At 32.4% G+C, this 54,007-nt stretch overlaps 1 protein-coding gene across 2 annotated transcripts; it reads left to right on the top strand.

Annotated features, from left to right (window-relative positions):
* The first annotated feature begins 26,926 nt into the window (after positions 1-26,926).
* On the top strand, positions 26,927-30,620 carry LOC11436426 (ACT domain-containing protein ACR4). 2 transcript variants are annotated; one of them, XM_024784670.2, is made up of 8 exons: positions 26,927-27,081; positions 27,896-27,986; positions 28,085-28,130; positions 28,254-28,368; positions 28,459-28,526; positions 28,627-29,217; positions 29,362-29,466; positions 30,023-30,620. In XM_024784670.2, exons 1-8 carry the CDS (start codon positions 27,078-27,080, stop codon positions 30,356-30,358), a joined length of 1,356 nt encoding a protein of 451 aa, XP_024640438.1. In that variant the 5' UTR covers positions 26,927-27,077; the 3' UTR covers positions 30,359-30,620. The 2 variants fall into 2 exon arrangements, with proteins under 2 accessions (XP_024640438.1, XP_024640437.1); XM_024784669.2 differs by lacking the exon at positions 26,927-27,081 and adding an exon at positions 27,698-27,740.
* The last annotated feature ends 23,387 nt before the right edge of the window (positions 30,621-54,007 follow it).

The following is a 54,007-nucleotide window of genomic DNA, read 5'->3' as shown; positions in this document are numbered from 1 at the left end:
AACCTTTAATGTATGAGGAAGAATCCTTGTAATAAGGAGCTTATAAGCCCTTCAAAGAAAAGAAAATTTGATGAAAAAACCAAGGGAATTAGAAACATGCATTAAGATAGAAGTTTCTGAGTGACTTAATTCTTCTTAATTAATTTGAAAAGCTATATATGAGTGACTTTCTGAGTGATTGTTTTCTGTTAATTAGATAGTTGAATATGGTTATCAATGGATAAAATATCATAGCAAAGTACAACCACACTCTCGGATGGAAAAATAATACATGACATGCATAATGAAGCACATAAATGATATATGGTTACCCAGAAAAAAATATATAAATTTTCAAGTGCAAGGGGCATTTTGCACATAAGTGCAAAACTTCGGGGGGTATTTGCAAAACGTCATTGAAGTTTTGTTAATTTCAGGAGGATAATTGACGAAACTTACAATTTCGGAGGAGTAATTGCCTATTTACTCATTTATTTTCAATAGTAGCCCAACTTTTTAATCTACTACTATAATAAGAATGTTGATTTTGTAAAAAAAAAAAAATATATATGTTGATTACAATCATAATTCCACAATTAACCTTCTTGAACCAATTATATTTGATCAATGAAAATGTTAAATAGTGTCCGAGGGATATTGGTTAAACAAGAAAGCAAATAAGTTTTTATTAAAATAAATATTAATAGATTTTTTAACGAGGAAATCATCAATTTGGTCCCTGTCTTTATACCAAATACTTAAATTGGTCCATGACTCTATTAATAACTTAAAATGGTCTTTGTCAAACGTTTTTTAGATTGGTCTCATACTCTATTAGTTGTTTTGTATTTTAAGCCATTAACGTATTAAATAAGATCCATAATGCATTATGTCATTAACCACTAAATAATATCCAAAAGAAGACATTGAACCATTGACACTCAAAATACAAAACAATTAATAGTCAGAAACCAATATAAGAAACGTTTAATAAAAACATAAATAATTTTGAGTTATTAATAAAGTTGTAGATCAATTTAAGAATTTAGTACAAAGACGGTAATTAATTCAGTGATTTACTAAAATAATTTAACCGATGCATGCCATGCCTTGTTTACCTCGCCAGAGTTTTACACTGCGCTTCCATGTGTTTCTCACATGTCTGGTTTCAGAGAAAAGTACGTAGCTCAGTAAATTGTCTACTCTATATATCCTAGTCAATTGTCAAATGTCATGTCTAGTAGTAAATTTTATTTCCTGTCAATACCGAACAATATCCCAAGTTATTTAACCATCATTGTTCTGTACTTTATATATATATTATTATAAATACATTCACATAATCGATGTGTACAAAAAATTCAACCAAAGAATGATATTGAATTCTCTAAAAAATTGAAAAGACATTGAACATGTGAAAAAGAAAACAAAAAGATTCTACCCATAAATTATGGCGATTGACCAACCAAATTGTCTAAACAGTTATCTGCCACGAATCCATAAGCAAAGTGGAACACATGCTCTTATCAAATCAGAGAAATTCATGAGGAATCGTGATATCAAGTGGGAAAACGGATTCCATTGTCAAAAAAAAAAAAACAAATTCATGTGCAAATTCGATATCTCTGATGTATTTATTAAACATTTTATATTAAAAAAATTAAAAATTTAAATATTATTTTATAATACATTAAATATACAAATTTTAAAAAAGCTTATCTTTTAAGATTCTTAAAATATATTTAAAGACATTTGTTAACATTTCTCTTTTATTATTATAATATAATATAAGTTATGCTAACTAATACCCTGGAACACTTTAAAAAAAAAAAAAAAACAGATACCCTGGAACATTAATTAATGAAATAAAAAAAGTAAAACTTTTCGACAAAAAATAATAAAATTTGCATCGAAAGTAATATTTTCTACATTTTTAATAGTTTAACTACATAAGTCCTAAAATATTTTTATCATATTTGTTTTTTAATTAATGCTTCATGAGAATTTGTTAACGTTTTTCTTATTGTATAAAAGTGGATTTATATAAGGTCAAAATAAGGTTTTTTTATAGTATCTAATATTGCTTATATTGTTGTGAATTGTCTCTAATTTAATTGGAATTAACTCGATTTTTAATATAAAATTTTAACGTACAATCTCAACGACAAACATATGCATGGTTTAAATTAGACTGATGGTGTAACAATCCATTTTTTGTTAGAATTGTTTTTATAATTTAGGTTAAATATCACGTTTGGTCCTTTTAGTTTGATAAAATTATCAAGTTAGTCCTTTAAATTTTAAATAGATCCTTTTAGTTTGACAGAATTTTCAAGTTAGTCCTTTAAATTTTAAAAGTTTCAAATAGGTCCTTTTAGTTGATAAACTATTTCACCATTACCCATTTTGTCAGATAATAATTAACTATGCTGATGTAGCTGTTAAGTTGTTGACTTTGATCAAAACGCTGCATTTTAAAAGCTCCAGGGTGTCAAAACGTTAAGTTTAATTGTCACAAATGATCATTCTAGCACTATAAATGTTGTTTAATATTGCTAGAAAGACATTTGTTGTTGTAAATAGTTGTCTTTCTAGCACTATAAATGATCATTTGTGACCATTAAACATAGTGTTTTGACACTCTGGAGCTTTTAAAAGACAGCGTTTTGATCCAAGTCAACAACTTAATGACTACATCAGCATCAGTTAAACGGAGACTGACAATAAGGGTAACGGTGAAATAGTTTTTCAACTAAAAAGACATATTTGAAACTTTTAAAACTTAAAGGACTAACTTGAGAATTCTGTTAAACTAAAAGGACCTAATTGAATCTTTCGAAACTTAAAGGACTAACTTGGAAATTCTGTCAAACTAAAAAGACCAAAAGTGGTATTTGACCTATTATGTGTTTATGTGTGATTATTTGTCTTTGTGTGTATTTTATTTGGGATTAGTGAATTTTTGGTCTAGAAAGGTATTTTAGTCATTTTAAGAGTAAGGAGTATTTTGGTCATTTGGTAAGTAAGGGTAAATTAACCATTTTGTTAAGAAGGTTGTCTTTGGTATTTTAATAAGAATAGTTATTTTACTAAGTTACTAGTTGGTTGGGGTAATTATTTCGAGATGGAAATTATTCGCTATTTCAGTGGTTTAAGTGAGTAGTAACTTTTGAGAATTAGTTAGTAAGAATGTTGAGTTCATTATGACAATTAGAAACCTAGCCCAATTAGAAGGTGGTATATATACATAACTCTTATGAGAAAAATTAGGTTAAGCCATTCGTTATTTCATTTCACAAACTTGTAGAAGAGGAAAGAGCTTGAAGGGGAGGGGGATTGAAGCCTAAGCTAAAATAATTGAAGCTAGAGGTAAGGGGGATAGATCATTTTTCCATTAAATAAGCTAGAATTCTTATTTTTCACGTTTGGGTCATAATCACTTTTGTTGAATTATGATTTTGATGATTTTTAATGTCAATTTTTGTGCTCATATTTATGTGGTAAACTTGGGTATGTGAAATTTGTCCTAAACTTGTTGTTTGTGCTTAAACTTCATGTTTAATGTGTGTTAAAGTGATTGTGTTGGAGTTTTAGCTTAATTTGATGAAAATGATTATGTTGTGGTTGATTATTGATGAATCCATGAATTATATGTTCTAAAAGTAATTGGGTATGTTTGGTTCTGTTTATATATATACTTTAAGTGATAAGTTTCATGATTTGGAAGTGATTATGTGTGTTGTTGGGTTTTTGGAAAAATGATTATGGAATTATGAATTTTTAAAGTGGAAGTGATGTTTTGAAGTTTTTTAAGTGTTTATTATAGGCGGTTTAATCATGGGTTAAGTTTGAGAATGGTTTGGAAGCATTGGGGTTGGATTAATTGGCTTAAAAGTGATTAATTGTGAAAATTCGTGTTTTGAAAAGCTGAAAAATATGTTTTTGTATAGTATAACCGATTACACTATAGGTGTAACCGATTACACCATTGACAGAATGTCCATAAACTGTTCTTTTAATAGTGTAACCGGTTACAGCTTTGTGGTAACCGATTACATTGAGTGTAGAACCTAAAAAATGTACTTTTCCTCGATCTAAATGATTTCAAACTTATTCTTAAGTGTAGGGACTTTTTGCTAACCATCAAGGGGTGTTTTTATGAAATAATTAACGTTGTATAATGGGTCTAATGTAGCCTTGTGTTGGTTAAGTATTTAGTGGAAAGAAATGAGACGAACTTTGGTGAAGTGATAGGATAAGTTGTGATAGCTTGCAAATGATGTTGTAAATATAATAACATGATTAAATGAAGATGAATCAGTGATGAATAAGTGTTTAATGTGATGAATGTCATGATGTTGTTGTTTGTCCATCTTTTGTGTAAAATGTGAATTTGGAACGGTGTTGCTTCCTTAAAATTTCACAAAAATAATCACTACTCATAAATTAGCACTTATTCAATTAAGTAGAAAAATATATTATAGCTTATTCACGAAAGAGCACTATCCCCCTTACCTTAAACCTTCAAGAATTATAATTCTAGCCTCAATTTTGCTCCAAAGCTCCAATCTAAGCTTTCCCTGTCTAGATCTTCTTCTAACCCTTATTGCCTCACTTTTTCTTTCTACCTCTTCCTCCAAAATGTTTTGCAATGTGTGAATGAGTGTAAAAATGACCTAGTTTATCTTAAGACTAGAGTTTTTATAGGCTTCTCATAAATGAGCTCAACCCTCAATTGTCTTAATGGGCTCAAAGTTTACACTAACTAATTCACCAAGTTTCTACTCACTTAATAGATAAAAATAACGAATAGTTACCGTCTGTTATTTAATTATCCCAACTCCCTAGTAACTTAGTAAAAATAATTATTGCCACCAAAACACTAAAAATAATCCTCACAATCAAAAGACTAATTTACCCTTGCTGACAAAATGACCAAAATACCCCTGAGACTAAAATGACTAAAATACCCTTCTTAAACCAAAATCCTCTAACTCAACCAAAATAAACACAAAGAGAAATAATCACATACAAGCACATAAACATACATAAAATATAATTAAAATAATTCTATTGAAAAACGGGTTGTTACATTCACAGACATCACCAACGAAATTATGGCCTCAAACCACCCCCAAAAAGAATCCACTGATCATTCCCCACCTGAGCAAGGCAAGATCAACCCTGATCTCCTTGACTACTGTCTAGTGGGGAGATGGCTCAGTAACAAACCCATTCGTTTTCATGCTACCTGTAACAGACTTGGACACCTCTGGAAGCCTGACCATCATATGGATGCCTTCTTAACGGAGAACAACCGTTTTCTTCTTCAGTTCTATGATCAGTGTGAAATGGAACGGTTTTTACACACATGATCTTGTCATTTTGATAATTACCCTATGTTGCTAAAAAAGCCTCAGTTTGGTGAAAACCTGATCAACATGCCTATTGACACGATGGATCTCTGGATTCAAGGTCTTCACCTTCCTTTTGGATTTATGACAGAATCAATGGGGAGCCTTCTTGGAAACCATGTTGGAAAACTGTTAAAATACGATTTTAACAACAATTATGGAACTTTGTGTAAATACATGCGTCTGAAAGTTTCCATGAATGCTACAGAACCTTTAAAACAATGTTGGGAATTTGAAAGGGATTGTGTTGATCTAGTCAATGTGGTTTTCTAGTATGAAAACCTCAGAAACTATTGTTACATATGTGGTCTCTTAGGCCATACAGATGGATTTTGTCCCAAAAGGTTCGAAAAGGGCTTTGTAGAAGGACTTAAGCAGCGGGGCTCTAAAGGCGGAGTTTCAAGGGCCTTAAGAAGGTGGTGCGTTTGCAAAACCTTGGTTGCGCATACGAGAAACAGAGAAACAGGGAGCTGGACAAAGGGAAGTTTGTAGAAGTCATAGTCGCGCTGGAAGAGTAAAAATTAGCAGGAACCCGGTTACAAAGGAGCTAGTTTTTGCTCAACATATTGGTGCACACAACAGTAATAATGAATGGATAGTTTTTGACCCTTTCAGCGTGGCTTTCAATGATGAACTGATGAGTCAATAATTAGTAGTTTTAATATAATATTTGATTTCGTTTTATTTAGATTTAAGTTTATTTTATTTAAATATTATTTCCTATTAGAACTATTTTACTTCAATTGCATATTATTATATTTCAGGAACGAGTGTTTGATAGATTGAGTCTTGGAGCAAAAGAAAGAGGATTTGGAGCTGATTCGGGTTGAAAATACGAAGATTGAAGACAAAAATATAATTTCCCCAAGTCAGAAGCTTGGCACGGCCTGTGCCACCAGCCACACGGCTGTGCCACCTCCCAGACCCACTTTTGCTGCTTTTGCTTCATGGACAAGCTGCCTATTTTGACCTAAAAGCTTGTGGTTTCTTGTGGAACATTCTAGTGAATAGTTGCTTAGGTTTTAAGTCGACATAAGACTATAAATAGAGTAGCTAGCTATCATAACAATTAATCTTTTGTTCTTGGAATTCAATAGTGACAATTGTCTTTCTTAATAAAAGTTCTTTCTTTATTTCTTTGTTATTTACTTTACGTTCTTCTTCTTCTTCACTTCTATGTCTACGATGAACATGAGTGAGTAGACTCTTCTTATCTTGTGATTGTTGGATAAGTCTAATGACATTATCCTAATCAAACCAAGTTTTAAACCCTAATTTTATGTAACCCTACTTTCTAATCTATTTCACCATTCTTATAATCAATAACAAGTATTAATCGAATGATCGAAAGATGAAGTTTAATAGTTGTTATTGATTCATCACAAATATTAAGCGAAGGATCGAAAGATGAAGTTTTAATATTGGAACAAGTTAATATAGACAATGATTGCGAAACATGAAAATAGTCTAGCAAACCTTGAGACAATAAAGTTTCGAACTTCAAGGATTTCAATAGCAATCAACCATGAAAATAGACGTGGTTGCTAAAGAAACACACTCACTGAGAACGAAAGGAGATGTGATAGGCTAAAGAGAAACTTGTCTTTAGAAAGTAGGTCTAACATAAATTTCTAGGTTTAAGGTTTTGGTTTGTGAAGGATTTGTCATTATGATGAACCAATAATCCCAAGGCTCTTTTTATTATTATATTTTCTTTCAGCCGTTTTAAAACCCCAACTTTGCAACTTAACCTCTTCTAATCATCAACTAAAGTTAATTAAATTGAACAACTCCATGTCGGAACGATACTCTATTTTTACTACTTCGGTAGAACCGTGCACTTGCGGTTTTATCTCATCATGACCCAGTCATGAGGCCTACGCCCCCCACACCTGTACTAACCTCATTGCAATTGACTGAGACAGGTGAACCTTCTGCTATTCGTGTCGAGGAGGAAGAAGATGAGGCTAGGATTGCTCGATTGGTGATGGAAGCTAGACAAAAAAATCCAATTCAGGTTATGGTAACATCCAGCCCTGAATTGAGTGCTGCTGTACATGTGCTTATGTAGCATCCCATTACAAATTCTACTGCAACTCAAGCCAATCCTAAGTTTCAGGGGATGCCAAGCTTGAATATGTCAATGCCTATAAAAATAAGCACAAAAGAGGATGGCTTGAAGCAACTGAAGCGCAGTCGGGTAGATGATGGTGAAGCTGGTAGTGGAATGGAAGAAGTTGAAGTTGTTCAAGTTTATAAAGGATCGTATTTGGAACAAAATCAAGTTTATAAAGGATCATATTTGGAATAAAATCAATTCATGGAGTAGTCGGTGTCTATCGCAAGCAAGCAGAGAAGTTTTGATAAAATCGGTTCTGCAATCCATCCCATCTTATTTAATGAGCACATTTTTGTTACCAAATTCTCTGATTAAGGAAATTGAAAAAATGTTCAACGCTTTTTGGTGGGGACATGGTAATGACAATAGGAGAGGCATGCATTGGATGGCTTACGGTCCCAAAAAGCTATGGAGGAATGGGATTTAAAGGGCTGAAAGCTTTTAACATGGCAATGTTAGGGAAGCAGGCGTGGAAACTTCTCACTCACCCTGACTCTCTAATCACTAGACTCTTCAAAGCTAGATATTATCCAAATAGTGATTATTTCGCAGCAAGTCCTGGACATAATCCGAGTTTCTTCTGGAGAAGCCTTTGGAATGTTAAAGATGTTATTCGGAATGGCTTCTAATGGAGTATAGGGATTGGCGCAAATATTTCGGTGTGGGATCCCTCGTGGATCTATAACAATTATTCCATCCCTCGTCCCACTAACATGAATTCGGTTATGGCAGCCATGAAAGTCTCAGACCTTTTTTATCCAAATTCGAAGGAATGGAATACGAAGAACGTCTATATTCTTTTTTATCATATTTCAACACATCAGATCTACATAACTCATTTATTTCCTTCAGTTCATCATGACAGACCGGTGTGGAAGTTTGAAAAGCAATGTCTTACTCAGTCCGCAGTGCATACAGAAACATCATTGATAGAAACCAAATTGTGGATCATCACGGAATCAATGGAAACTGGAATCAGATTTGGCGTGGCAAGGCTCCTCCTCGCATTAAGAATTTCCTCTGGAGAGTTGCTCGGGGCGTGAATTGCACAACTCAATGTCCGTTCTGCTCGGATCAAGAAGACAACATTCACGCTTTGTTTTACTGTCCTAAAAGCACTCAATGTTGGCAGCGTTTGGGTTTATGGAATGATATAGCAGTTGTGGTTTCTAATCCTAGTGACATTGCTCCGAGTCTACCTGAGATTCTTGCATGAGTACAGTAGACAAATCATGCACTCTTTCGTACGCTTATGTGGAGGATTTGGGAAAACAGAAATAACAAGATTTGGAATGATGTCTCTGATACATGTCAAACCATTTGCGATAGTGCTACTACTTTCTTAGCTAGCTAGATGAATGCCCAAGAGGTTAAGGTTGCGGATGCCACAAACAACACTCTTTCTCAAATTGAAGCATGGTTAAAACTGTCTGAAGGTAGGTATAAATGCAATGTCGACGCCGCTTTTTCAGAGAGTACGGACATATTGGGTATAGGCATCTGCATCAAAGATGCGAATGGGGCTTTTGTACTAGCTCGGGCTGACTGGTTCTCTCCCATTATTGATGTTGATACCAAGGAAGCTCTCGGTCTATTACAGGCTATGGAATGGGTGAGGGATTTACAGTTGGTGAACATGGATTTTGAGGTGGATTCCAAGCAGATAACATCTACATAACGCAATCTGATGTATTAGGATTTAGTGTGTTAATTAGTAAATACACCTATTAGGTACTGATCTTATGAACTCTGATGTGAAGTTCATTAGGAGACAAGCAAACGGAGTTGCCCATAGCTTAGCTAAGACGACTCTTTCAGAAGCTAAGCTAGCTTCTGTATTCATTATAACATCCCATCATGTATTAAACTCTTGATTATTAATGAAATGTATTAAGCATGTTTCTCTAAAAAAACCAACAATCTATTTTTAATATTTTCTAACATTCACTCTTTTATTTGATGAAATTAATGAGAATCCTAATATTTCATTGAAATTCATGTCTAAAGTGTGTGATCCACGTTATTCCAATTTATGTTTTTAACATTATTAGCTATGGAAACGAAGGTAGTTGAAATGCCCCCAAAGAAAAGTGGGTGATTAGGACATCACTTTGTGTGGGTCAGATATGATAGGTGGCACCCCCCTTATACATGGGAACCAATACTCTTTTTTTCTCACTGTGTTGGTCAAATAACAGGAGACAAACCTGCCGTGATTTTGATAAGGCACCTCATCAGTTTACCTGTAATGGGGGTGCTGCCTATATATACTATACCTACTCATCACACCACATTCATTGACTCCTGCATCTGCATGTTTCATTTCCAATTGGTCAAGTGGAATTCACTTAGATGAAACACCACCATATGCTTGCATTAATTACCCCCACAAGCTTCTCTGCACTCTGCATCAACAGTCATATGGTATATATGTAACTTTATGTCCTATTTGCGCAAGTGGTTTTTGTAATTTAGAAAAGTGTCTTGTTAACAAGTGTTCTTAGGGCATCCTTTAAGGATTCTAAAAAAAGAAATTTTAAATGTATTTATTTAAAAAGTTAAACATTTCAATTTTCAATGTATTGAATGCACATATTTCCATAAAATATTACTATTTTAAATTCTTAAAGAGTGCCTAAGGGAATTTGTTAACATTTACCGTAAAAAAAAAGTATAATCTTCAAGTTAAGTGAAATATAAGTGTGGAAAAAGATAATAAATGTTGTATTGGTATTTTAAAATGACAATTAATTTTTTTTATGGTAGTCGGGGTTTGAACCCCGGACCTTGCATATATTATGTATTGTCCATACCAACTGAGTTAAGCTTACTAGGATAAATGACAATTAGTTTGACAATAAAGAAAAATGTTGAAATGACAATTAAAATGAGACGAGGAAATAAGATTTAATTTATTCTTTAATTATATATTTTTTAGAGGAACATTTTAGAGGTGCTGGGTCAAAATGGTTGAATAATAGAATATTAAAAAAAAAAATTAGATGTGTTTGGTCGACGCGATTAAATGCATATTACATTATTAAGAAAATGTTAAAGAATGTCTCAGGAACGTTAGTTAAAAAACTATTATAGAAATATTGTATTAGTAAGTGATAAAAATTGATATATTTAACCTTTTCAATCTATTTTTTTTTTAATAAAATGTTTCTATCTAAACTAGTTAATTTATATTCATTAAAATTAAAATATAAATTTATTATTGGGAAAAACTCAAGTCCCACATCAGATAGATAAGATTCTTGATAAGAGTTTGTAAAAAGGAGGCACTCCTCACTTTACAAGCCGGTTTTGTAAGGATGAGTTAGACCCCAAATTTTAACATGGTATCAGAGCTTATCGAATTCAAGGGCCGCCTAAACTTATTCACGCACCAAGCCCAAAGAGTGCTGAGCGTGAGGGGGGTGTATTGGAAAAAATTCAAGTCCCACATAGGATAGATAAGAGTTTATAAAGAGAAGGCACTCCTCACTTTACAAACCAATTTTGTAAGGATGAGTTAAGCCCCAAATTTCAACATTTAATGCTCCAATATTCTACTTTAAAAAATACTTCAAAATCTATCTCATAGTGACCCTAACATAGCATTTACTTTCCGAGAATCGGTCACACTTGCACTATCACGCCCTACGCCTCCCCTATAGTTTATTAGCAAGGATCAAATTAAGACGTGTATGTAGTTTTGTAAGCCATTACTAAGCTAATTAAATATCATTATTTCGAACAGCTTTTCCCCACATGCGAACTCAACATATCTACATATAAACCAAGTTGATATTTCTTCTTAGAGAATTGATATTTATACATTCATTTTATGACAACATTTTCTCTCATATTCACATTATACTCTTATTCTCTCTCTTTCTTTTTCTCTCTCCATTATTTTTGACCAATGAAAAGAGAGAGAAAAGAAGTTGTCACAAAAGTTGTCTCAAATGGATGTTCAAATATCACTACTCTTCTTCATATTATCATCATAATGAAGTTTTTTTTTTTTTTTTTTCAAATAGCCTAGTGGTTAGAGCTCACACAATTTAATTGCGGAGAAGTGGAATGTTCGAGGTTCGAACTCTGACCCCTACATATAAAATGCAATATCCCTACCAACAGATCTAAGCTCACGGGGATATCATAATAAAGTTTCTAATTAGATCCTTTCAACATAAAAGTCTCTAATTACATATACAATTAGTCACGATCTTCTATATATGTACTTATAAATTTTTATTAACAAAAAAAAGTACTTATGAATTTAATTAATATTCTTTTAAGCAATATATTTCATTTTGATTTGTTAAAAAAAAAAAATTAACATGCGTTAAAATTGTAAAGCTTTTTTTACACCGTATCAATCATAGCCGTTGAATCACTATAGATATTTGATTTTATTGGTATTTATTTTGGGCCATGCTAACCGATGCCTCTGGGGACTGATTAAGCATATCGAAAGAGTAAATTATTATAAAAAAAGACAGCTATTTTGACTTTTTATGAATTAATTACACAATTTTTAATGTAATAATTACTATATAATTTTATTTTTTTTTTGTATCCTTAACTCGTGTCCCAGAGGCATCGGTTAGATATATCTTCATAACAAAAGCAATGGACAGTTGTTTAATGTTTATAATTATCTATTTGAGACATAAACATGTTCCTAACAAAAGTAGGTCGTAATTAACAAAAGTGGTGTAAGTTAACAAATATTTTATAATAAAAGTTACAAAAATAACTCTCAAACTATAGTTTTTGAGGGAAATAATTAAGATAAATTATTATTTTTTTCAAATGAAAAGTAACCCTCAAGTTTGAATCTAATCTAATATATATAATAAACTGAGTTATCATGAGCTTAGCTCAGTTGATTTAGACAATGCATAATATACATAAGATTTGATATGTAAACCATGGCCACCACAAAAAAAAACTAAATCAAGTAACATTAATGACCCTTATTTCAGAATCTAGAGGTGCAATAAAGTACAAGAAGTATGGCAGATAAAGGTTGTGATGAAAGAGGGAAAGAACAAAGAAGGGTGAGGCTGAAGCTACAGAACACATATGGAGTCACGTGGTGAGGGACATTCGACCGGCATGAAAGCGTAAGACACGCATGTGAGTGTGTGTGTGTTAACGAATCATAATATCACTTACTCACCAAGCAGCCCTATCATCCTTTGCTTTGCAATACCATTTGCTTCAATAAACCATTTTTGAGGTTATAATATTCTCTAATTATACTAGTATAGTACTATTACACACTAACTAATAATTGCAATAAAACTAAGATCGGTTGTTGTTTCAGATCTCTTTTAGAAATTCATCAAACTATTGAGAGGTTATAGTTAGAGCCGTAAAAAATGGGTTGTTGTTCTAAACCCTGATTTCTACACAATGTTTTGTTTCTACACAATATTCATCTGATGCAAGGTTTATATTTATAGTGGAAAGCATCTCTTATAAAAAGGAACAAAATCAGGCCAAAAAATATGATCTTTTTTTCTGTATTAGCGAAAAATCGTACTCCGATTTTTCCAGATCAGACTCCGATTTTTTACATGAGGAAAGTGTCAAATCTGGTCCAAAATCGTACTTCGATTTTAGAAATCGGGCTCCGATTTGACAGCTTCCCAACCTTCAATGTCGAGTCACTTTCAACATACCCATTATGAACAATCATTCCTAGAGATAAATAATTCTCACACCTATACCTCTCTAAATCTCCCCCTCTACTTTGATTCCCTTAAGCTTCCCTTCTTTTCTCCCCTTTAGTTCTTCTTTCTTCTCTTCCTTTCCCTATTCTCTCTCTAGCCTCTGATTGCAAACTTGACAAATGATTTTACAACCTAGGGTTATGAATACTCTTAGTCTTATATACTCATATCAATTGAACTTAGTTCACTTAACACATATTGGGCTCACTCATTCATACAAGTAAAATAACACTACTCACTCTAATTCTCTCTTTTTACCAAGTTACTACTAGTCTCAATAAATATTTTCCCACTTCGAAATTACTAAAATACCATTCACTTCAAAAATTACCAAAACACCCTTAAATACTCTATCTCTAACAAAAATCCAATTAACCCAACAATTAAAACACATCAAACAATTAATTAAATAAATAATATCCTAAAAACCGAGTCGTTACAGTAAGCTTTCTTTGCCTTACTCATCACCATCTTGCTCTTCACTTTTTGAATTTTCAAGAGAAGTGCGCTGTGTAGAAATTTTCCCAATTTGAGTCTCTAAATTCTTAATAGAAGCTTCAATGTTCCTCTAGCTTCTTCTTGATTTTTCGAAAGAGACTCAATTTGATTTTGATTAGACTTCATGTATTGGTCAAGAGATTCCTCTAGACTCTTCTTGGGCTGTTGTGAATTGGTGGCTTGAGATGGTTGGAAGCTATTGTTTCCATCTGAAAAGAAATTTGAATGATTTGGCCATTTAGAATTAAAGTTGTTAGAAAAAGGATATCGTTGCTGCCTAGTAAATCGTTACTGCCTAGTAACAGCTCCCGTAAACTTCACTTTCTCCTCGGATAACCCCAGACTCGCAAGGAGACATGCTCCTGTTTCAAGTAAAGCATCATGTCTCTCGAGTTTCATCACATCTTTCTTTTTAGCAACATTTCTATCACCACCTTGAGATCTATACTCGTTCAAGGACATGTTGTCAATAAGTTCTCGTATCTCGACAACTATTTTGTTTTTCATTGAATCACATGCCTAAGTATCTAGAAGCATTCTAGTTTGGGTCTTAAGACTATTAGTAAAGATATGAGTTACCTCCATTTAATAGAATTTGTGTCCCGTAAACCCCTTAAACAACATCCTGTACCTCTCCCGTGCATCAGAGGTTTTCTCCATCTTCTTGTTGAAAATGGAAATCTCCAGCCTTTTCACCATGTATTTGGAAGTAGGGAAAAAGCGGCAGAGAAACACCCTTTTGACCTGGTCTCAAGCGGATATGCTTCCACTTGGAAGTGCATTCAACCAATCATTGGCATGCACCTTAAGAGAGTATCCAAACAACCTAAGTCGTTTGTTTGACTCTAAGACTTCATCTGAATTGATAGTGCTGCAAGCTTCTAAGAAGTCAGACAAATGAATATTACAGTCTTCATCATTCGTACTAGAGTATTGGTTCACTTTTGGAGCACTGAGAACTAAGTTTTTGATGTCAAAGAAGACATGGTTTGCTAGTTGAAACCCCTGATCCACCTCATCAAGGTTTCCAAGTCTTCAATAGTCTCATAGTGTCATTCATTCCATGATTTGCTCTTCTTCGTCGGATGAGAAATCACTTAAACTTGGTAGTGGAACGTTTGCTGCTTCTTTTGCATCCCGAATACGCTTCCAGATTTCTCTCTCAGTTCTGTCTAAGTCGGAGTCAAATAGCATAGTGCCTGAACCTGCACCACACATATAATAACTCGCAAGGATTTTTTTTTTAACAAGAGCTTGCGGAAGAGAATTAACCTAAAAAGCACAAAAGGAAATAACATAGAAATTTTCGATTTTTTATGTAGATAAGGAATAAAAATATAACTAATAAAATTAAGATTTAAATCTAACATAGATTTTAGCCTAGAATAAAACAGAAAAATATTTTTGTTATTTTTAAACAAGATATGGAAATAAAATATAACTTAACTAAAAATATGAAGCAAAAATAAAAAAGAAAAAGGAAACAAATTTAACCTAAGAAATACGGAAAATAAATTTTAACCAAATTTAAAAAGATTTACATCCTAAAAAGATAATTAAACTAAACAAACTCCCAATTATTACTAAAAAAAATGCTACCCAATTAAACTAAAAGATAAAAACTGAAAATTTAAAAACAATACAAGAAAAACTTACCCAAACTTACCTAGACCTAATCATAATTTTTAAAATAAGTTTCACTAATTACCTTGTCGAAATATCAACAATCCTCGGCAACGGCGCCAAAAATTTGATGGACGAAATTGACAAGTGCACCAAATTGTAATAAGTAATAAGGTAGTAAGTTTATCGTTCTCCGCAGGGATTGTTGTTCAACTTAGTAATTAAAAAAACTTCTTTTAAAAATGAAATTTAAATAAAAGTGAATAGAATTGCATGGTTGAACTGCCCTGCCCAATGCAAGATTAAGTTTGTGATTCAAATTATTAACGGAGATTAGGGAATCTTTGAATCCTCTTCGTCTTTGTTGGAATTATCTTTTTAAGAAACAAATAGCTTATGTGGTGCCTACTTATGCTTTAATGAATCCAATGGTAAAACTCATACAAAGTTTCTCACAACAACTATTGCCGGACTAACCTAGGTTTAGATTATATACGACGTTGTCCAAAGAAAAGAGCAATGATGGGAGGAATTCAAACCTTAACTTCCTAACCTCTATAAGAAGTGGTAATTTGAAAAGCCAATGAAATTGATATAATTTTGGGTTTTCGGGACCTACTTCTATCCTACATATCATTCTTCAAGATTACAATTGTAGTTAACAAATTGGAAAAAGCATTAAAGAACATGCTTATTCTAATATAAATCGAGCACAATAAAAGCATAAATTGAACGAAGTTTTTTATTAATAATATCCAACAAATAAGAAAGAGTTCATCTTGAAACCCTAATCAAGAGGTTTGGTTGCTCAAGACAACAAACATCAAAACAAAACAATAGAAAAACATATCATATAGAGAACAAGAGAAGGAAGAATCTTGCTCTGAAGCTCTGATGCTTGACCCTTGTCTTTAACCATCAATGTTCTAAATGAATTATTATGTGTTCAAGGGTCTCAATTTATAGTTGTAACTCTAGCGTACTGGTTTTAAGATTTTTTATGTAATGTTTCAACGTCGGACACACAGTAGGCAGTTGTTCCGATTAATGTTTCAACATCATGCAAATAAATAAATAAAATGCAGGAAAATAAACGACAAGAATGTAAAAGACATAGTGAGTTTGTTGACCTAGTTCGGTGACAAACACACCTACTCTGAGGGCTACCAAGTCAGGTAGGAAATCCACTAGTGTAGTCCTTATTCTAATGTTCTCAGCAAACTCCTCGTTTACAACACAAGACCTAGGACCTACCCGTATTGATTTCAACCTAGGAACTCCTAGATCTGAGATTTCATCTCACTATCCTACAATCAATCACAGCTTCTATGATTATCAGATTTAAACACACAAAAGAAGAAGTTACCTTCAAACAAACAACTACAACCTTGCTTAACAACTTTGGTGTAGCACAACGAGTTACAACTCAACAAACAGTCTTTAACATGTATCAAGAAGATACAAGCAAGACTCACAATAAACAAACAGTACTAAACTTGCATCAACACGATACAAGAGTAGACACACAAAAACTCAAAACCCTAAAAACTAGACTTTTAGAAATGACGGTTTGAATATTCAATTAGGTCTTGAAGTCTTCCTTATATACTGAAGCAAATGGGGCATTTAACCTGTTTGGGCTTTAAAACAAAGTAGATCGTCCAGCTAATCTACAAAATACGAATCAGTAACAAATAAGGAAAGTCCTAAGAAGTAGGAACATCTTTCGGAACTTCCAAACATATCCAATTATTCCCTTAAATATTGTTGCTCCTTTGGAAATAAAAATACATCTGATTCTGTACAGATATGCGCGTTGCTTGGTCAGTAAGATACGGGAAAATGGTTTCCTTAAAAAGATAAAGCGCGCGTACAAACAGGCATGAAAGAAGGCACACTAAACCGTTCCAGGATGTTGGAACATCGTATCTAACATCTTATAGAGATGCCTGAAACATGTTGGAACATGATATCCAACATCCTAAACATGGATATTTGTTTTAGCAATAATGCAGCCAATACAAATACCTAGCAATCTCCCCCTTTGACAAATTTTTGGCTAAAACAAATTAAGGCCAATTTCACAAGGCAGAGGGATACACAATTATATTTCTCCAATCAGTATGAGCAGTTGAGCACACACCTATGAAGAAAACAAGCAGCACAGTTATTGAAAATGCACTTGAATTTATAAGGAAAAGGTTAACTGACCCTAAAACTTGGTTCTCAATTTCAGTAACCACTGTGGAGTTTACCCTTCCCAATCAATAGGAGGTCCAGTGGTGCTAACGTGACACCAGTTATTGAAAATGTGTTTACAAATAGTATTTCTCAAAAATGCAAACTCTCTCCTTGGAATATATTCAGTCGAATATATTTAGTTGACTTTTATTCTTGCAGGAATCAAAGTCTTTTCTTCAATCAAAGGAGTTCGACGAGATATTGGACTTAGCGTTAAAAGTCTTAAAGCTTTGAGGTTCGACAAGATACAGAGCAAGAAGCAAAGCTGTCGATGTCAAGCAACTGCCTTTGGAGCAGGAAGATTCGAATTTCAAAAGAGAAGCGGTTTCCTCAAGGGAGAACGTGGGAGACAAGCGGTTGTCTACATGGAAGGAGTGCTGATCGTGGGATTAGTTTCTTTCAACTTATTTCCTATGTATAAATAATAGTTTTCCATAGGGAAAACGGGTCGCAAATCGCATATACAGAATTCTAAAACACTCGAAATACCGATGCAAGAGAAAAGAGTCATAAAGAATGTATGTAACAGATTTGTTGAACAACCTTTATTTTTAATGCACTTGAATTTGTATTTTTTTCTTTTCTTTAAGTTTATGCAATTTAAACTTAATGTATTAAAACTCGTCGAAAGACGCCAAACGGTCTCGTCCCGTTCGTTAAAAAAACTACGAACTCGATGAACGCACAACAACAAAATGCACAGCATGTCAACAACAAACTTATTATATATTGTACCAATAACACTAATAACCTCTAAAGAAAACTACAATAATAAGTGTAACAGCCCGATTTTTAGCTAGATTTATTTTAATTACTTTTATTATGTGTTATATGTGTTTATGTGTGATTATCATCATTGAGTGCATTTTCATGAGTTCCCGTGTTGGAAGGGTATTTTAGTCATTTGAACTTAGGGGTATTTTGGTCATTTTGTGAGAACGGGTAAAATTATAAGTTTTGGTGAGAGTTACTTTTAGTGGTTAGTAAGAATAGTTGTTTTACTAAGTTACTAAAGTAAAACTAAGATTTTACCGTTTAGTGACCGTTAGTGACATTTTACCGTTACTTGACCGCTATTAGTTAATTACCGGTTAGAGTGTAGAAACATTTGAGATGTGAATAGAAATGGGTTAAGTCCATTAAGTGGAGGGTTAGGCCAAATAAGGAGACTTAGTCTAAAAACCTACACTTATGAGAAATTTCCTCACACTTTCATTTCATAAGATATTTTTTAGAGGATAGAGAGAAAGTGGGAGCAAGAGGAGAAAAGGGTTAGAGAGAAGAGAACTTGAAGAATCAAGGGTTGGGAGAAGAGCTAGGAGCAAAATTGAAGCCTAAGCTAGAGAAATTAACCTAACTAAGGTAAGGGGGTTAGAATTCATCATAATCACTTATTTGCAATTTTCAATTACTTGTATGAAAAGTGCTTAATTGAGTGAATTGATTAATTGTTCATAATGATGAAATTCGTGCTCTAATTATGATGACATGTTTAGATGTATGAAGTTATGGATAACTGAATTGTTGTTGATTGAATTACATGTTCAAAGTATGAAAAATGGGTATGTGTTGATAATATGCTCAATTGGTGAATTATGCTTTGTTGTTGATGAATTGTGATAAGTTGCATGATCAATTGATGTTGTTGTTGTTAAGTCATGTTGTTGATGTTAATTCATGGCTTGGGTATGCATGATTCATAATTTGTTGTTGTGAAATAAGTTGTTGTTGTTGGTTTGGTGAAAATGGGTACTGATGAGTTTTGCTCAAATTGTTGGATTGGGATATTGTGTTGTTGAATTATGGTTGAATTCATGTCTAAATGAAGTGTTGTTGAATTAGATATGTTGTTGTTGTTGAATTATACCATGGGTATTTTATTTTATGAAGTTGTTATTTGTATTGGTGAAGTTGTGCTAGATGTTCATGTGAAAGACCCAAAGTGAAATTTGATATACAAAGTTGTTGACCGAGTTGTCTAGGTAGTTGGATGAGTTAAACTTGATGGAATTTCTGTTTTTATGTCGTAGTTTGGTCAGTCGAGTCGTTTGGGAAAAATTGGGAGTTTCGGGCGAAAATTCAATTGTTAACCGTTTTGGAAAATGAGTGTTGTATAAGGCTTTGGAAAATGAATTTGGAAATGTTGAAACTTGAATTTTTCTGTACATTAAGATAGGGCTAAGTGTCATGAACATGTAGGTGAAAACGACATCGAAAACAGATTAACGGTTTGATTTTTATGCGTGAAAATGTGGAGGTTGAAAATCTGGTGCTGTCTGTCAAATTATGATCGTGCCACGATTTGGGGCCAGCGTGCCACGATTTTGATCAGGATTTCAGTCTTTCTGATCCTGGAAAAATCGTGTCACGATGGGAAACCAACGTGCCACGATGTTGTCTTTCTAAAAACCTTAAAAATGCAATTTTCTTTGATCCAATTGTTTCCAAACTTATTTCTAAGTATAGGGACTTTATCCTAATCATCTAGGGGTGTTTTTATGAAAGAATTAACCTTGTGTAAAGGGGTCTAGTGAATCTTTGTGTCGTTTTATCTTGGGATTTATCAATGTTGGCCGGTGGCCACTTGATATGGTTTTTGGTCGGAAATGTTTCTTGAGCCAATTGTCTTATGAATTGTTGTGCCCATTCTTATATGACTAAGTGAAGTTGTATGATTGAATGATTGTGTTGGATATGATTGTTTATCATGAGGTGTGTATGATATCTTACTAGAATGTAATGAATGCTTGAAATGGTGAAACTATATGTGATAATTGATGTTGAATGACATTGTTGATTATTGATAATCATGTGATGTGTGATGATGAATACTATGAATTGATTGTGTATGGACATGTTTTCTTGATAATGCGAATGTTGTGGAGATAATCAATATAATTGGGTGTTCTCCTATATATTGAGGTGAAAATTGTGGATTGTTGTCGCATTATCGAGTCCTTGTACATGTCCATGCATCATAGTCGTGTTCAGATTTTTATATGGATTATGATGATGTAATACTTACCCCAGTGGTTTTGACCGCCTACCTGTCTGTATGGATGGGTAGACGTTGTGCATGGATAGTTGCTTGGTGAGTCTTTTGTGCTTGGTGGATATCGGGAGCTTTCTCCGATATCGGTGTTAGAGTTTAGTCGGCTCTGATCTAGGCTTGTTGTGTCGGTCTAGATTAGCTTATTTGGACTTTTGTTATGTTTGGAGATTACCCGTATGTTGGGATTTTGAGATGCATCTATGTTGATGTAATTATTGATTCATGACATGTATATTTGGATTACTCTGGTTATATTCTGCTGCGACTGTTGAGGTTTATATACATGTTTATTGGTTTTTGAATTTTAGATGATGACGTAGCTTCTATTTCTTGAATAAATGTATTATTCGCATGTTTAATTGCTTTAATAGAAATAGAAGTGTTACAATAAGAGTGATATACTTGTAATAACCCGCAAACTTCCATATCTAAATAATTCATACCGGTACTATTGTTAATCCTAACTAAGGTAATTAGAGAAGAAATTAGAGAATGGACTAAGAAAATTAGTAAATCCAACCATTTTTAGACCCAAACTTAGGAAAAGACACAAGGAGAATTACCATGTTTAGTGAAGGCAAAAGAGTAAATGAAACAATCACCTATATATAAGAAAAGCCCCAAACAAAGTTCATAGTTTTAACTTTATTTTCTCACCTCTCTCTCTTACTCCCTCATGTTGTTCACCCTCTCTTCCATACCAAACCTTCATTCTAACCAATTCCTCAACAATTCTGAAATCAAAACTCACATGCAATCATACAATCTGAAGGTTTAGCTTAATCTCATGGAGAAAATCTAGATGAGTGAAACTGAAAGTAGGAATCAAGATATAGAGCAAAGGGAATTAAGGTTTCAAGAAAGATAAGAAATAGAAGCAAAAGCAAGTAGAAATAGAGAGGAGAAACAAGCTTTGGAAGCAATTATCATCATCAATTAGAGGTGGTTTTCCTCTTTTCCTCATCCCTCATGCATAACCTAAATTTACTATTTTTGGGTTATGGGGTTAGGAATTAGTTGCTCAAAGTAAAGGGTCCATTATGCATGTTAGATTTTTAGAGTAAAGTTGTTGCATTAATTAGTTTGTGTGTTTTTGCTAAATTGATTAGTGAATGATAAAATGAATTAAAGGTTCATAGTTTTAAGGGTTAATACCTCTTTTCGTCCATGTAATATTAACGAATTTTGGTTTTAGTCCCTGTAAAAAAAAGATTTAGATTTTGTCCATGTAATTTCATATTCTTCCACTTTTTGTCCTTCCTTTCATCACATCAGCAGAATATGCATAAATTACATCCCTGTAATTTCAGATTCCTCCCACTTTTGATCCCTGTAATTTCATATTCCTCCACTTTTTGTCCCTCATTTTACGTGCCATGTATGCAGATTCTGCTGACGTGGTGAAATGAGGGACCAAAAGTGGAAGAATTTGAAATTACAGGGACAGAATCTAAATCTTTTTTTTTTCACATGGACTAAAACCGGAATTCACTAATATTATAAGGACGGACGAAAAGAGGTATTTACCCTAGTTTTAACTACTTAATTGGGCTTTGGGTGAAGTGATTCTTGATGCATATGAAAATGAAATTTTAAGGATTAACTAGAATTTCCTGAATAAAATAGTTTCGGTGCATGATTTTTATGAATTTATTTATTTTGAATTTTTAGACGGGTCCAATTGCATAACTTCAATTTAAAAATTGGCTAGTAAAATATTAAAAAATGTTTGATTTCATATGAGTGATTTACTCGATGGTTTTATGGATTGCAGTTCTGGAATTGTTTTTGCATATCAGTTTTAGTGTACAAATTTTAGAGAATTGATTACTTTGAATTTGGATATGGGACCAAATGCATTCTTGTTGTATGTGTATTGATTATCATTAGAAAATTTACAAAAAATTATAACTTCAATTTATATGTCTTTTATGGCTTTGATTAACAGATGGTTTAGCAGAAAATTATGTTTTTATAATCTATGTATACTTTCATGTTCTATATTTTTCTAAGAAGTCTTAAATGATGAAAGTTGCATGAAAAGATGATGGTTGATCAAAAGGTGAATTCGATGTGAAATTGGACATTCCTTGTCAGTAATATGTTAATGTCTCATAATTGTTTAGATGACTGATAAGTTGAGTGTAAATCTTAGGATTTAGCCTAGCTAGGTGGATTCTCCGTCTACGACGGGACGTGTAAGAAGGGGTAAACAAAGCACCGTTTATCGGAGTTAATCTATCTCCGTCTTACCTAACGATTTCTAGAATAATTTGGTTATCAAGGTTTTCTCACGTTCGATATTCTAGAGGATTTCTTATATTGTTTATAAGTATAATGTTAAGAGAAAGTGATTGAATAAATATGTTTATAGTAAATAAATAGTTGATGTCTGTCAACCGATTATATTTGAATTCATGACTATGTTTACATCTCATGACAAATCTTGTTCAATGACAAGATTGTATTTTATCTCACGTCGGGAAGCCCACTTAGATAATTCATATCTTATCCCATGTTGATTTCCATTTTTCAGGTATAAGTCGTTTTAAAGTATCACCAAAGATCGGATTACGGTCAGAGTCTAGTTTCATGGTTTTCCACATTATTTTATTTTGTTCACAATTGTTAATTATGTAAATTTGTAAACGTATCTTGTAATTCAAATTATTTAATGTTATTTTAATTGAAGTTTCAAGTTAAAATTTTAAAAACAATTCTCATTTTAGATGAGAATGTTTTAAACTCTTAGGAGACAAATTAGGATGTTATAAGAATAAATGTAACTTATTTTATCATTTGAAAAACACAAGTGGTTATTTTCATAAGAACCGTACACAACTCAAATAAAATATTTATAATAAAAGAGAGACGGTTAAAAAAATGCTGATACATTTGGTAGGGATATTGCATACTATATGCAGGGGTTGGGGTTCGAACCCCAGACACTTCACTTCTCCACAATTAAATTGTGTGAGCTCTAGCCATTAGATTATTTGACAAAAAAAAAAAAAAAAATGCTGATACATTTTATATTTTATTTTTTTAACTAAAATTAGTTATTTCAAACAAAAAAGACAACTAACTTTATATGTTTTAAATTTTACTTGTAAAAATAAAAAAATGTTTTAAATTTTCATCACCCTTAACTATTTTTCCTGGCTCCTCCATCCCAGCTTCCAGGCTAGCATTTTTGCTGCCGTCTCTTTTTTCATCTTTGGTGGATTAATCATCTCGGGTGTTGTAGTTTTTTTACATAACTAATGACTTTGTTTATCCTTAAAAAAAAAACTAATGACTTTGTTTTGCGTCTTAGCTAGCATTTTTGTTGCTCTCTATTTTGTTGGTTCTAAGTTTGTTTCTCTCTTTATGTTGACTTTCGTTTCCTCATTTTGTACTCTTTATTAGATCTTTTTATGGTTTAATATAATTCATTTTAACTTCTTAAAAAAAACAGACATTTTCATGGAAAGCAACATTTTCTTTTTACTTTGTAAAAAAAAAAAAAAAATTTCACTAATTATCAATAAAAAAAAAAATTAGCTTTTTTTGAGTTATATTAGTTTTCTTAACGAGTGTACTAAGATCACTCTTCAACACTTCCTTTATTTTTAATATATCAAATTTATGGTAAATGGTTTTTGATATTAATAATTCTAAAATGATTGGAAATTAATTTTTGTGCACTAACTATAATTTTTATAGGTCAGTTCCAAAGATATAATATCTACGTGGCTTGATTTGGATTTAGATACATGTGTAAAAATATTTCAGATTTTAATTGCAATAATCATGGTGCAAAATCCCTTAAAAAAAAAATCACAGTGCAATAATAATAAAAAAGTGATCTGGTAAATCCTGATTCATAATTTCCTAAAAATAAAAAAAGAAAGTAATTTCTGATCAATAAAAAGGTGATATGGTAGGTAAATCCCGGATATGAGTCGAGGTTCCCATCATTCATTGATTCATTCCTTAAACTTGGGAGTTTTACTGTTTGGAGGTTAGAGCATACTAACTACCACTAGTACCTATATTTTCTCACTCATCAATGGTATGCCATATCACAACATAAACAAATAAGGGAATGAATTATTATTTTTTTCTTTTCAAGTAGGCTGGTGGTTAGATTCACACACATTACGTGTGGAGAAGTGGAAAATCTAAGGTTCAAACCTTGACCTCTGCACAAATTATCGTTGGTAGCTACCAACTGAGCTACATTTACAGAACTAAATTTTGTTTTTATTTTATTTTATAAATAGACGAAATGATAACTTAAACAAATAGATGAATCGAATTCAGGTGCAAATAATTTATCCTTTGGCAAAGCTCATTGTATGAATAACATTAGTTTCATTATTGTAATTGAAGGGAATTGTGTTAAATATGTTTTTAGTCTATATAAATATTTAAACTTTTCATTTCAACAACGTTAAGGTTTTTTTTTTTTAGAGAAAGTAAATCATAGCATTTTATTAGAAATTAGATCGGTAATACATGTTAGAATATCATCAAAGACCTGGAAGCTAGTACTAGATGTGGCTGCCTTAGCTAAAGCATGTGCAACCTCATTTGCTTGCCTTCTAATAAACTCGACATGAGAGTTTGATAAATTGGTGTTACAGAATTGGACACTACTATCCATGATAGAGCCGAACTCGGTGACATCTCCACGACCATTGTTGAAATAACCAGCTACTCTTTTAGAGTCTACCTCGAAATCAACATTTGAGAGTTGAAGTTCATGTATCCACTGAATCGCGTGATATAACGCCAGAGCCTCCCCAACATCCACAGAGCAGACTGAGTAAACCACATAGTTTTAGAACGAAATTGGTTCCCATCCGAGTCTCGAATACACATACCAAGACCTACCTTATTTGAACAACCCAGTTAGGTTGACATGTTGATATTGATTAACTTGTGATTTGAGATTTTGCTCATACTCTCCGTTATCAATTTAAATGGGTTAATTTAACTTTCTAAAAAAACTTTTTATTTTAACCTTTGAAAATTATCCTTCAACTTTTTGGTCCTGTTAAAGTTTTGCATCAACTATTTTGATCTATCCATTTTTTTTCACCAATGATGAACGATTAATCTGCCTTATGCGTAGAGGCATGCGCACTGACCAAACGTTGTTCTCCCTGAAAATTGAATCCGATATTCCGAAGGTCTGTCCTTGAAAGGGGTTTTTTCACCAATGATGAACGATTAATTTGCCTTGTGCAGAGGCATTGACACTGACCAAACGTTGTTCTTCCTAAAAATTGAATCCAGTATTCCGCATGTACGTCCTTGAAAGGGGTTTCTTTTACCACAGGAGTCCAAACAATTTGGTTAAAAATATTTTAGTTTTAAGAATATTTTTAGTTATTACTTACTAGCATTTACTCTCTATATTCTTCTGCACGTGGTTCATTTAACACTTCACGCGCTCATCCACCATCATTTCGTCCTTCTTTTCATTCCAAATCGTAACTGTGTGTGCATTTACCATTTTACTAACGTGCGCCGTTAGTTACCAATTTCATTATTACCAACATTCTGTTATTTTCATCTTCTAACACAAACAAAAAATTACTCCCAAAAAACCAAAAATAAAAATAGAAAAAAAAAGTTATAGAAAGAAGACTTAAATATGTCTTTCGTCCCTGTAAATATATAGGTCATTTGAATTTTCGTCTTTGAAGTTACTAATCTTTTCAATCTGCCCTGCAAATATTAATCATTTGACTTTTGGTCCTAATTAGATTTTTTTGCTGAGGTGGGCTGTCATTAGCGACGTGGTGCCCATGTAGCAAGTGATGATTGGACGATGTTGTTTATTTAAATAGGTCTTTCATCCCTGCAAATATAGTTACTAATCAGATATAATTATGACCAAAAAGTCAAATGATTAATATTTGCAAGGATAAATTAAAAGGATTAGTAATTTCAGGGATAAAAATTCAAATGACTTATATTTACAGAACGAAAGATATATTTAAGGCAGGAAAGAAAGATAATGACATAAAATAAGAAAGAGGGTCTGAAATTTTTTAGGTACTTTTTTTAAGTTGCAGGTTTTGGAGCATCGTGTCGGGGTGCTTCTCATTATTTTTATTTTTTTCTCCTTATTTTTCGTTCTTTGTTTAGAATTAATTATTATTTATTATTATTAATAGTATTTTATTTTATTAATGAGAGAAGATCAAAAGTGTCTATATGAGATCCCAGTGGGTTGTTTTTATTTTTATTATTTTTATTATTATAACGTATTTTTGTGTATATATATATATATCCACTGTTTCTTTGTAACAACAACAACAACGTTTTTTTACAGAGAAACTCTTCATTTGTGAGAAAGAACCGAACCAATCTAGGAAATTTTACCCTACCATTTTATCAATCCTTAATCAAGAAGAAGAACTATAATGGGTATGTTCTGTTTTTTCATTTTTTTGCTTTCTTGTGCTTTGTTCTTAGATTTCTGTTTCATGGTTTTGGACATTCTTAAATTTTTTGATTTTTTCTATGGCTTTTGTCTTTTGGGTTTCACCCTTTTGTGTGAATGATTCTCCTTTTGTTTTTGTTTTTTGTTTCTTTGGTTTGGAAAAATTTAGATACGAGGTTTATGTTTCTTTATGTAGGTAACACAAATTGTTAATCATGAGTTTTTTCTGGTTTTTTTTTTTTTTTGGTGTTCATATTTTTGCTTCTTCTTCTCTAAGTTTTTATGTGTATTTTCTCTCTTTTCTTTCTGGCTTTTGGTTATGTTGAGTTAGCAAAACATGGTTTTAACTTTTAATATGGTTTAATTAACAGCTAAGCATGTTTAAAAAAGCTTATTCTTTTATGGGTTTTTGGCTTTCTTCAATAAGTGGTTATTCTTCTTATGTTATGTTTATTCATCTTCTTTACAATTGGTCACTCTTTTTTTACACATCTCACTTTGTCCCAATCCAAAATATTCCTCTTTTTCTCTCTCTCTCTCTCTCTCTCTCTCTCTCTCTCTCTCTCTCTCTCTCTCTCTCTCTCTCTCTCTCTCTCTCTCTCTCTTTCTGCTGTGTTCTTTTTACTACAACTTGCTAAACAAGGTTACCTTACCCATCATTATCCTATTATATGTATATATTTATTGTTTCTTCTTACTATTATTGAGTTTTTACTAGCTTTTGATTTTCATTGTTTATGTTTTTTATGTTCTATGTTTTGATTGGTTTGTTTTTGTTTTTGTTTTTCTCTTTCATAGCTTTTATTTCTGAAGTCAACATGAGCTATTCTCAGTCTCATTACATGGATGATGAATATGAGAAACTCTTTAGGAGAATGAACCCTCCAAGGTACTAATTTTTTTTTTTCCATTTTACCATTTAACAAAAATAGATATAAAATTTGAATGATTCCTCATTATTTTCTACTTGTTGATTTGTTTTTTCAGGGTTGTAATTGATAATGGAGCCTCCCAAAATGCCACTGTTATAAGGGTATGTTTATTTTTCTCTTCTGTCCCTTTTTTTGAGTATGCTGAAATTTATGTTTTTATGGTTAATGAAAAGTTTTTTTTGTTGTTGAAATTTGAGTAATGAAAGTTAATTTGTATTTTGTAGGTTGATAGTGCTAACAAACAAGGAATACTTCTTGAAGTTGTTCAAATCCTCACTGATCTAAATCTCATCATAACTAAGGCTTACATTTCTTCTGATGGTGGATGGTTCATGGATGGTAATAATTTTTCCCTAAATATTTTTTTGATAATTGATAATCATAACTTTTTGAGGGAAAAAGTTGATTTTTTATGTTCTGGTATTTCAGTTTTTAATGTAACTGACCAAGATGGAAACAAGGTAACAGATGAAGTCATTTTGGATTATATTAGAAAGGTGAGTGTCTCATTTGGTTATTTTTGTGAACTTTTGTGTTCTTTTTTATTGTACAAAACCACTAACTATGTACATTGTTTGATGCTATTTATGGATTTAGTCTCTTGGTCCTGAATCCTGCTTTGCAACTACTATGAGATCTGTTGGTGTTAAACAAACACCGGACCACACGGCAATAGAGCTTATGGGAAGTGATAGGCCAGGATTGCTTTCAGAAGTGAGTGCTGTTCTCACAAACCTCAAATGCAACATAGTGAATGCGGAGGTTTGGACTCACAACATGCGCGCAGCGGCTGTGATGCATGTGACCGATGAGGAAACCGGTTCTGCTATAACTGACTCACAGAGGCTTTCGCTAATCAAGGAGCTTCTGTGTAATGTGCTTGGTGGTGGAAACAGGAAAAGAGGTGCTAAGACTGTTGTTACTGATGATTCGACGCATACTGATAGAAGGCTTCATCAGATGATGTTTGATGATAGGGATTATGAACGTGTTGACGACGACGACTTTGACGAGAAGCAAAGACCAAATGTTGATGTTGTGAACTGGTCTGATAAGGATTATTCTGTTGTTACTATTGAATGTAGGGATAGGCCGAAGCTTGTTTTCGACACTGTTTGTACTTTGACAGATATGCAATATGTAGTTTTTCATGCTAATATTGATGCCGAGGGGCCACAAGCTTATCAGGTATATATCATATCACCACTTTGATCTTTACAAATAAACATGGAAGCAGACTTGAGAGATTCCTTTGGTTTCTTGGTCTATACTTTATTGGTTTTCTAAGGTGATTTCATTGGTTAATAGTTTATTTCATTGTGTATATTGTAGGAATATTACATCAAGCATATAGATGGGTCCCCTGTAAAATCAGATGCAGAAAGACAGAGAGTGATACATTGTCTTGAAGCTGCTATTGAGAGAAGAGTTTCCGAGGTGAGGGACTTGATGTTAGTACTTAGCGATATTTCAATTGCCAGTAAATTTGGCAGAATCGCGGTGTGATGCCGCGATTTTAACAAAAGCTACACTTTAGAACTTCGTAAATAATCACAATGATATTGTGATTTTGCTAGTCTCATTTTCAAATCTAGGCATCCACTTAGAGGGACCCTCTTCATTGTTTATCTTATACATTGTTAAACATGATTACTTTTTTATGTTATATATAATCTATTCTTAATTTTCACTCAAACTTTATGTTGACCATGACCCTTTATATTTAATAACATGTGAAAAATCTTGCTATTTGTGATAATGGTCCAAGGTTAGTTGAATTGCAGTTGATAGACTTTGACCATAATCTTGTTAGTTTACTTTGAACTTAACCACAATTTGTTGGCTTAACAAAACCTAAACAATATTTTAGTAAATAGTAAAAAAATCTTCTGAATCTTAACTATTGTCTTTACTTGTTTATTTTATACAAGTTGCTAATATAATTTTATTTACATGACTACTAATTTGTCTTTTGTTTTGTTATTTTCTTAAGGGTTTGAAGCTAGAACTCTGCACCACCGACAGAGTCGGCCTATTATCGAACGTAACACGTATCTTTAGAGAGAATAGCCTCACAGTTACAAGGGCAGAAGTAACAACAAAAGGAGGAAAAGCTGTTAACACTTTCTACGTTCGAGGAGCTTCTGGTTGCATTGTTGATTCTAAAACAATTGAATCCATTAGGCAAACAATTGGTAACACAATACTCAAAGTTAAGGGTAGTCCTGAATCTCTACCTCAAGATTCTCCTACAAGATCATCAATCTTTAGTGGTCTTTTTAAGTCTAGATCTTTTGTTAACTTTGGTTTGGTTAAGTCTTACTCTTGAATCTTTAAGAAGCTATTGTATTGTACAGTTAAATTAAAAGATTTGGAGATGCAAAAAGGGTTAGTAGAGGAAGTGTGACTTTAGTTTCAGGGAGTAGGAACACACTAGTAGTATATCTCAGAAGCTTGACCCTTTAGGAAGTGTTTGGTTGTAAATTCTTAAGTAACCTCTCATGCTTAATTTAACTTTTTAGTTTTTCACTAATCACCTTGAAAGTTTTAAGTGTCATCATTTGTATATATACTCATTTGGTTTTTAGTAAGATTGTATGTATTTCTTATCTTGCCTATTACTCTTCTTTGGTAATCCTGCTTACCAATTCTTGCATTTGAAGATGTGTCTGCTATATGAATGATTAGCTTCATTAATAATTGCTAACAAATGGCTTAGAGCAATGTTTAAGGACCCAAAAGAGATCATTTTTATAAGAAAATGATATATAATCTTTTATAGCAATGTTGTGTCCCATAGGTTTATGAATGTAGTTTTTAAGAGGATTGATTTTGCTATCTAAAAATGTTGGGTAATTTTCTATATACTATAATAATACATATGCAAAATACCACTCCACTTTCAATATGACATTAATATGAACAAAAACTAGTCGTTACAAACTACAATCAAAAAAGAAAATTTTGGGTGGACAAAAACGGCATATTTTTATTAAGGGATTTTTTTTTTAAGCAAGCAAATTTAAGGTGTTTCATTCATAATAATAGTAGCAATACAAAAAGGAATTACATCAAAAGTACTGCGTGAAGCATGGGATAAGGCTTCTTGTGAAAGAACATGAGCACTACCGTTTGCTTGACGCCTAGTAAAAACAACTACAAAGTCGTTATAGTGATCAAGTAAGGTTCTAGAGTTTGGATAATTGAACCATACTCAGAAAGATTCATCTTACTATTGTGCACATCATCTGCAACCATTTTACAATCAAGCTCAAAAATGACATCGTGGTACCCTAATGAAGAAATCCATTGAATGTCTTGGTACAAATCCCAAGCTTCACCCTCCACTATTATCATCGCAGCCTCACAATAAATTGTCAAAGCAGCAACAAATGTGCCTTTCTCATCACGAAGACACGCTCTCATGCTTACCTTTTTTTCTGTTGTAAAAAATGTTGCATCAATGAGTATACTGTATAAATTGTGCATTGCTAGCATTTTCTAGCTCATAGTTTATTTTCACTCACTTATAATAATTTTTGTTAAAACACTTAATACAATTTCTTTGTTGCTAAAAAATTATTATACCAACACTCTCTAAGACTCTAACACAACGTTGCTAACACACAATTCTCTAGCATTTTCTAAATAAATTTACACACAAATTAAACAAAGTAACATATTTTGGATGTGGTAGGTTGGGACAAATCTTAGTGCCTTTCGCCACAATCCATTAGAGCACGTTTTGATAGAAACGTGCTCAGAATATTTTCGGTGTTCAATCCAAAACAAATGATTGTTTAAATATCTCAGTGTTCATAGCTTTTGTTCTATATGTCTCGTGACCATAGCTCAGTTGGTAGGACAATGCATTATTATATGCGGGGCTGAAGTTCGAAACTCGGACACCCCACTTATTCACCTTAATAAGGTGAATTCTAGCCACTGGGATAAAAAAAAAAAAAAAAAAAAAAAAGCTTTTGGTTCTATATATTTGCTATGCAAGATTGGGTTTGAAGTTAATCTTTTGGAATGAGATATACTAAGATAATTTTGAATTATAAAATAGATTTATATTCATGCAAATGGAAAGGACGTAAGGAAATTACAGAGAAAGACGCTTTCTGTTGCGTCCGAATTGGGTGCGTCTACATTGATAAAGTTAATGATGTAATTTTCTTTTGTAACATCAAAAAGGTAATCATGTTTTTTATGTAAGAAAAAGTTTTAGATTTTCATTGCCACTTACGCAAGTATTATTATATCATTTTTCACTTTTTTTTTTACAAGAATCTATAACTCAAATTTAAATATTTTTAATCTTATCTACTGAAGAAATTTTTTGAATTCTGCAAACCATGTTTACTAGATCAACATCATATGATTTAAAAAAAATTAAAATTTGAATTAAAGTGACACTGACAACCATTTTATAACTGTATAATATTTGGGAGGATTTAAACTTTGTACGTTGCCGTTTCATACTAAATTCTTACAATTAAGCAAACAATTCATTGGTTTATATATAATAAATTCATTAAATAATGTAATATAACAACTAATTACTAATGCAACTAATTACAAACAATCTATTGAGCTAAAGGACAAAGATTTAAATGTCTTTGAAAGTATTATTTTCCCTGACTGTTTCATTATCTTGTAATATGTATTTATACAATGACGTTGTTTTGGACATTAAATATGTCTAACTTGGCCACCAAATATCTTGGGCACCAAGTATGTCTAACTTTGGCATCAATTATCTCCAACTAATATACAATTTAGGGTTAATAGGTCTTTACTTCCTGTAATATAGGTCATTTCTGGTTTTTCCCCTGTAGAATTTTTATTTTGATTCACACCCCTATAAAATATTTTTGTTTTGATTTAGCCCCTAATAGGCCAAACAAAAACGAAAATTTCTTGAAAAAAATTAAAATTGGTTTTTGTTTGATTGGATAAAATTTACACTAACATTTAATAAAAAGATATTATTTTGTTATATAACTTCATTTTGATTGGAATGGTCTGAATTTGTCTTTTTTTGGTAGACCTAGTTTGAAATTCTTTGGTATAAAAGAAAAATTATGATTTTTTTAGGAAGAAGAATGATGATTTTCTCATTCAACGTTTAGTGTTTTGAATTATTTTGGGGTTATCTAATCAAGAAATTGCTTATATCTTTTGGGGTATTTCCCACCACCCTCCATTATTATGATGAGAAATTTCCATACCAAATAAAGGACCAAACTATATCATGTTCCATGACTTATTGAACAAGGCAACTTGGTGGCGGCTAACTTTGTTCACAAACAGTGATCGCTACCTAAAATTGAACTTAGAATACCAAATTTAAACTTCAATTTATTACCATCACTTTCTATGATTGAGACTTGCACTATGGTTTGGTTTACCATATGCCAAAAAAAATGCATATCTTTTGTGACGTTGAAATAAGGTCCTTATGTCTCCCTCCTTAGACTATCATCCAAAAACTTTGCGATCAAAATATATAATGGTTAATCCAATGATGGAGGAAAAGATTAGGAATCTAATAATCCATGTATAAAAAGTTTTTTTATGCTTTATAGTAAGCTATTTTTTGTCATCCATGATCTTTCCCATCGTGTTATTTTATTCAAGGTTAATTAAGTTTTTAGTCCCTATAAATATTCACAGATTTGTTTTTAGTCCCTACAAAATAAAATCACACTTTTTAGTCCTTGTGACATTTTTCTTAAGCATTTCAGAGACCAAAAATGTTGTTGGAAATTTTTGACAATGACTAAAAATGTTGATGGAAATTTTTATAAAGACTAAAAATGCTGATGAAAAATTTTATAGGGACCAAAATGTATGATTTTACTTTATAGGGATTAAAAAAAAAATTATAAATATTTATAGGAATTATTTACTTAATTAACTGTTTTATTTATTTCCTTAATTTGAAGTGGTCCAAGATGAAACACTTCTTGTCCAATGCATGCCAATTTGAACATTCCTTTTGACCAAATAATGTGGGTGTTGTTATTCGACCTTTCAAGTATAAGAAGGGAAAAAGGCCTAATGAATAATGTGGATATATAGAGGGGAGAAAAAGTATAGGAAATGTGTATTATACTTTCTTTATTTGGCATTTTTTGAATTTTTGAAACTCAAACTTTCATTATTTTAATAGAAATATGATATCCTTTCCCACCATGATTGGTATCTCGTTTTCAGTATGCCTGTATAACAGCTACATATGGGGTTTTGCCACGTGGATTAATTGTTCTTTCATTAGCCTTAAAAAATAAAGTAGAGAATACAACCATGGATAAGCTTAAAACAAAGTATGAGCATGATATAATATCATTTTAAATATGATCAATTTGTGTGTATCTTTTAATTCATTATCTTCTGTTTTTCTTCTTTTCAAAATAGCAATAGAATAAAGCATTTAAATATATCTTGTTATTTTTTGAATTAAATACTTATCATTACAAAATGTTTTAAAATTATTAAAGTAAATCGGTATTTTAGTCATTGAAATCGTAAAGATCAGCTAGCATAGTCTCTCAATTTTTTTTATTTTTTTTTTGACAAACATAGTCTCTCAAATTAATGAAATAGCAATTTAGTCTTTTAGATTAAACAATGTTAGTCAATTCAGTTATTTTTCAGATTTAACACCATAATTAAGGATTTTATGTTTATCTTGATGCTCTAATATAATATTCAAGTTAACATGCGGGTCTTTCATTAATTTTGATAAATGTTAACTAAAGAGATATTTTGATTGAGAAACTTAAATTGATTTATGTTTTTTTATCATTCAGTTTACTCACTTTAATTATTATTTTCATAAAAATGTTGATAACTAGTGTTCCGATAAGGGCCGGCGCCCAACTACTCATAGGTTTCGAAGGGCTAATCATGACAGGAGTCCATGGGACCGTTACATAGGAGGGAACGAAATCAAATAAGAACAACCAACAAGGTCCGTGGGTGCGGTTATGGTGCATAAGGAAATCCTTATTCACCCTGCATAAATCCATAAATGGATTTGGAGTACAATTCACATAAATCATTTTCAGAGCAAAATGGTTTTGGCATAATTTTATACAAAACATACTATGATTTATGCATGTGTTGGAAACCATTAAATACATCTAATTGTTTTGAAGTACAACTCACAGAAACCATTTCTGGATTTATGTAGGGTACATAAGGATTTCCTTCCTTATGCACCATAACCGCAACCAAGGTCCGTGGCGCAGGAGCAAACAAACCGAAGGTGAACAACCAACAGGGTCTGCGACACCGAGCTTCTATGGACCAACACTCACAATTGTCTAATGGTATGAATCAGCAAGTGTATCGAATACTCCAGTAATAAAGTAGTAAGTTATCGTCTCCACAGGGATTGTCGTTCAACTCGGTAATTATAGGAATTTATTTGAAAGTAAATAAAAGAAGAGATTTAAAAGTGGTTGCAAAGTTTTAATTGTCCTACCCAATGCGATATTAAGTTTTGTTGAATCCCCCTCCAACTTTGTTGGAATTAACTCGATTGATCATTAGTTTATGACTTTGTCTTTTTGGATTTAAAAAAGTAGAAGATGACCAAATGATGAATCAATGGAAGTTTATTTTAAAATCACCGCAATTCAACCAGTTACATTTGCAGCGTTCCCTCAAGATGAGTCATAACCCTAAATTCATACTAAGATTCAATTAAAAGAATTTAATTTAGAAACTAAGCAATTTACATCCAGAAGTTCACTCAACTAACAAAATGCCGAAATTGTTAGGCCCGATGTCATGACCGGGGTTCGAACCCCTATACCTCCACTTGTGTGTGTGAGTTTATAATGGCTTTGCCATTTCGTCTATCTACAAAAAAAAAAAAAACTAAGCAATTTACTACTGTTGGGGTCGAACGGAATTAGGGTTGTCAATCCTATTAAGCTCCATCTAAGATGTGGTATAGAAGCAGACATATACAAATTAAATCAGACTTTAGATCATAAACCGAATTTTTTTTTAATTAATGAAATCCAACAAATAAGAAGGGGTTCATCGTAGAACCCTAATCAAAGAGTTTTAGTTGCACATGGCAGCATACATCATTACAAAACAATAGAAAAACATACCCTAGAGAGAAAAAGAAGAGGATGAAGATCCATTGCCTTGAAGTTGCGATGCTTGACCCTTGCCTTCTACCACTAGCTTTCTGAATGAATGAAAAGGTTTGCAAGAGTCTCTATTTATAGTACATCATTACTTACGGGTAGCTAGAGGTTTTCCACTAAAAAAGCTTAAAAACCAAGCAACCAACACTCCCTGGCCGTGCTCATATGCAAGGCGCATAGAGTGAGGCATATGGGCGCATGGCCTGGGCGCTGGTGCGCTTTTGGCAGCCTTTCCTGTGCGAATTTTGCAGTTTTCGTCCCTTTTTCGAGCGTTCTTCCGTCGTGCAATGGCTTAGAACTTGCAATGATTTTTTTTTTTGCTTGGTATTGTCTTCAAATACCTTCTAAGAACCATTTATCTTCAATCTTAATGTCCGTTATCCTTCATATGATGTCTTGTTTTGCCGATTTACATGATTTCTTACTAAAAAGACTCAAAACACATATGCAGTTGAATAATTTGGGATAAAACTGAATTACAATGACTCGAATGAAAACAATACAAAAAGTTCCTCAAACCATTGACAAATCCTCTAAATATCTTTTAATTTTCCTTTAAATGCAAATAAAATAACTAAAAACATAGCTTAAAGTATCATATGATGTTCCATTATCATTGTTCCTCAAAGGAGTACGACTGTCCTTTAGGAATAACTGCTCAGGTAAAGGTACAATGATCAAATCCTTAAATGTACACTATAAATATTAGCTCATATCCATAGGGTCCGGTACGTTCACTCTTTTCAAATTCCCTATCGTCCCACGCCACTAACTGGCTTCAACGTTAGAGCACATGCGAATACACCATCCCCATTCGCTCGAAGAAGACAAATGCAAACGACGGATAAGAAGGGTGTAACTAACAAAAATGTCACATTTAAATGTCATTCAACGCAATCTACTTAAGGATCTCTAGTACCACATGATCAATTAGAAGTTATATTTGTAATTTTTCAGAATAGATTATTTTAACAATTTTAATTTACAAAACATATTTTGACTGATACACCAATAATGAGAATTGTTAATATTATTTCTATATGTCGTGCATGCATTAGGTAAATAATTAAATTTTGATCTGATTGGAGCTAGGAAGATGTTCTGTTTGGTTGAGATTCGTTGTCTAGAGCGATTGATCTCTTCATTGTCCACCATAGTCCGCCGCGAGTCTTTCTCCATCGAAGAGGATGGTGTACCTGCACGTGCTCCGACACCCAAGTCAGTAAGGGGTTCAAGAGAAAGTGGGGGCTAAAAATAGGGTAAGAAGTGTTTTACTAGACCCGATGCTAAGCATGGGTATATATATTTGATAAGTATGGTTTTTGGCTGTTAAGCCTTCACTTGGACAGTTGCCCTTAAGGGACACTCGATCAAGGCTTCTTGGTTTGTTGTGGACTGTATAGAATAGGACCTTTAAGCGATGCTGGATGGAAAGTTTCTGTTTATGATTTGTGACCCTTGTTTCTTATGAAAACTTCTATATATACATGAGTAGAAATAACTGAAACTAACGGTCCTAAACTATAAGTCTTCAACAAATTCAACTTGCTTCCACGCATCTTCGACCCCTGACTTTGCCTTTTCACAAAGGATTTGAAACTGGATAACTTGAAAATGTTAAGACTCATCACTAGTATATGTTTTGATTGTAGTTATATGTAATCACAATTCACAACACAACTAGTAAGGTTCAATTAAAAAGTTAAGACCATATGAATGAATTTAAGACCATATGAATGTAGTATATGTATTGAATGTATTTTTTCTTATGCTTACCTCAGACAATTGCTCTATATATGCGTCTCTTGCATTGTTCAACCTCTAAAATAAACCGATCGAGAGTCACAATCCAATGCAAAAAAAATCATTAATCATAACTTACGGTACGATAAATTTTGTGCGATATTGAAAGTTATGATCAATAAATCAAGAGGCTTCTGACCAAAAGAGAGGGGCAAATAGCAATTCTCTAATGCAGTTATCTAGTTTTGGCTTAGCAAAAGAGGCTTCCAATTCGAGCCCACAGTTTACTGAGTCTGTTTCATAGGCATCATTTTGTTTCCTTGATTACTTTTATGCTATTTCGACCTATAAAATAAAATCCCACATCATGCCCCCTTTTTTTTTTTTTTTTTTTTTTTTTTTACTTTCGCACCGGTTTCCGACCCACCAAAGGTGGACAACTAATCTGAATCATGCACAGAGGCATGTGTACTGGCCAAGCGTTGTTTCCTCTAGGAATCAAACCCGGTATTCCCCGGGTACGTCCTTGGAAGAAGCTCTTTGCCACTAGAGCCCAAACAACTTGATTAGCATGCTCTTTTTATACTTTGATAATAAATACTCTAATATAGAATAGTAATATAAGTGTATGAACCATTCGAGATAAAGAAGTGGAACACACAATCCTTCACCATGTTACATATCTTTCACTTTTTCCATTCTTAGATTAGTTAGCAGTTAATGCCATGCTCCTAACATGTTTGAGCACATGACCACGAATAATATAAGAAACAATTAAAAAAAAAGAAATAAATACTCTCTCTGTTTTAAAATACACGTCACATTTTTGCAATGTGCATTATCCACTTGACGTATTTTGACCATACTTTTTAACCAATATAAATACAAATATTAACATGTAAGAATGTAAGATGTCATTTGATTTGTCTCGATAAATATATTTAAAATATTAAATTTTTATAATTTTTAACTTTTGATAATAAAATATATTAACAGTCAAAGTTGTGCATTAATATGTGTAAAGTAGTTGACTGCCACATGTATTTTAAAACAGAAGATATAAAATGTTAAACACTAGAAAAACATTAGCTAATTTAAATTCCAATAATCTTGGTTGGCATGACAATTATAACCAAATCATGATCTCTAATCTTGAGAGAATACAGTAAGCTTTTATTTTCTTTCTTTTTTTTAATAACAAGAATACAGTTATCTCTAACACTACAAAATTATCTTATCATTATATTAGGTGATAAGTGGTTGGTTTACTTGACAATAACCATAACTTGAGCTGACAAATGTTAATAATAAAGGAATCACGTTGCTAACTTTGTAAAATAAAGTGGGAGGAAAACAATGCAATAAAAATTACCAACAATGTCATGTGATATACCATGAGTGTCACTATCACTGAAACTTAGGCAATTAAAAATTTGTTAATTGATTCTTTACTTCTTTACTCACATGTATCACAAATGGGGCAAATGAAGGTCACTTACAGACACGGCAAACCCCACAACTTTCCCTCACATGTAAAATGGGCAAATGCATGGTAATATTTTTTTTTTAGTAAATTACACTCCCCTCCCCTCAAAGATGCTTGAATTACAATTCACTCCTCTCTTAAGTTAAAATATACACTCCCCTCCCCTATTATTCAAAACATATTAGAAAAAATTTCCCTCCCCTCCCCTAAGAGAAGCTTGAATTACATTCCCTCCCCTCTTATGTTAAAATCTACACTTTACTCCCTCAATATTCTTTTTTATTATTTCTAATAATCTAGCAAAAAAAATAATAATTTAACACACTTAAAAAAAAATAGTATTGGGGGTCTATTTTAATATAATAAAAAATTGAATACATATTTTTCGCTATTTTTTATTCACAATTTCATTAACATGTAGTTTTAAACTCTATTATAAAATATGAAACAACCCAAAACAAAATTAAAATATGTGAAAAATTATTAAAATCATTAAAGCATGATTATTTAAAAGTTAATTTTATACTCTAATTTATAAAATCAATAGCAATATATTTAAATTTAATTATCATTGACATTTAAACTATAAAGAAATGAATTAATTTTTCTTAAATGGTGATTCAAAATTAATATATAATATAAGAATATTTATTTATGTTCAAATAGATTAAAGTGTAGTGCATATTTAATTATTAAGGGAGGGGTTTGTAATTCAAGCATCTTATATGGGAGGGGAGTATAAATTTTAACATAAAAAAAAATATTGAGGGAGTAAAGTGTATATTTTAACTTAAGAGGGGAGGGGAGTGTAATTCAAGCATCTTTGAGGGGAGGGGAGTGTAATTTACTCTTTTTTTTTTCTTTCTAAAATATGATTTTGGTTCCTGCAAATATGGCTCGTTTTGGTTTTAGTCTTTGTAATTCTTTTTTGTTCTTTTTGGTCCCTGCAAAATATTTTGTTTTTGAAAATAGTCCCTGGTGGACTATTTTCAAAAGTAAAATATTTTGCAGGGATCTTTTTAAAAATCAAAAGATTTTTTCATGGACTATATTTCTAATAAATGAGTTCATTCATCATGTGCCATGTATGCAAATCATCACAAAAGTGGGGTCAGGGACAAAACTAAAACGAGACATATTTGCAGGGACCAAAAACAAAAAAAAAAATTACAGAGACTAAAACCAAAACGAGACATATTTGCAGGGACCAAAACCATATTTTAGCCTATTTTTTCTGTCATCTTATCTCTGACTTTAATTTTTTTTATTTTTTTTTTATTTTTTATGATATCTTGAAACGCAAAGTTGGTTCAGTTGGTAAGAATTAAAGACACATCTTATACGAACTGATTTAGGTTTTATTTTCGCTATCGATATAAGGATCATGTTGGTTTGTAATATGTGTCGGACCAAAATGAAATTTGTGCAATGTTTCTAAAGTTTTGATGAGAACAAAATATTAAAAAACAATTGGATATGCTAATACATATTTAAGTATGCAATACTATAGATTAAAATTTATCAGTTCTGAACATATATAAGAGCATTAGAAGCATAAGAGAAGCTAAAGACTTTATAAAAGATTTGAAGAAAGGTCAATCATAAGTCAACATTGTGATCAGAAGTGAAGAATTAATCCAGAAGCAAATCAAGGTCAGACTCTAGATCATCAGACTCTGAGTTATCCAATCTCTGATGATTTAGAAGCCACGTCAGTTTTGTCTTCTTCTGAGAAAGATCGCATTCAGGATCTAACCAAGTACAATTTGTCTTCTTCTGAACTACGTGCTAAGTCAAATTCAAGGACAAGGAATGGAACAAATAATTCTAATTGCAGAAATGGTTTTCAAATGTCTTTTCAAACGACATTAACCATATCAGACAACATTCCAACATTTTGATTTGAAAGCTTCTCAAAGACTCTTAATGTGCTGACACCTCTCTAGCGTCCCTAATTTCCTTCTCCATATAAGGAGCTGAAGATTTGAAGAGATTAACACGACTCTGCAGTTTTTAATAAGTGTCCTTAATTACTCTGTCAAATTCAAAAACGCATAAACACTTAAGAATTTTTTAACAAGTTGATATATTAGAAATACTAAAGTCATAAGAGTCCTATTACACCTATGATTGTATATCAAGTGTAAAATCAAACAATCTTTTATTTGATTAAGTTTGATTGTGAGAAGTCTCTTTCAGTTATGATTAGGCATTAGAAGTCTCTTGCTTGTGTGCTTGAGCATTTGTAATCTTTAGTGATTATCGTAAAAATCCTTTGAAAGTGCAGGGAACTGGACTACTCTCCGTTTGTGGAACTAGTATAATTATTGCTCTCTCTCTCTCTTTCTCTCTCTCTCTCTCTCTGTTTTATCCGCTGCATTCAGAACTTGAGTCAGATTCTGAAACATTCAAACTCTGACCAGATAGAACACTCAGAATTTTTTTGAAAGAACCAACACAATTCAACCCCTTCTTGTATTTTTCTCATTTTCAATATGCATAAATACATTTGCAAGCACTTCGAGATTTGAGGTTTATATGGACGATTGGTTTCTTTCATAAATGCTCTTACCACATAAATAATGATTATATAAACGATTGGTTCCGTTCATAGATGCTCTTACCACATAAATAAAGATTAAATTTCTGACCACATGCTTAAGAATTCAAATCTAACGATTATATCATGCTCTCTTCGGTAACGTATATATGAAAAAAAAAATCTTTTTCTAAGTTCATTGAATAATTAATATTCTGATGATGAAGATCAAATATATTAATTATTCAATAAATTTTAAAAAAAAATCTTTTCTTATATATATATATATATATATATATATGAGATCGGGAGGTATTGTAAATTGTTAAATACAGGCTTAATAGGTCTTTACCCCCTGTAATATAGGTCATTTATGTTATTTTCCATGTAAAATTTCTATTTTGATTCACCCCTGTAAAATATTTTTGTTTTGATTTACCCCTTTAATAGCCAAACAAAAACCAATTTAATTTTTTTTTTTTCAAGAAATTTTCGTTTTTGTTTGGCCTATTAGGGGGTAAATCAAAACAAAAATATTTTACAGGGGGTGAATTAAAATAAAAATTTTACAAGGGAAAAACCGAAAATGACCTATATTACAGGAGGTAAAGACCTATTGACCATATATATATATATATGTAATTTAAGACACACATGAGGTCTCTATTAGCCATTGGCCAGTTAAGAGGTTCACATGGATTTGACAGACTTTAAGCACCTAATCATCCAATTGCACATCTTACATTGAAGGCCATTAAATTCAATCCAACTTAATATTCAAAATTTTCTATAAGATAATATTTGACTATCTATCTTTGTCATAACTTCAATTCTCATACTCTATTAATAATGCTCTATTTCTTATAACTCTATCCAAGTACTCCAAAAAATTAAGGAAAATTTGAAAATGCAAAAAATGAAGGAATCTGTGAATGAGTTTCCTGGTTTCCAGATATACAATCACAGGGACGAGTTAGTATTCAGAAATTCGACGAGTCGGCTACAAAAGAGAGCTCCTTGTCCACTTCAGATCAATCCTAACATGAAATCTTCTAGTTGCAATGGAACACAGAACTTAATTGGAAATGGTTCAACATCATCTTCTTTGAATTCTTTCTTCAATAGTAAGGGTCCAATACCTCTTCTTTCTCCTCTAGTGGTGCTTGAATCCACTTCCATCAGAGAAGAAAACCCTGCAAAATCTCATTGATATTGTTGTTATTTTAGTATGTTCCATGGTTTTTTTTTATCTTGTGTCTTAATGTCTTGTTAACCTGTTGTGCACTACACCATAAGTTCTTTTTTTGGTGGTGGCCAGAGTTTGAACTCCGGACCTTGCATATATTATGCATTGTCCAAACCAACTGAGCTAAGTTCACGATGACCTGCACCATAAGTTCTAATGTAAATTGACTAGATTGTTATGTATCTCTTTTACTTTTCAAAATGTTCTGTATGTACTTTTTCTTCTTCTTCAAATTAATTTGTTCCTCTAATCTATTAATTTGGCTTAAAATCTATACAATGCTACATATATTTATTTCCTATTTTTTTCTATAACAATGTAATGAATTAATTGTAGTTAATATTGTTAAACCATCACATCAAGTTCATGACTCAGGATGAGAGACTTCAGGTTGGGTTCATGAAGCCCTCGTTGCACATAAAACTCCGTAACAAATCCGCCACTTAAACAACCAACGTCCCGATGGATTATTATTCCCATTAATCCCTGTGTCTAAGGATCGAACCAAGCTATGATACCCTGTGTGAATTCTTCCCTTTCGTGAAATTTGAGCTATGTTCCTAGGACTTAAGACCCTGTGAGATTTAAGACCAAGGCCTCACACTCGACTAATCAGAGCTCTAAAATAGTCAAACCAATGAAACATAATCAGCAGGAAGACTTTGCGCACCAGAGGTAAAAACCAGAAGAAAAAAGACAGCAACATATACTCGTGTACATCACCTAGTTTCCATAGTCCTTCTCGATTTACCAAGAGAACACCAGCTGCAACTTTCATAGTGATTTTCATAGTGGCTTGAAACAAAACCTCGTACCACTTATTTCTCGAAAACTTGATAAAAAGCTCATCATACCTCCCAATACAACACCGCAAAAATCATTGAAACCAACCACAAACCATCATGAGCATCCACACGAAATTCTCCAGACTGTGCTAGACAACTTCCTCTGCTCGTGTAACAATCAGGCTATCAAAACAGTTGTGCATTCAAGCTCGCAACTCCTCCGGCTGATGTAGTGGCAAACTGATATTTCTTTTATCCCTGCAGTAGAGTAGATATACAAAATAGGCATAACAGGTGCACGGCAAAAGATGCAGACAAAAAACGCCCGAGAATATGGCATAATCAAATATGCATAATACAAAAATCTGCAAACATAACATAATTTCACAACGACCGCAACAAAATTTAATATCCAAACATACTGAATCGAAGCAAAGGCAGTGCAAAAACAATAAATTTATTCACAAGACACCTTTGAGTTAATAAAATCTACCTTTTCACCAAACCGTCATAGAAAACAGACGACGCCACCACTGCAGAATTTAATAGCCAAAGCAAAGGTAGTATAAAAACAATAATTTAATTCGTTAGACTCTTAAGATTGCAGTCAATTTGCAAAAAAAAAAAGCTCATTCATGGTTTGCGACAATGAAACTGAATTAGGCCCTTAGATCTTCATGGTTTGCGACAATGCAAATGACTTAGCCACCACCAATTTGATTAACAACGACAACTAAAGCTAGTGTGGTAGAGCCTGCTGAAGTAGCACATGCCATAACCATCTGTTTTTTTTTTTGCTTACACCAGCTAGGGCTAATATAAACTCGGCTACATTTGGCTCTTTGATCCTTTTACCATGAAGAAAATGACCCAAAATCTGATTGAAAAAACTTTACGTTATGACTCCCATTTAGAGAAGCAGTAACAAAGAAGCGACAATGGCAGTAACAACAACTTATGGCTCCTTTACGATTTGACGCAGGTTTCCTGGCAAATTTGGAAACAGTAACAAAGAAGCGACAATGGCAGTAACAACAACTTATGGCTCCTTTATGATTTGACGCAGGTTTCCTGGCAAATTTGGAAAAAATCATGATATAGAATATTGAAAAAGCAAAGCAGGAACGACACAACATCAATATTTCAAATTATAATCTTCAAATAATAGCGAAAATAAATAACAAAAGCAGCCACTCTTGCAAGTTGATTAATGCTAAACTATCTACAAATGCTGACCACCTAAATAAAAATCTGCCTCAAGCCAAAGTTGATCAATATCAATATTTACAACCATTTGTTGTATATCATCGAAAACCCAATCAAGTGTAGTAGAAATATATACTTTCTTGCCGTTAACACACATATTCATTATTTGATTTTAATTGAAATATGGTTCAAATACGTTTTAGTAGTTTTTCAGGCATCTTGAAATATATTTCAGAAGGAAGGAAGGGAATCCTACTATGAAGCTGGAAATGTAGTATGCTTCAGTGAAACTTTTCATTATTCCTCATTTTATGATCAAATGCAAACTTAGTAAAAATAATATAAAAGAGGAAGATCATTTAAAAGTGGAACTTTGTAAAAAAATTCCAATGTACTCTTCTAAGATAAAAGCATCTCTAGACCTCATAATATGTGATACGAATCCGCAAGCATATAGTTCTATCAAGTAGTAAAAATATCGTTCCACAGAGTTATTGTAATTACCAATTTTTGTTTTCAATGTTGATTAGCTGAGATCAAGTTTTAGAAGTTCAACAGTTTTCTTGGTTAAAATTCATATTATAAAAGCGTATAGGGATTATTGGTTCATCTTATTAACAAATCACTAACAATTCAAGCCTATATTTTTATCTTATGTTAAATTCATTTTCTAAAGACAAGTTTCTCTATTATATTTCATGTTTCCTTTCAGAATCCATGAATGTATTTCAATAACAATCAAACATATTCTCATGGTTGACCGTCATTGAAATACTTTAAGTGTGAAACTTTATGGTCTCAAGGTTTATAAAACTATTCTCATGTTTTACTCACCTTGTCTAATCTCATTAGTTCTAATATCAATCTTCATTTTTCGATCCTTCGATTGATATTTGAAATATGACTTAAAAATGATGAGATTAGATTAGAAAACAAATTTAAATAAAACAAAGTTCTAGACTTGGCTTGAATAGGATTTAGTCATTAGAATCATCCAACAGCCCCAAGACTTAGAAGGTCTACTCACTCATGTTCATTGTAGACAAAAAGTAGTAATTAAAAGACATAGAAAAACAATGCATAAAAGTAAATGGCTGAATGATAAATTGCAGAATTATAAAGAGCAAGGAAATAAAGTGCAAGAAGGTAAAGTGTAGAAAAATAAGAACAATATAAACTTAGAGCAAAAGTAACTTTATAATTTAATAATATGCAAGTTTCAAATGATCTAAGATGATTACAAGTATGATGGAGGACCTATTTATAGCCTGAAACCTCAAGACAAGACATTAAACTCGTTTTGTAACAGCTCCAGCTGACAGCAAAAACACACGATCTGGGCTTCAGACCGTGCACTTTTCAGCTTCTGCACACAAGGAACGCACGGTCCCCTTACAAGCCAACACACTAAAACGCACGGTCGTGCATAAAATGCACAGGCCGTGCGTATGTTCCCTGGACTTTCTCTCTTTGAAACACACGACCTCCCCAATTTAGCCCTAAAACGCACGATCATGTGTAGAAAACGCACGAACCGTGCTCTTCTTCCTACTTTCCCCGTTTTTTCATGCATTCCTTACCTTATTTTGCCCAAACTTCAACCAAACCATCACACTTCTTTGATAATTAACCTGAAACGAAAACCATAGCTTTTGTAGTAAAATAGCTCAAGAAATTCGATTAAAACTAACGAGACCTTATTAAATTAAAATGCCAAAAGCAATAAAAACTACGACTTATTATCCATGTTCTCTATTTGCATTGTGTGAATTATAATGTAGTTGTATTTGCTTTGAAAATGAAGTTGTATCACAATACTATTGCATGAAGAAAATAGATCTAGAATTATATACTCATAAATAATGAAATTTTATTTTTGAGTCTAGATTTCAATAACTTCTTATTGATGAAAAGTCGCAGCCATGCATAATCTCAAAATATATTGGTATATGTGGTTAAAACAAGGGACAACAAACAACGATTGTTAGAAATAGGAGTATGGTTTTAAATTGTGGTCCGCAACATAAAGAATTTAGAAGTACCGACAACAACTCACCGACATCCAACTGCAGTTTCAACTGTAATTTGGCACAATATGTGGGTTTGAAGTGTAATCACATTTGTAATTACCATTTAATATCATTCATATTAAAACTAAAAAAATTAAAAGACTGGTTATGAGTAAAATATTTGACTAATTTCTAGAGTCGAAGAAAAGATCCAACCAAAACTAAGGATAATGCATATAAAACAAAACCAACCACCAAACCAAAACAAGTGAGGAGTAATATAATTAAAAAAAGGCTAAAATATTGTTTTCGTCCAATATGTCTCGTTTTGGTTTTAATCCCTGCGAAAATCAAAATTTTTTTTTTTTTACAGGGACTAAAATCAAAACGATGCATATTTGCAGAGACTAAAACCATATTTTAGCCTTAAAAAAATTACAACATGAAATAAAACTAAGGATTCTGCATATACAACAGAACCCACAAATACATGTAATTGGCAACATTCAAAACTAAAATGAATAATCCATTTCCACTAATATGCACTCTTAGTTCCACCAAGATTTTTTCCGATTCATCCTTTAAGTGTTGTTCCCAAAATCCAAAATTATTAACAGTAGTAACTGGGGATGTTACTATAGGTTATTGTTTTGGGGAAACATTATCTGGGACAACAACAACATTTGGCACAGGTAATACAAGATTAAGAGCATTGATTACCGCTTGCTTAGTGGCACCAAGATTAGCAACAATGATTACCTCCGGCTCAGTTGAAATAGGATCAGGACCATTGATTACCGCTTGTCCGTGTCGTGTCCGGTGTCCGTGTCCGTATCCGTGCTTTATAGACTTAGGACTAACAATGTTATCAAAAGAGGAAGTATATCTTCTGAATGTATAGCTTGTGATTGTTGTCATGTTAAATTCACTCTCACCATATTCGATGCTCATGCTTCTTGTACAAGACATAGACCATCCAAAAGTATCTTCTTGGAGGACGAAACTTCATTGTTGAACTATCAAAGGAATTCTCTGAGCTCAGCTAATCAAAAGGGGAATGATTGTAATGCTGAAGCAAAATCTAAAGCAGCAAATCATTGTGTTGCTGAAAAATATTCTCAAGAAAATAATGATACATGTTATGTCTGTCGCTCTTTGCTAGCTGCCTTTTTTTGGTTAAAAAAAAAAAAAAAAAGAGTTCCCTTGTCCATGTGTATTCTACAAAGAATGTCTATGAAAAGATTTTTGCATATGAATATTCTTCATCAGATATGGTTGAACTTTTACAAAATTATTGTTTGCAAATTCCCATTTTTCTGAATCAACTTTTCTAAATCCCTATTCATATTGCAAACCATACCACAATTCAAGCAATCAATAAATCTTAATTAAACCAAGTTGCTTGGGCTCCAGTGACAAGGAGCTCCATTCTAAGGACGTACCCGGGGAATATTGGGTTAGATTTCCAGGGGGAACAACGCTTGGCCAGTGCGCATGCCTCTACGCACGAGCCGGATTAATCGACCACCTTTAGTGGGTTGGAAACCGGTGCGAAAGCAAAAAAAAATTCTTAATTAATGATAAAAAGAAAAAAAAAAAAAACTAAACAATTTACTATTTGGATAAACTAGTTAATTAAGTGTTTATAGCAAAAAAAGCTTATCATATACTAACTTATGTGTAAACTATTTTAATACAAAAAGATAAATTAATGTCAAATTTATTTCATATAAGCTATAATATAAAATTATTAGTTATTCCAAACAACTTATTCGAAATAAACTAAAGAGCTTTATGAAACAGTCTAACAAGTGTTTTATATAAGATAATAAATTGAAATAAAACATAAAATAGTGTCTTTAAAAAAAAAAATCAGACTCCAAAACAAGTTAACAACGGTATGAGATCACCATATTATATTTTGTAAAATCCTAATCGAACCAAAAACCATAACATAGTTCATGTTTTTTTTTTAAGAAACCAAACTAGCAAATAAAAATTGGCACGAGTGAGAGTCAAATCTGAAACCTTAAGAGGGGAACACTCCAAGGTCCCAAACTGACATCATTAGCCCAACCCATGTGGGTAACACATTTCAAGAAATTAAAATACTTTTATTAACAATATCAACAAAACAGCAAGGCCTGATTGGATAAATAACGTAATAAGTTCTTAAATCATAAACAATTAACGAAAAATAATAATAAAGTGAAAAACTTATAGACATGTTATTAGTTGTTTCTATAAGCTCCATTAGTCTCACAAGTGATTATGAAAATACATAAACTCAAAGAAATCAATTAAAACATTATTCTAAATCAAATTAACAAATCCCTAACGATCAATATTCCTAAAGCCTTAATCAAACTAAAAATCATAACATAATTCAAGAAATCAAAAACCTTAATGGGGTGATAAAAAAATTAAATAAACACAATAAAAAACCTTAATGGGGTGATTAAAAAAATTAAATAAACAACATTAACACAATAATAAAACATTAAAAATGATAACATAACAATTTAAAAAAATCCAAGAAAACGAAGTACATTAAAGTTGCTTACATGTGTATTCAATGTCTGTTGAAACTTGAGAAGTTATTATGCTTAAAATATCGAGGTAACGAATCCTTTGCAAGATCGAATGAATTTGAAATGATGAAACTTCTACCGTTGGCACTCCAGGAAATAATGGAATCAATTAAAGAATCTTCAACCATTTTATAAGTGTTTACTCAGAAAAAGAGGAATCTTATTGGGACTACCATGACCATCTTCCATCATTCCAAAAATAACCCTCACACCCAAAACTAAAATTTTCAATACACAATGATTCCTTAAGGCAATAACACCCTTTATATAGAAGAAAAAAAACCCTCAAGTTTTCCAATTACAAATCAATAGTAAATCCTTCCTTTTTCTCACCTTTTTTTATCGTCATTAATAATTTCCAATTTGATTGTCATTAATAATTTGACCATCATTAATAATTTCCAAACTAATTATACCCTTTTGGTAAATCATAACCCAAAATTTGATTTTTTTTGCAGATTCTCAAGAAGGGTGAACAGTAATCAGTATAACAAAGCCACATAAATACTTTTCAGTTTTTCTTTCAAAATTTGCTCAAATTTTTGTTCAATTTTTTGTCCATATTTTCCAAAATCTCAAAGTCTGTTACCAATATTTTAAACTGAATAAATCATTAAATTAAGATCTCAATATTAAAAAGTATATATTTATTAATAAATAAAATATTTTGTAACTAATCAATTTGGTGAATAAGTCATAATATTTTGTTCTTTAAATATAATTTTGTAAACAAGGGAAACAAATTTAGATTCAATTTGCATTAACTTTATCTAGCACAAACAAACACTAATGTATTTGATTATTCATGTTTTCTATTTGTATTGTTTGAATTATAATGTAATTTGTTTGTTTTAATAATTTTGTAATATTTATACTGCTAAAAAAAAATTGATATAAAAAATTAATCTTGACCTGTCATCTTATATTATTTTTAGCATGTTTTTTAGTTATTTTATTTAGATTTTAATCCAATTTAGAGGAATTTTAGAAAAATTGCCTATCTTTTTCGGGATATTTTGTAATTTTTTTATTTCGAGTCATGTAATCCTTGTTTTTCGGAAACAATGTAGTTCTAAGGTGTTTTTGATGTAATTCAATGTGAATCATACAAATAGGCAAAGCAAAACATCTCAAGAGGATTTGTGCAGACAATAGATGATGATTAAAGAGGCCTCTTGAACTGTCATAATATTCCTAAAGGCTTAGAAGCCCTCTAGAAGGGCTCAGACGCCCTCTAGAAGGGCTATTGAGGTCCAGGCGCGTCCTCCTTTTGGACGCCGCCTCCCATAGCTTCCAGAAACCGCCTAAAATACATAAATACCCCTGCTGCTTGGGAGCCAAGCAACCGAAACCCAAGCCCATAGCAGGCTATAAATACTACTCTTGAGATCATTCTCAAGGCATCCAATAATCAGTCTAAAACCCTAGTATACGATTCTTAACCCTAGAATCCCTTATTGTACTTTTTGCTAGTGCAGTTTATTGATGTCCAGTTAGGACGCCGCCTCCCTTAGCTTCCAGAAGCTTCCAGAAGCCGCCTAAAATACATAAATACCCCTGCTGCTTGGGAGTCAAGCAACTGAAACTCAAGCCCATATAAATACTACTCTTGAGATCATTCTCAAGGCATCCAATAATCGGTCTAAAACCCTAGTATACGATTCTTAACCCCCCTTATTGTACTTTTTGCAAGTACAGTTGGCGCCGTCTGTGGGAAGAGGTAAAACTAACCTTGACCACATTTTCTGAATCTCAAATCGTGACTTGGAAACCCTAAACACAAAATCTGAATCATATCATTCATCGCGATGCATCCTTTGATCAAGACGTCGTGGAGGCGACTGAACTAACCTAGTTCGTACTCTAAAACTTAAAACCCTTTCGGAGATCTCGCATAACGATGGCCGACGAGAATCAAACTTATCGTGACGTTGTGGCATCAATGAAGATCAAAATCAAACATGTATATGTAGCAACGTAAAGTGATGTCCGACAACGGATGATAATCCTTATCGTGGAAAGGATGGTTAACAATTTCTTTATTTTAATTTACTTTTCAATCGTATGTTTATGATGTTTGTTGAGATATATGTCAGCTACTATCGGTATATTGATTTAAGTATGTGCTATGACGATGAAAGATGTTTGTTGCTTTTATATTTAATTATTGGATAATGTTTAAAAGGATTGACAAATTTGGTTTGGTTATTAAGATCCGTTTGAGATTCTTTTGTATTTAATGAGTTGATGATATGCGTATTTCATGTTTCATACACGTTTATACTCCCATGGCATGATAAAACGGAGAAACCTTTAAGGCTTTTGTTTAAGTTTTCCTCAAAGTGCATTCATGCTTATCTATTCTCTTATGATATTGCCCTGACTTTATTACAATATTTAATGAACTCATACAATCTCAAAGCTGTTATATTATACTTTTGTTTAAATATATATAGCATATGATGATTGATAATTAAAGGGCCTGGGAAATAACACTTGTTAAAGATGTTTTATTATTCGTTAGTAAAGTTTCTTATAGATAATCTCCTCATGCTTCGATTAGTCTTGATTCTATGTAATGATGAAGGCTGGAGTTTCAACAAGAACGATGACACCGAAAGAGGACACAAGAGATGTGGACGTGTTTTGATAAATCTTTCCAAACAGGCTATCACCAGAAAGCAAACCAACCTTGTCGGCATACGCATACTACTTCCAACTGGTTCAGTATGTATGTCACATCTTTGCAAGAAGAAAGTCGGGCAAGGACGTCAACAAAAGAGGCGTAAGGTTTGATTAGCAGTTGACTTGGTGAAGCAACACTCACCCGCATCAATATCAGTCCTCACGAAGGTGTACACGCGAAAATCCATATCATCGTCGTTGCTAGAAAGAAAGCCGCAAGGAATCAGACTCAAAGACCATATAAGTTTTCGCTCATATTTTGTAGGTTTCAAAGGAAGGCATCATTATCATGATTCTCGTTCATTGATGTTTGAAAAGCTTCAAAATAAGTGTGTTCACATATTGGAAACATTAGCATATATATATATATATATATGATACAAGTTCCTCTGGTAAACCATGACACTTGCCTGGTTTGATTATCACACGTTCCAATCAAAGCATGAATGCTACACATCACTTTATGATGATATCTCCATTTCTACATATGCTAAACATAAAACCATTCAACCATTCATGTGATCTACGTAATAAAGTAAAACTTTTAGATTATTGGTCCATATCCATATCATTACAATGAGCTTAAAGATTATCATTTGATTGTCTTTCATAAGGGTGGACGAATTAGTGGGACATTAAAGTAGGAAACTGAGTTGTATAATTTAATAGTAAAGAGAGGAGAATAGTACAACTGTAGTTTTATTTATTTTAATGGTAAAACAAACTTTACCATTAGGAAAATTGTTTAAACACCCTTTAAATTTATAGGTACCCCGTGGCAGTAAAGTGTAGTATTTGTAAAAGGTCACATGTGAGGGATTCTGGCGAGGAAAGTCTTGGTATTTAAGAGCTCCAAGTGACCCACCACTCTTTTTTGGGAACCCCTTTCATGTACCATTTACTTTACAAACTGAACTATCTGCTTAGTAAGAATAGAAATAATAGATTAAGTAGTGCCAGACCCATGGAAGGATAAAGTTGAGCAAAAAACTTAGTCCCAACTTCTTAGGAGGAAGTAAAGACGTAGAGAATAATGGAGTGAGCGAGTTAGTTCGGATTTAATAGGAGAATGATAAGTTAATGGACGAGATATTTAATTAGAAGAATGAAGAGGAAAAGGAAGAGGAGTACAAAGTATATGCGAACTAAATAAAAGAAGACAAAGAACAGTCAGTTCCCATTGAATATAATTGCATATGATTAAAGACTCCTTTATTCATGATATTGATTACTTTGGAAGCATGGAAGAATTGTTATATTTCAGATAAATCAAAGTTGGGATACTAACAAGCTCGCCAAGGGCTAGATGAACGAAAGGAGAGAACTCGCCAAACAACATGCCATAATTAAAAGAGCATGGAAGCAACAGTCCCGTCATTGAAAACATAAAGATGAAACGCGAAAGTATATTCTAAAACAACTTTTTCTACCTTTGAGATTTGTTTTGCAGGTTTTTAATGAGCCACCTTAATCTCTACAAATACTTTGCCATTTCAGTTTGCTATTTTGTTTAG

Source organism: Medicago truncatula, chromosome 5, assembly GCF_003473485.1.
Source record: "Medicago truncatula cultivar Jemalong A17 chromosome 5, MtrunA17r5.0-ANR, whole genome shotgun sequence".
In the NCBI taxonomy this organism is placed as follows: Eukaryota; Viridiplantae; Streptophyta; class Magnoliopsida; order Fabales; family Fabaceae; genus Medicago; species Medicago truncatula.
The sequence above is the reverse complement of the archived record's forward strand: the minus strand, read 5'-3'. Positions and strand labels throughout refer to the sequence as shown.

Excerpts from the sequence above, each read along its gene's own strand:
- LOC11436426 (XM_024784670.2), top strand. Across the intron at positions 27,987-28,084 it reads AGGAGAATGAACCCTCCAAG|GGTTGTAATTGATAATGGAG; the intron begins GTACTAATTTTT and ends TTGTTTTTTCAG. Across the intron at positions 29,218-29,361 it reads AGGGGCCACAAGCTTATCAG|GAATATTACATCAAGCATAT; the intron begins GTATATATCATA and ends TGTATATTGTAG.